This window comes from Lepus europaeus, chromosome 22 (assembly GCF_033115175.1).
Source record: "Lepus europaeus isolate LE1 chromosome 22, mLepTim1.pri, whole genome shotgun sequence".
Classification (NCBI taxonomy): Eukaryota; Metazoa; Chordata; class Mammalia; order Lagomorpha; family Leporidae; genus Lepus; species Lepus europaeus.
Window position 1 is genome coordinate 18126900 of NC_084848.1, and position 72089 is coordinate 18198988.

The following is a 72089-nucleotide window of genomic DNA, read 5'->3' on the forward strand; positions in this document are numbered from 1 at the left end:
TGCATCAAAAATTATTATTTAATGAATAACATTTGATTTTTATTAGATGTCATTTTCTCAAAATTCAGCAATAGTGGTATACACCTGTCACAGATCTAGATGTTAGAGATATAAAAATGATGAGGATGCAGATTTACCACCAAATAAGCTTAGAGTCTAAAAAAGATATGATCAAAAATTCACAAAGAAATTTAAGAGTCTACTGTCAGGAATGGTCGATTAGCTTAGTGATTCAGATGCCTGGTCCTACACTGGCATACCTGAATTCAGTTTCCAGCTCTGGCTCCTGATTCCAGCTTCCCACAAATGCAGACTCTGGAAGACAGAAGTGATGGCTTAAGTAATTGGGGTATGACACTCACTTGAGAAATGTGGGTTGTCTTTCTGGCTCCCGGTTTCAGTCTCAGTCCCACTCTGGCCATTGTGAGCATTTGGGGAGTGAACTCCTAGAAGGATGAGGGTTGGCGCCAGATTGTGGCATAGTGGGTAAAGCCGCCACCTGTAGTGCCAGCATCCCATATGGGCACCGGTTCAAGTCCTGGCTGCTCCACTTCCAATCCAGCTTTCTGCTATGGCCTGGGAAAGCAGTAGAAGATGGCCCACGTCCTTGGGCCCCTGCACCTGCATGAGAGACCTGGAAGAAGCTCCGGGATCTGTGCAGCTCTGGCCATTGTGGCCATTTGGAACGTGAACCAATGGGTAGAAAATCTGTTTCTCTCTCTCTCTCTCTCTGCTTCTGCCTCTGCCTCTCTCTAACTCTGCCTGTCAAATAAATAAATAAATCGTATAAAAATGGGTCTCTCTTTCTCTCTTCTCTTTCTTTCTCTGTGTCTCTGCCTGTCAAATAAACATTTTTCAACAAAGTGTACTTTCATCACCTCACACCTTGGACAGCTATCATGTTATCATATTCAGGATGTGTATTGTGGGAGCATAATTCTTTCCAGATAGAAATTTTTCATAAATTTAAGTGGTAAGCATAATAGTGAACTTCTCTTTATGAAAACACCTCCCTGGTGAGGTAGCCTACAAGTTTATAATGGATTTTTGACAAGTTTTTTTTATATATAAATGTATCTAAATATGTGAAAGATTATGTGATTGTGCAATGACTTCAGGAGAAATACAATAATTTTATATATTTTAATAGTCAGTTTTATTAGAAGCTTAGAAACCATGTTAGATTCAAAATTGAACATTTAGTCTTAATTGATCTCAAGTAGCATCCAAAAAATCCTCACAACTAATTCAATAGTAATTGAATTAGGAACGAGTATTATGTCTATATCTCCAATGTAGCCTTGTTTTCTTTATTGCCAAGCTATATGAAAAATCACAAACTGAATACGAGCATTCTACTCCTTCAATATTCAAATACACTTCTATGAGCTGTAAACCAAATAATAAAGAAACAGAAACAAGCCCCCAAAAAGCAAACACAAAAGAAAAGGCACACCAAAAAAATCCACAAAAAACTACCAAGAGGTTCTGTGATATGCACAAAATCAGGTAATTTCTCTGATGGAGAACTGAATTCTAGAAAATAAGAATAGCTTAGAATAAGGTACTCATTGTAATGGGTCTTAACTATAGGACAGGCCCTACTCAGCTCCCCAAGAGAAGTAGAAGAAGCTCCTAGCAATTGGTTTTGTCCTGGCCCTGCCCAGGTCCTTGCAGACATTTGAGGAGTGAACCAGCAGATGGAAGACTTCGCTCTCTGTCTTTACCTCTCTCGGCTAACTCTGCCTTTCAAATAGATAAAATAAATCTTAAAAAAAAGGGGAAAAGAAAAAGAAAATGAACAGATCTTCAGGGACCAGTGGGATGTCAAAAATTAAAAAAAAAAAAAAAAGTCTTACAAATGCAAGAATAAAGTCCCGGAGAGTTGGTACATAATTCACTAGAAAAAATACTTGAAGAAATAGGGCTCTGGAATTTTGGCAAATTGAGTGAAAAATGTAAATTTACAGATTCAACAGGCTCAGTAAAATTCAAGAAGAAAAATGTGAGGGAGATCATAACTAAGAATTTCATGGTCAATTGCTGAAAGCCAGAGATAAAGAGAAAAGTCTTGAAAGCAGTCAGAGAAAAGCGATGACTAACATGAAGGGAGAAAATGATCTGAATGGCCAGACATCCAATCAGAAATTACAGGACAGAGAGGACAGCAACACACATCACGAAATATTGAAAAGAAAATTCCACATCTGCACAAATATCTTTAAAGAATGATGGTGCGACATTTTCAGATAAAATAAAAACAAATGAATACATCATTTTCAGACCTCTATTATAATACACAAATGTTTTCAGACTTTCTTCAGAGTGAAAGGCTATGACATGATATGGAAATTTGTATCCTCAGGAAGGAATGAAGAGCGTAAGTAATGATAAATATTGGAATAAATATTCCCATGTTTGTATATATGACCATTTAACAAAACGTTATAACAATCACTTCTTATTGTTTATAACACATTTATAAGTTATACACATTTATAAGTTATCATAACATAAAGATCATGGGTCATAAACAGTTTTTGCTTCTTACGTGCACTGACAAAATATGAAGTCAAAGCAAACTAACAGCTTAGAATGTGTTTTTTTTTAAAAGATTTATTTTATTTATTTGAAAGACAGAGTAACAGAGAGAGGTAGAGACAGAGAGAGGTCTTCCATCCGCTGGTTCACTCCCTAGATGGCCTCAATGGCCGGAGCTGCACTGATCCGAAGCCAGGAGCCAGGAGCTTCTTCCCGGTCTCCCAAATGTGTTTTTCTTACAGTAGTTGCCAAAAATGCAAAAATTATCAATTTATTACACAAATTAAAATTAAATACTAGCAATAGCTAAATAATGCATAAGAAGGTAGAAAATGAGAAACAGAAAGAAAAAAAAAATCCAAGTGGCAAAGAGAAAATAAATAATAATATCCTAAATCTAAATCCAATTTTGACAGTTAAATTAAATATTAAAAGACTAAATATTCTAATGAAAACATCAAGAATGTCAGAACTGATTAAAAACTCAATTCTAAAGTATATGCAAGAGATATATTTTATGAGGATGCAGGTTTCAAATAAATGGATAAAACATGCATCATATAAAACTTTGCATCAGAGAGCTGAAGGTGATAGCTGTATTAATATTAGATAGAACAGATGTACCACAAAAAATAAAAATATGAGAAATAAAACATTTAATGCTGATAAAAATTTTAATTAATCAGGAGCACAAAGCAAGAAGAAATCTGTGTGCGACTGATTAGAAAGGGCCAACTCTCTGTTGTGACCTGGGAAAGGAGTAGAAGATGGCCCAAGGTTTAAAGTCACAAAGCTTGGCAAATGCAAAGGAAGAGGATGAGCATTTAAGTTGCCTGCATCTCATAACAAAATGTCTGCATTTGATTTACTAACTCCAGCTTCTGACCCTAGCTTCCTGCTGTTACAAACCCTGGGAGACAGTGGTGATGGCTGAAGTGATGGAGTTCCTGCCATCCATGTGGGCAACTTGATTTGAGTTCCCAGCTCCCGGCTTCAGTTCCAAGCCTGGACCAGGGATGTTGTGGGCACTTGGACATTTGGGGAGTAAGTCAGTGACTAGGAGCTCACCCTCTCTCTCTCTCTGCTCCCCCCACAACTCTATCTCTCTGCATTTCAAATTTAAAAAGTGAAGGAAACAGGATAAAATTACAGAAACACTGTTAAAAGAATTTTGCACATCTTTCTCAACAACTGATAGATATAGACACACACACAGACAAAGTCAGTTGTGATATAGGTGAACTGAACATTGTATCACCACAATGACGTGACTAATATTTATGGAGCAAATGCACAAAAATACTGAACACACATTTCCATAACCACATATTCAACATTCATCAAGATAAACTATATGCTGACTTATAAATGTATTTTCAGAAAGTTTCAAAAGGTAGGATTCAAATATATGATGTTCTCTAATATCAGTAATACTAAATAGAAACAAAAGAAATACAGTCTAGGAAAACATAAATATTTGTAAATGATTCAAAATTGTTAAAATCTATGGATCAAACAAGAATACTCATAGGAATTAGAAACTGCTGTTACCTAAAGGATAAAACATAACATACAATTTTGTAGATGGAAGTTAAAATTGTGGTTAGATGGATTTGTGAAATAAGATTCCAGAGATAGGGCTTATGTATAGTTTAGAAGCCATCAAGTTAAACAGCATACAAGTTTGGGGTTAGGAAAGGCACATAACAAGTTGGGGTTCACACTGAATGCCCTGGAGAGTTTCTGGAGGATTCTGAGCAGGGAAGAAATAAGATCATATTTTTTTTTTTCATTTTAGAATGAGAGCAGAGTGAATTATGGATTCATTTTAGAACTTAGAACAAGGAGACAAGGTGGCAGGAAGTTAATGTAATAATTTAGGGATGGAGGGACCAGATCTCACTCAGATGCTATTGGTGAAAACTGAGAAAATTCACTGAAGAAGGAATTACTAAGGAAGTCATAGCATAGTATTTGGTGATTGATTATACGCTGATGGTGAGTAAAGAAGAGACTATTTTTTGCTTTGGTGAAAAAGGTTATGTGGGAATAGCAATAACATTCAGGAATAGCTAAATCACAGATGAGAGGGGACAAAAGAACAAGAAACATTAATTCTGAGGGACATTTTAAGAACAGTTATAGATACTGTCATTTTTCTCTATTTTATTTTTATTCTGTTGATTTTAATTCTTTATTATTTTCTTCCTCTTTATTTCCATGAGAATTACTTTATTCTTTTTTTTTCAGAACTATTCTGGCTCAACTTAATATACAGAAGCAGAGTGAGCACCCATCTGCTGGTCCATTCCCCAAAAGTCTGCATCAGATTATGCTGGGCGAAGCCAGACTAGAATCTGGGAATCCAGGTTTCTTTCAAGACTCCCAAATGGGTGCAGGGGCCCAAGGACTTGGGCCATCTTCTACTCCTTTCCCAGGTCACAACAGAGAGTTGGATAGGAAGTACAGCAGCTGGGACTAGAACAGGCACCTGTATGGGATGCCAGCACTTCAGGCTAGGGCTTTAACCCACTCGCCACAGCTCTGAGCCCCGATGGACTAACTTTATAGAAGAATATTATTTGTTTTGTGTAGATAATGCAATGCAAGGGAGAATAGATGGATAAGAAATTTGAGGTTAGTTGTAAATTGCAGCATGAGGAACATGTTCACTATTGAGAATATTGAAAATATTTCCCATGTTTTGGCTGAGTAAATGAGATCTCTATACTCAACACAATGGGGCATAGCAAATAAGAAGGATTCAGCATCTTATCGGTAGCTATCAGCTTATGCTGTTTGGAAGATCTTCATATTCACAGCCTTAATCTATTCTCCATTATTTCCAGGCAGAACCTTTCTGTTTCTGGGATAGATTCTACCTGCTTTGTGCATAGCTAATGTTCTTTCATTTGCATGCCTACTATAACTAAATTCCTCTAGCAACTGATTGTTTTCAAATTTCAATGATTAAAATTTTGCTTCTTTATAACATTCTCTTACTCTTACAAAGGAACAAACATAATATATATTCATATGTGTGTATATATACAAATATACCTTGTATTTTCATTAGTTACAAGTCAACTGTTAATTATTTTTAATCAATAACTAGAACATGAAGCAAAATAACAATAGAATATTCATTCTAACTTATCACATCTGATATGAAAAATAATAAAGCATAGAAACTTTTTTGCCAAGAATTAGAAAATGTGTTGTGTAAATGTACCTTGTAGTAGTATATTCCATACTGAAATCTTTCATATATATTCCTAGAAATAGCATGGTTACACATTCTAATAATTTTTCATTCTTTATCATGTTTGTCTATCACTGTATGTGATATTTTTGCTCGAGTCCTCTTTTAGAAACTATACTCAAATGGTTTTTTTTATATCCCTCTCACCTTTCCCTTTCAGTTTCATTGGTATGCACTTTTTTTGTATGTTTGTTTGTTTGAGAGCCAGAGTAGATGGACAGTGAGAGAGAGAGAGACAAAGGGAAAAGTCTTCCTTTTCTGTTGGTTCACTCCCTAATGGCCATTGTGGCCGGTGCACCGCGCTGATCCAAAGCCAGGAACCAGCTGCTTCTCCTGGTCTCCCATGTTTGTGCAGGGCCCAAGGACCTGGGCCATCCTGCACTGCCTTCCCAGGCCACAGCAGAGAGCTGGACTGGAAGAGGAGCAACCAGGACAGAATCTGGCACCCTGACCGGGACTAGAACCCGGGGTGCTGGCGCCGCAGGCTGAGGATTAGCCTATTGAGCCGCGGTGCCGGTCTACTGGTATGCACTTTTGTCTCTCCTCTTTATACTCTAGTTTCACCCAATCACTCCCAAATATATATTTTCTTACAAAGTGACTATTCAATTGTGTGGACATGTCCAGATAGATCTTCCAAGGGCCTCAACTCAACCTGTCACACATTAAGCTTATAAATAACCTTTTTCTTGTCAATCACTTTCATTCATTTGATCAGCTTATGGCACTAAAAACCACACAGTCATCTAAAGCCTGGGTGCCATCTCTAAAGTCAATTAGCAGGTCCCATTAGTTTTACAACTAAAGTATACATAAGATTTGTCCACTTCCCCATTTTCAACATCTAACATTGAAACTACCACAATAGTTGGACTTCTCTGCTTAAAACTTTCCAGCTATTAGAATTAACTATTAAGAATAACAACAACCAACCAACCCCAACACACATAGGAGTGTGTGTGTGTGTGTGCATGCACATATACACAAAATTGATGATTATGTATGTATGTATGTATGAATACAGAAAACTCTTATAGTTTTGTTATTTAGATCTTTCTATGGGCCTCCAATAGCAGAGAATATAGTCCTGTTCATGCAAGTAAGTTAGTCCAAGGAAACATTTTAGTATAGAGATGATTAAGCAAGTAGAATAGAAGAAAAATGAATGCTAACAACAAACACTTCCAAAAATTTTCAACATCTCATCAGATTCATGTACATAAATACAATCATTTCTGCATTATTAAACATTTATTGAGTCCCTGGTATCTGTCAGGTATTTTTCTAGAGGCTGGAAACATACTAATAGGCAAGACAAAGTTTGTGCTATTGCGATTCTATATAAATCAGTGATTAATTAATTTCAAGGCAGTGACAACAACTTCCAAAGATATAAAATAAGTCATTTGGCAACAGAGAATGCGTTATCTTTTAGCTAAAGTAGTTAAAAAAGGATGTCTCCCAGGAAATGACATTAAATCAAATGACATTATATCAAACCAGATGCCTAAATGTTGAAAAGGAATTAGCCTTTTACAACTTTACAATTTTTAAGCACATAGTCAAGCACTGGAAAGAGCTATAACTGAATATGACTCTAGAGGAGTTGAAGTACAGACAAAAGGATGGCATAGCTAGAAAACTGATGAAGTAGGAGTGCCAGGAGATGAGCTTCTTGGAGTAGGTGCTATCCAGACTATGCAGAATCTTGAAGGCCAGGGAGAGTCAGATATAGTAAAAGATTACATTTCCAGCTCCCCAGATCTGGAAGAGTACACATTACTGTGTTTACATTTCCCAGTGAGATGTTCTCATTTGTTTTTACCACTGTAAATCTACTACTTTAAATTATGTAGAAAGAAATGCAAACCCAATAGATTTATAAGCATTTCTGTGTCATTTCCCAAAAGGGACAATTGTGATTCAGGTCACTTTTCTAATCTTCTTTTATATCTTTCATCTTGATCCTTTTATATCTCACTAAAATTATCTATACCTCTGTCACTAATGTCTTCCCAAGGGTTTCCACTATAAACATGCATTTTTATAGAAAGATCTGGAATTCATTTTAACAAAACTATACATAAATGGTTGATAACAGCTTAAAGTGCTTGCAATCTATCTATCTATATTTTAATAAAACTCCAACATATAAAGTAAAGCAAAATTACTCTTATTGGTACAAAATCATACATATGTCCAAGTTATGGTGGCCTGTGGAAATTTTCCTGATTTGGCTTTTGGAACAAAATAGTTTAATACAACCATGGTAAGAGACGTCATGGCTGATATGGGCATGAATTTGATCCATGGTATAACAGGTCATGACAGAGATGAGCAATAAAGCAATCACACATTCCTGGCAATGTTCTTAGATACTATTTTGCATAAGGTTTCATTTGCATTCCAGTTAAAATCATTAAATCTAGAGCTATAAATTTTTTTAAAGATTTATTTATTTATTTGAAAGTCAGAGTTACACAGAGAGAGGAGAGGCAGAGAGAGAGAGAGAGAGAGAGAGAGAGAGAGGTCTTCCATCCGATTGTTCACTCTCCAGTTGGCCTCAACGGCTGGAGCTGTGCCAATCCGAAGCCAGGAGCCAGGAGCTTCTTCTGGGTCTCCCATATTGGTGCAGGGGCCCAAGGACTTGGGCCATCTTCCACTGCTTTCACGGGCCATAGCAGATAGCTGGATTGGAAGTGGAGCAGCCAGGTCTCGAACCGGCACTCATATGGGATGCCGGCACTGCAGGCCAGGGCGTTAACCCACTGCACCACAGCATCAGCCCCGAGCTATAGATTTTTACACTGTTTTTATAAACACATTGTAGAACTGCATTAAACAAGCACTAGATATCTGTCTCAAGGAATTAAGCTTTTAGTTTTTCAGACAACAGTGGAATTGTAGGAGATTTGGTTGAGTACCTAAATTTGCCCATAATCTCTCAATCTTTTTACACAGCAAATTTAGCACTTTGGCCCCTGGAGTATCCTATTTGATACAACCTGGCATCTAACCAAAGTCACCTTCTACTGAAAGTTATTTGAGTAAATTACTGGGAGACCTTGACATTTGTCAGAGATTGTGTGTGTGCCTAATTCAAGCCACAGTCATTAAGATTTTATATCACACAATCCAATGTTATTGAGATGTGTATGCTGCTGAGTCCAGATGTCCTTAGTAATTTGCTGAAATGTCTCTAACTCAGCAGTTTAGAGATTTCTTGCTAAGAATACTGCTTTCCTTCATATAGAAGCCTAGTTTCATTTCTCTCTTTTATTTGAAACCCAAAGTATATATATAGAGAAAGACATTCACACATCTCCATGTAGGATAATTAGGAATTAATTGATTTATATGCCCTTCTTTTGGTATATAGCTTGCAAAAAACATTTGTGACCGCACCCAAAAGGTCTGCCTGGAATGTAATGTAATAAGAAAATCTACTGTGAAATACTCAATATATTGAAAAGGATGGAAAATAAATACTACCTAAAGTAGTTATATTTCTCAAAGACATTCCTATGGAACTCTTTCAAATGTAAAGCAGTTCCATTTTAGACTTGATTACGCCTTCTGGGTTCAAGTAATCATCTGAATAGCAGTTATTGCTTCTTAATAATGACCATTACAGGTCTCTCGTTCAGTTCTTCTATTCTCAAACACAATGTTCCGAATGTCAAGGTTGACTCTTTCATGAATAATTCAAAATGATCAGTTCCTGCATTTACATCCCTGGTGCAGGAGTGGGTTACAATGAAACTAGTTCACTGAGGAACAAATCAGAGTATGTATGAAAAGAAACCAAGGTTCTGGGTTCCTTTCTTTTTTCTAGCAGTGACATTGTAAAAAAGATTCTGAGCTCAGGTAGATTTTCTTACAGAGAAACGTTTTCAACACTAAGGACAAAGCAATGAATGTGGATTTTTATATAAATAATACCTCTACTAGATGCCCATGCTTTCCTCCCCAGAATTCCATCGTAGGCAAGATTCCCGGGCAGTGTCAACTTAGAACCATTTTCTCAACCAAAAGTCTGTAGCTACGATTCCAGGCTCGGCAACTAAAGAAAGCATTTACTGAAAAAGAAACTATTTCCAATAAAAGCAACAGGATTTGAGTGGACTGGGCCAAGCCAATTTCTGTTTTGTATAACTGCTCAAGTTCTAACAGCTATTTTTTATTTTTTTTTTCCCTAATAGATTGAAAGGCTCCCATTTACTGCTGAGCTGTAGCAACGCAATCCAATGAAAATAGCCAAGTGTCTTTCTGTACGAGCTTGTAATTTCCTTTTCTGTTAAGGTTATTTTGGAATTGAAAAAAAAAGTTATAAATCAAAGAAAACGATTAGTTCTTCTTTCTCAGTCCTTCAACCCTAATCAGTTCCATGGTGTTTTAACACAGTCAGTTTGATAAGATTCAACTGAACAAGCTTTTATTAAATATATTATGCTTAGGGCTTTATTAAGCATAAAATAGATTTATTTACACATATTTTAAAAATCATACCATTTCATGCACGAAAATAATTTGATTAGATTAAAATGGGGATTAGGTTAAGGGTGAGAGAGTCTTTATATAATCCGGATACTAATAGGTATCACAGAATCTGTGGTACAATTCAATAGTGAAAGTCCAAGGAGGCCAAGTTTTCACTTCAACTTGAAATAAAAGAGCCCTGAGAAATTTAAATATCACAATTCTCTCCTCCCTATTCTCTGCTGGTTTTCTCTTTTCTCTTTCTGCTGACTTACCTCCTTTGAATGTGCTTTGATATATGCTCAAATTTACGTGACGACATCTGTGCTCTGAGGCTAGGGATAGATTTGGGGAAAGGAACCAGGGGATGAATGTACTCTCTCTCTGCCTTTCAAATACATTAATTAAATAAATACATAAATAAAGCAAAGAGAAGCAAACAACTCATTATTGAAGTCCATAGGAGGAAATTCAAAAGGAAATAGGATCAGCAAATGAGAACATCTTTGAAGAGCTTTCTTCAAAACAATATTAAGTATTTCATTTGGTTCCATGCAAGCAGAATGAGAACTACCACTTTTATATTTGTTTTTCTAGATCTGGCCACATACCACAAGTGTAGCTTACTGCTGGAATAGCATCAAGGCACCTATATTTTCTTTGGTATCACTAATCAAAGGGGCTATCTAACCCTTACCTGAAAGAGGGGATAATTGGCCTAAAAGACGTAATAGAGTTCTTCAAGCACTTGTTGTTTATTTCCTTTCCAAGGTAGAATGAACTTATAAGTTTCATCCTAAAAGTCAGGCATGGAGTACAATTGCTTTTCAGTTTCTATCTATATGTTGCTTACTAACTGTCTGACCTTCAGCATCCCATTGACTTCAAATTCAAAAATATTCTTAGAATTTTCTTTTCTTTTCTCTGTGTGTATGTGAATGTGTATGTGTGTGTGTGTGTGTGAGTCAATGTTCATAAATATATTCAAGGGGCTTAGAACATAATACTCCAAAACAGGACATCTTAGAAATCAAAAAAACAATGGAAGCAGGGGGATATTTTCTGAAGTTTCCTATGACTTTCTGTGTGAGAGATGACCACAAAGGATTTCTCTGACTTATCTCCTTGAAAGCAGGTCAGAAGGCTCTCACATGGTAGGTATCCTGCCTAGAGCCCAAGAAGAACGTAAACACACAGGCTGGCTCGTTCCTATCTCTATTTTTAAAAGATATATTTATTTGAAAGGCAGAGTGACAAACAGACAGAGACAGAAAGAGCTCTTCCATCCACTTGTTAACTCCCCAAATGGCCACAACAATAAAATCCGGGCGAGGCTGAAGGAAAGGGTTAGGAACTCCATCCTGGTCTCCCACATAGATGGCAGGGGTCCAAGTACTTAGGCTATCTTCTGGTGCCTCCCCAGATGTGATAGGAGGAAGTTTTTATATCATATGTATATATACTCAAGAAATATAAAGTTTTAAACCACTTGCTTTAGAGGATAGTTGCACAGAAGAAAGAATTCCACTGACATAGGTGAAGAAATTAGTTAAATGAAGTTAAAGTTGAATGGGCTGTCACTGACTCGATGTCAGTGCAATAAATAGAAGGTGGCACAGGAAGCAACCTATTAAGGCTGGTGTCACAGACGGTGAAATAATTCAACAGAGCGGTCAGAGAGAACAGTTAGACTTATTGACCACACTGCTAGGGAAGCAGTGGGCAGGCAGGATACCTAGAAGCTGACAACTGCTGTCACTTCGAAGGTGCCACAGGCAGGATGGCTAGAGGCTGTTTACTACCACATGGGCTACAATCCAAGAGGCATACTTGTAACTGCAGTATCTTCACATTCAGGGTGAGATGCCCATGAGCCCTCAGGTTTTCTCAGTAGGTGATTTGGTTGTAGCCAGGGAGACTGAACTGTCCTTGGCATTGGGATTTTCCCAGTGGTCTGGGGCAACTTTCCAAAGAAGGAGAAGAGAATATTTAAATTAGGAAATAAATTATGTAAGTGAAGACTTGAGGGCTGAATCAAGCAAGATAAATGTCATTAGTATCATTCAAATTCAAGCAAATAATGATGCTAAAATACTGTTAGAAAACAGCTTGGATTGATTGAATAGGATTAATATTTTAAAAAGGTGTTAAAAAGCATCAGAGGTGTATTCAATCATTTAGGTAAAAGAGAATCAGTGAAGTTGCTTAACAGGATAACTGTTAAATTCGGTCTAAGGGCAGTATTGTGCATCAGTTTGATAGGATAGAATCTGGAGGCAGACTAGGGGAGGGAGATATTCAGGTCTAAAGTATGATGATGATAGTTGTTTTGCCATTCTTTAGCTTCAATAGCTACCTAGTTACCATGATAATAGGAATTTAAATGCAAGGCTAAGGTCATCCCATTTCATGTTCAGTTTTCAAAAAAAGTTCAAGACCCTGGTTTCTCCAGCTCAAGGCAATCTTTATTTTTAGAAAGATTTCTTCCCTAAATCACTGCATCCTTTCTCAAATTCTCTATAGAAATAAGGAAAAATGGCTATCTTTCAATTAAAGTATATGTGAATATTTATTATAATGCTTCCCATTACAATAATGTTTTAAGGCTTCAAAGTATTTTAAAAGTTGTAGTAAAAAAAAAAGTTAACTTTTAAAAAAAATGGCATTTCATTTTTTGATAAAATTTATAGCCATTAGGGGGTGAGAAGATAGTAACAGGTATACTTGTCATTTGTTGGATAAATACAAACTGAAAAGAAATTGTGAACAAATTTACCTTCCAGTTAATTATTCAATGGCTAAGTCTGCTGATATTTTTTTTAAAAAAATAACTTACTTTTTTCTTTTCTTTTTTTAACTTTTATTTAATAAATATAAATTTCCAAAGTACAGTTTGTGGATTACAATGGCTTCCCCCCCCCCCATAACTTCCCTCCCACCCACAACCCTCCTATCTTCCACTCCCTCTCCCATTCCATTCGCATCAAGATTCATTTTCAATTATCTTATACAGGAGATCAATTTAGTATATATTAAGTAAAGATTTCAACAGTTTGCACCCACACTGAAACACAAAGTGTAAAATACTGTTTGAGTACTAGTTATAGCATTAATTCACATTGTGCAACACATTAAGGACAGAGATCCTACATGAGGAGTAAGTGCACAATGACTACTGTTGTTGACTTAACAAATTGACACTCTTGTTTATGGCGTCAGTAATCACCCTAGGCTCTTGTCATGAGTTGCTAGGCTATGGAAGCCTTTTGAGTTCGCCAACTCTGATCTTATTTAGACAAGGTCATAGTCAAAGTGGAAGTTCTCTCCTCCCTTCAGAAAAAGGTGCCTCCTTCTTTGATGGCCTGTCCTCTCCACTGGGATCTCACTCGCAGAGATCTTTCATTTAGTTTTTTTTTTTTTTTTTCTGCCAGAGTGTCTTGGCTTTCCATGCCTAAAATACTGTCTTGGGCTCTTCAGCCAGACCCGAATGCCTTAAGGGCTGATTCTGAGGCCAGAGTGCTGTTTAGGACATCTGCTATTCTATGAGTCTGCTGTGTATCCCACTTCCCATGTTGGATTGTTCTCTCCTTCTTAATTCTATCAGTTAGTATTAGCAGACATTAGTCTTGTTTATGTGATCTCTTTGACTCTTAGACCTATCATTATGATCAATTATGAACTGAAATTGATCACTTTGACTAGTGAGATGGCATTGGTAGATGCCACCTTGATGGGATTGAATTGGAATCCCCTGGCACGTTTCTAACTCTACCATTTGGGGCAGTCAGATTGAACATGTCCCAAATTGTACGTCTCCTCCCTCTTATTCCCACTCTTATATTTCTTAACACTTAAATTTTAGGGTGAATAGATGGCAAAAAAAAAGGACTAAGCACTCAAAATTCATGTCATTGAAACACAAGTTGATGCCTAAGAGTTACTATAGTTTAGTACTCTCATTCACATGTGACAATTCTAAGAGAATTTTTCCTATTTCAACTTGATCTCATGAAAGAAACCTGAAAATACAAATAATATTGGGAAGTTGAATGCAAGAATTTGTGTTTCTTATTTTGGTTATGGTGACATTGTAATATAGACTTAATAAAGAATTCTTATTTGTTGATTTTATACATGTACATGTAAACATATATATACACACAAGTGAGTTATTGTCGATCTATTTGTTTAAATGGTGAATAGCTTGTATTATAATTGCTTAGTCTTAAAGCATATGTTTTCAATAATAAGTATCTAACCTAGTAGTCTTATGATGGTTTCTTATTTAACTGCAGTTGTTAACTAAATAGCAATTATGAGAGCCATATTTAATGAATTAGAATCATGACTTTCCAAAGTCTATATACAATGGAACTTCAAACCTATTGTATCATTTTTTTTCTCTTTGAAAACCGCACTGCAGATTCATACTACCTATGTTCTATTGTCTTTAGCAAAATCTCATTTTAAACAGCTTCTCCCACCATAAATCAAAATTAAATAAATTGCCACATCTGAGAAGATGTCTTCTGTAGACAGACATATCCATTGCCTGAAACTAGACGTTGGCTTTGTTGACAGCAGAGATGTCACTCCTATTTTATGAAATGTCTAATTGTCTATCCACTTCTGGAGTCCAAGGTCTCATAGGATACAGTCTACTCTTTGCATTATCTTTGTGCTTTTCAAAAGGTATATCACAGCAATATAAAGAGAAATCACTTATTCTGTGTGTACTGAAAGGAATGTCTGTCTTTTCCATATCGTACATACTTTGGAGTTTGCTCATTTAGTTGGCTCTTAGCCAAGTGTACAAAATACAGAGAAGAAAAAAGGTCATCACTGACATCAGGTCGTAGGATGAAGTAAAGTAGGGGAGAGGATGGGATGGTTGAGATGCAGCTGATATTGAACATGTATTTAGCCAGGGCTTTTGTTACTTGATTGATAATAGATGATATAGATAGATATAGAATGATATGCAATCATATGCTATCTGTGGGGGGTATGATTGATACAGGATTCCCCCTTCCAACACACACACAGCAAATAACAGTATCCAAAGATGCTCTAATCCCTTATATAAAATGATGTAGGATTTGGATATAGCCTACTACATGCTTCTGTATACATTGAATTATTTCTAGAAAACTTATAATACCAAATATTATGAAAATGTTACATAAATTATTGTTATATTTTATCTTTTAGGGGATAATGATGAGAAAGAAAAGTGTACATGTTTATTACAGATACAATTAAAAAATGTTTTCTGGGCCAATGCTATAGCACAATGGGTTAAGCCACTGACTCTAGTGCTTGTATGCTACATAAGTGCCCATTCAAGTCCTAGCTGTTACACTTACAAGCAAGTTCCCAGCAAATATCCTGGAAAATGTAGCAGAAGGTTGCTCAGGTGTTTTGGCCCCTGCACCTATTTGGGGGACCCAGATGAATCTCTAGGCTTTGAGTCAGCATTGGCCATGGGCCATCTGGGGAGTGAACCAGGAGATGGAAGATCTCTCTCTTTCCATCTCTGTCTGTCTCTCCCTCTGTGTAACTCTGACTATCAAACAAATAAATAAATCTCTAAGTCAGAATTCCATTTGCAGTTTGTTGAATCCAGAGATATGGATATGCAGAGATATGGAGAAACAACTGTATAGAAACAATTATATATATTCATACACATACAAGTATATACATATTACACATCTAAAGTAAGCAATATAAAACCTCACTTGTATCTTAAAATTGCCATATGACACCAAGTTTTACAGATGATCAAACCTAAACACAGAGAAGTCATCATCTAAGACATTATACAAACTTACTTGCAAATCCAAGTTTATCTAATTAGGATTTTAGAGAAGTAAAGAAAAGAAAAAAAGGGATATAGAATTGATAAAATACATTAAAAAACCAGTCCAATAAATTTAACATAGGTAATAGTTTAAAGTTATAATATTGCATCTGCCTAAAGAAAAAGTGTAGGTGAGAGATGAAAGTAGAAGTATAGTAAGCTGAATTATAGGTGGCACCATATCCTTGGCCCATTGGACATTTTTGCAATGATTATGTTGTTACATAGCAAAAAGTAACTTCCACTTGAAATTGAGAGTATTAGTAATGTCTCCTTATCTAGGTGACCTTAATCTTCTTACATTAACTCTTTAAAAACAGAGTTATCCGTGTTTCTCAGAAAAGAGTAAGTCACAGAAAATCAAAGACTGAGTGGGTTTCAAAATGTCTCTGCTAGATGAAAGATGGAGGAGATGATAGATCTTCAGAATCTAAGAGAGGCTTCTTTGGGGACACAATCAGAAAGAAAACACAAGGAACTAAATGCTGTACACAGCTTACTTGAAGTAGGAAATACATTCTTCCCAAAGATGGTGGATTGCCTAACACCCTAGTTTCTGTCTCTTGATACCTTAAACAGAGAAACCAGGGAAGCCTGCCTGTACTTCAGACCTATGGAACTCTGAGATAATAAATAGATGATGTTTTTAAACCACTAAGTTTGTGGTTGTTTGTTATAGGCCCAATAGAAAACAAAACAAGAGAAAAAAACCTGGGGAGACAAATTTATGTCAATTACAATAATTACGGTAAAATATAATGGCAGTTGGAAAAAGAAAAATCACAGTACCATTGACGATGAGGTAGAAATGATGGGAAAAAATTTAGAAATACAAATTAAGAGTCTTTGTTGATGAACTGAATCTGTGGGATGTGTGGAATAGAGTAATCCAGGAAACTCCTGAATTTGGGGCTCACAGAACTAGGTAAATTACAATATATTTTATTAATTTTTAATGTTTAATGTATTTATTTTATTTTATGTGTGTGTGTGTGTGTGTGTGTGTGAGAGAGAGAGAGAGAGAGAGAGAGAGAGAGAGAGAGAGAAAGAGAATATGCTCTCATCCACTGCTTAACTCCCCAAATTCCTATAATGGCTGAATCTAGGCCAAGCCAAAGATAACGACCAAAAACTCACTTGGGTTTTCCACCTGGTTGATGAGGACCTAACTTCTTAAATGCTCACCTGCTATATCCCAAGGTGGGCATTAGCAGGAAGCTAGAATCAGGAGCCAAGCCTGGATTTGACTCCAGGCACTATGATGTAGTATGTGACTATCTTATTGGTAAGGCCAAATATCTACCAGGTATCTTATTTTTCTAGAAAACACTGAGAAATAATAGATTTTGCATTGTTTTAGGGGCATGTGTAATTTAACATTTAATTGTTAAACGTCAGTATCAAGCAATTATGTGGATACTCCAGTCTGGTATTCAAAGATGACATCTGGTATAGAGATGTAAGTTCTTGGTGATCAGTTTATGAAGAGTATTTAAAATTTTACAACTAGCTGTGATCACTTAGAGATATAGGATAAACAGAGTTGTCAAGTTAAAGGCCTGTGGCAATCAATATCTAAAGGTCTGTTGATGAAGCAGGGTTATTAGTATTCATGAAAATAAAAAAGAGGAGATTAGGAAGGTAAGCAATATAACAAGTGGTGTCATGTATGTAATGGGAATATTTTGAAATGTAGCAAGTTGTATATAAGGACAAAGAATGCCATACCCTATTTCAACACAACAAGATATTCAAGAGCAGCTTCATTATTCTGATATGTATTGAACCAATTCAGAGGAGGTAAAAGAGTGAATAATGATAAATCTAGACCACTTGGTAGTGAAATCTCCAAGTAGTAATTCTGAGAACAGTCCACACACAAAGAGTCTTCAAATAATTTTTGGGGAAAATGAAATTAAAAGATCAGTCTATTTTTGCGCAAAAAAAGTTTTAGAAATTCTTGATTTTTTTATAATATGCATTTTCCAGAGAATTTCAAAGACTCCTCATAAAAATAGTAATAAATGAGACTTAATGGGGGACTTTTCTAATGCTACTTTTCTTTATCTATCTGGTAATGTTTTTTGAGCCATTACAAAAATTAAATTTGGCCTGGTGAATCAGTGCTGGAATAAACAGTGTTAAGTCTGGGTTTCTGTTCTACCGTTTACTTCACTGTGGTCTTTACAAGTCACTGGATTTATCTGAGTCTCCTTTTAAACAAGGAATAAGGGTAATGTAATATCTACTTCAAAATGTTGTTGCAGAATTGAGGAAAATGGATACAAAGATAATAACATTAATAGAAAACATAGTGGCCAGCGCCGCGGCTCACTAGACTAATCCTCCGCCTGCAGCGCCAGCACCCCGGGTTCTAGTCCCGGTCGGGGCACTGGATTCTGTCCTGGTTACCCCTCTTCCAGGCCAGCTCTCTGCTGTGGCCAGGGAGGGCAGGGGAGGATGTCCCAAGTGCTTGGGCCCTGCACCTTTATGGGAGACCAGGAGAAGCACCTGGCTCCTGCCTTCGGATCAGCGCAGCGTGCAGCGCGCCGGCCACAGTGCCCAATGGAGGGCAAACCAACGGCAAAGGAAGACCTTTCTCTGTCTCTCTCTCACTGTCCACTCTGCCTGTCAAAAAAAAAAAAAAAAAAAAAGAAAGAAAGAAAACATAGCAAACAGCAAATTTTCAATCGAATGCTGATTCATTTAGGTATATTGCATAGAAAGATTTATCAAGTCACTTGAGCACTTAGCATGACTAAAGACACTTATTGCATTAAAAATCAGAGAAACCAAATCTCATTTTTTTCCCCCAATTATTTCTTTTCTTTTTTTTTTTTTTTTAAATTTTTGACAGGCAAAGTGGACAGTGAGAGAGAGACAGAGAGAAAGGTCTTCCTTTTGCCGTTGGTTCACCCTCCAATGGCCGCTGCGGCCAGCATGCTGCGGCCGGCGCGCCGCGCTGATCCGATGGCAGGAGCCAGGTGCTTATCCTGGTCTCCCATGGGGTACAGGGCCCAAGTACTTGGGCCATCCTCCACTGCACTCCCTGGCCACAGCAGAGAGCTGGCCTGGAAGAGGGGCAACCAGGACAGGATCGGTGCCCCGACCGGGACTAGAACCCAGTGTGCCGGCACTGCAAGGCGGAGGATTAGCCTATTGAGCCACGGCGCCGGCTTCCCCCAATTATTTCTACCACTGGAATAATCAGCTCTCCATACACACACATTCAGGAGACACCTACCGGTAGGTAGTTTTCCTTCTATTCTAAAATTCTAAGAAATCACTTTTAACTCTAAAAATGTTGTAAATGTGATTTAGGAGTGATAATCTGGTACAGATGATCACAAGAAAGTTATCTTTTGTAGTTGAAAAGTTGGTTTAACAACATAGTCTTCCCTAGTTCTAGAGCTATGATAACATTCTCATATGTTCAAATAGTATGTGATATAGTCTTTAAGATCACTAGAAGCTTGCCGAAATAGCTCAATTGGGAGAGCATTAGACTGAAGATTACTAGAAAATAGTTAATCAATTGCAGCAATAAATCTGAGAGTATAGATAAGTAACCATTATTAAAACTCAAAACAGTAGAAAACTTCTAATGTCCTAGAAGTTGTTCCTACAAAATTGTGAGATTAGAAGTTTATAGTATCAAAATTTAAGTTTGTGATCTTAGAATTTTTCAGTATCCCATAAATAAGTTGAGGCCTTGAAAATGACCATTTATTGTGATGTAAGAAAGAAAAAAATTGATGACATTAACTTTATATTACTAGAGGGATACAATAATTTTCTCTTTTTCATAATCACCTTTTTTAAGCTAACAGCAATTTTGAGCTATTTAAATCCATGTAAAATGGTCCTGATTTTAAAATAGTAGGCCAGAGTGTTAAGAGTAATACCACTGTCATGACTGACCAAACAAGAAAGCTTATTCTATATGTGTAAAGTGAGATTTGAAATTAAATACAGTACTTATCTACAAGCAAAGTGAAAACTGAAACACTCCTAAAAATATACTCTTAATATGTTTACTTGTAAACAAATACTACTATTCTTAAGACTAGATATAATAATAATAATAATATTGATTATGTACCAAGCATTTATGCTAAAAACAAACATTTAAAATTTAATTTTTCTAGAGATACCTGGATTCCCTTATCAAGTATCTGGTCTGAAAGTATCTCCCTGGAGACAGTAAATTTGAGTTTTCTATTAAAATGTACCCATCTTCATGTGACATTAACTAACCTAATTCCTAAATTTGAAAAGAGTTGAACGTTTCTGAACTTGACAGTTTAACGTGATACTGCACTTACATAAATAGAACTACCATGGTTTTATTTTCATTTCAGAAGATATTGTCACATTCTCCTTGAATTTCCAAGCTGCTGACCATGGGAATGCTTGAAGTGGTAGGGAGACATTGGTCATCACCTTTGACAGGTCAAAAATCTTCCTGCAGGTAGTATTTTAGAGAATCATTTTAAAAAGTGGAAAGAAAATATACATGTAGGTACCAGTATTTGAAATTTAACTTCCGTAAAATAGGGAAGTTATTCATCATCAAACACTCTAGTTATAAAATAAACCATCTGAGATTCTGAAATTCAACCTAGGTGTATACCTGCATCCTAAATTGCCCATGGGAGTGGCGCTGGCCAAAGCTCTAACAATAGACTCTTAAAATAGTTTGGGTTTACCTTAAAGTGGTGGAGATCTCAGGGTCAACTCAGGTACTATAGTACTTCCATTGCAATAATACAAATGAATTTTTATTTAGTTTTGCCATTAGAGAAAACAATTTGACTGGTGTCTCAATTTAATTTATTATTCTATTAAAATGCTCAGGGATCCAAAGAAAAGCACTAGATCTATTCATTCAAAAAACAGCTAAGGGGAAATGCTTTCAGCTTTTGCTGTTTACCCGACCAAGCATTAATTTCCAGAATATATCAGCAACACAAAAAAATCAACAACAACCAGAAAACACAGCCAATCCTTTTAAGAAATGGGAAAATGACCTGAATAGAGCATTCTCAAAAGAAGACATAAAAATGGCCAATCCATGTTTACAGCAGCTCAATTCACAATAGCTAAAATATGGTATCAACCCTAATTCCATGAACTGCTGACTAGATGTAAAAATTGTGGCATTTTACAAGATGGAATACTACTCAGAGATTAAAAATAAGTGAAATCCTGTTTTCTGCAACAAAATGGATACAACCATAGAAAAAAACGACAATTATGTTTTTTTCTGATATGTGATAACTACTATAAAAAAGTAATATATATGAATGAAATTGACATTCTGAGATTTGATTATTGTTTATAGCCCTTGTCTATACTCCTGAGGAGCAGTAGTTTTTCTACTTAGTACTTGAATTATTTATTTAGTGGAGATTTAAACTTGTGATTATAAAGTAAACTGAAAGTATGTCATTGCTGGCTGGCGCTGTGGCTCACTAGGCTAATCCTCCGCCTGCGGCCCAGGCACCCTGGATTCTAGTCCCAGTTGGGGTGCTGGATTCTGTCCCGGTTGCTCCTCTTCCAGTCCAGCTCTCTGCTGTGGCCTGGGAGTGCAGTGGAGGATGGCCCAAGTGCTTGGGCCCTGCACCCGCATGGGAGACCAGAAGGAAGCACCTGGCTCCTGGCTTCGGATGGGTGCAGTGCGCCAGCAGTATTGGCCATTTGGGGGGTGAACCAACGGAAGGAAGACCTTTCTGTCTCTCTCACTGTCTAACTCTGTCTGTCAAAAAAAAAAAAAGTATGTCATTGCAAAAATAGAAAAATAATAAGAAAAGAAGCAGGAGGGAGGGCAGCAACAAGGGGAGGAGGAAGGATAGGTAGGAAGTAGCATTGTGTTCTTAAAATTGTATATATGAAATACATGAAATTAGTTCCCTTTATACATAAAGCCATCGGCATTGAAAACAAAAATATTACTACTATGACTGATACTTACATTTATTTTTTGTGGGGAAGTAGAGGATGCATAATTACCACAGTGTTCTATAAAACGGGTAGGAAAGAAAATAAAAAAGACTAACAAATATATGAAAAACTGTTCAATGTCATTAGCCATCACAGAAAGGCAAATCAAAACCACAATGAGATATCACCTCACCCCTGTCAGAATGACTATTATCCAAAACAGAGAGCAAAAATTGACAGAGAGGATGAGGAGAAAGGGGTCTCACATACTCATAGAGAATATTAATCACTGTGGAAAGTAGTATGTAAATTTATTAAAAATCTAGAAATAGATCTGCCATATGATTCTGTAATCCCACTTACTGGGTATATACCAAAAGACATGAACTCATTGTATCAAAGAGATACCTGTTCCATCAGCGTTATTCATAATAGACAAAATATGGCTTCAACCAAGGTGAACATCATCAGATGAATGGATATATATTTTATATACGTATATGCACCTATACATATAGTGAATATATATGATAGAATAGTAAAATAGTTATATTTATATATTCATTTATATATTTTATATATTTATATTTGTATATTTTATATATAAAAATGTAAAAAAGATAAAATTATATCATTTGCAGGAAAATGGCTGGAACTGGAGTACCTCATGTAGAGTGAAATAAGCCAGACATGGAAAGGCAAATACCTCACGTTCGCTTTATGTGTGAGAATCACAATAAAAAAAGAGAAATGCTTGTGGGTATTAGCTTCGCTGAAAATTAAGTACTTTGTCAAACTTTGTTTTAAATATTTGTCATCCATTGTTTTAAATATTTGTCAAACAAATTAGAATTATATACAGCTATAGTTTTAATGATTTTGTGACTGTTTTAAAATTTACTTTCTATGAGTAAAGTTGAACATACTTTACTTTGATTATTGTTTATAGCCCTTGTCCATTTCCCTCCTGGATGATGGTCATTTTACTTTATAATTTATTGATCTCTATTTAGTAGAGGCATTAAACTTTTGAGTATATTATAGATTAAAATCTGTTATCTTAAAAATAATAAATAAAATGTTAAATTAAAAAAAAAGCAGGCATCTAATGTATATCATGTTCCAAACATGGTGCTACTTGCTGAAGAAACACAGATGAAGAAAAAATTCCTGTCATCAGAGTGGCCACAGTCATCTCTAAGAACACTGTTTCTAAGAACATCGATTTCAGGGAGTTCTAATCTCTGAACCTGCTAACATTAAGAATGACTATTGAATGACATTTCCTAGCTTAAAGGGCATATTTTGCACTTCTTTCATCAACTCCCCAACCCCCAAATTAAGCAATCTGTATTATATCCTACCTTGCTATTATTGTCCATACTTGCTATTGTTTACCTATTACAGTCTACTATTTTACTATGAGTATTTTTACTGTACAAAGAATCATTTTTTTTCTCCTTAACTTCATTTATTTTTGAGGCAGAAAGAGAGAGCTAGAGCTAGAGAGCTCCCCTCTGCGTCTTCATGCCACAAATGCCTGCCAAGCCTGGGGCTAGCCCAGAACAAAAGATGGATATCTGGAACACAATTTCTTGAGTCTTCCCCACTCTCTCCCAAGGTCTGCTAGGCAAAACGCTGGAGTCAGGAGTGGGAGGCAAGAATCCAACACTGGCATTCTGATGTGGAACATTGGCCATTGGCATCTTAACAATCACCTTGATTGCTAGGCTGAACACACACCCCATGTGGTATCATTTAAAGGGGCAGAAGCCTGCTCTATGTTTTACTGTGTGCAGTTCAGTTCTTTATAGAACTAATGGGTCAATCATTGTCTATTGAACAAATACAAGAGGAACTAGCCACATGTACTCAGGACATTTTCCTCAGTGTGTTAATCTGCAATATTATAATATATGCTAATGAGAAAACATGAAGCAATATATAGAAATTATGTTTACATAAAATATAAGATCATAAAATATTTAGAGACAAAGAGACATTGGTATATGAAAATGTTTACATATACTTGTTTTCTTTTTGTTTACATGTTTAATATTATGTAGAAAAAGCTAGAAACTATCTGGTTTAGTCACATGTAAACTAATGAGACTGTTTTAAGTATAATAATATCAAGCTGGTAGTAATGCTCATGGTATTATTTTTATGGTTCAAGACTAATTGCTTAAACAATTAGTGCTTTTCAAAATATTATTTCTTTCACATTTAGGACAACTGATGTAAGCAATTCACTTATAAATCAGAACTGAAAGGAATTCACTACTATTATTTTTAAATGAATTTTTAAGAAATTGAGACTCAAATCTATTGGCATTAAATATAGTTAGCAATTATATTACTTCTTCTGGAGTATAATGGTCATAAATTTTTGAGTTGAAAAGACTCATAAGAAATTTTTATTTTTGAACAAAATTTTCAGAATTTCAAGGCTAACATTTACTAACTGCTTATTTATTACTTTGTAAACACCTTTTTATACACATGATCAAATTTAAATTTTATTCCAAAAGAAAGTGTTAGAGGGTTGATAGGAAAAATTCTACCAGGTGCTTGGAAAGTTTTCTTTCTTTTTCCATCTATATTTTTTATACTGAGGTATTATTTTAAAGATAATAAGCCCATTTTAAAGCTTGTGGATCATATGGTAGATAGATAAGACATAACAAAATGTATAAATCCTTCTAAACAGTTTTTTTCAAAGTGACGAGGCAATTTTACAACCCTCCCTAAAAGTATGAGAATTAAAGTCACTCTATATTGTCATGACTATTTCACAGTTTCAATATTTTTGCTGTACTCTTTACAGTTAGGACATGGTAGCAACACATTAGCATATTTGTTCTTGGAGACTAGACACATTCTTGACTAGACACATTTTGTCAAGCACGCACTCAGTTTTTGTACTCCATTTTGCTTTTGTTTTATTATTTAATTGTAATAATTTTTATTATATTTTTAATACAAGATGCTTGTCCTATGCACAAAATATGAGTATTATTTCCAGTAATAGTTTATAGACTCCTAAATAAAGTCTTTGGTAAGTTCATCCACTATATAGCCACTAACACTCCAAAATAACTTTTCTACTGTCTGCCATCTGGGGGATGCATTGCTCATAGGCAGCTTGTGTGCTTTCAATCCCTCCAACCAGAAACTGAAGGTTGAGGGGAATGTGTTTGTCACAGTGAATTGAGACGAAACTTGGGGGGCCCATATTCCATGTCAGAATGCGTGCGCTTGAGTTTTTGTTCTGCTGCCAATCCCAGCTTCCTGGTAATGTGTGTTCTGGGAAACAGCAAGTGGTAGCTCAAGTTCTTGGGTCCCTGCCACCCATGTAGGAGATGCAAATTAAATTTCTGGTTCCAAGCTAAGACCTGATCCAGTCTCGGCTAATGCAGACATTTCAGGAAAGGGCCAGCAGATGGGAGATTTCTCTATCTCTCTGCCTTTCTAATAAATAAATACAATTTTAAAAAACTGAGCGATGAGTAAACTCAGTAGATGTCTTGATGTGATTGTGTCATCCTGGTCCACAAATGTGCCATTCTTTAGCATACCATTGTCATTGTGTGAATGTTTGTGCCCATTAAAATTCCTGTGTTGAAATTCTCATCCCCAAGGTAATGGATGCTAATGTGTTCTTGGTATGCAATGATGAGTAGATGACAGCAAATCCTTACAAATGGAATTAATGCCCTTATAAAGGACACCCCAGAGAGTTTCCTTGACCCTTTCACCTTGTGAAGAATTAACAGGAAGGCATCAGTTACGTATCAGAGAGCAGGCCCTCACCAGCAATTAAGTTGTTAGACTCTTGGACTTTGCTGTGACCAAAATTGTGACAAAGTAAATTTCTGTTATTTATAAATCACCAATTTAATATAATTTGTTAGAGTAAAACAAGACATGAATCAATACTAGGTTTTCTATTTCATAAACGGTATTTTCCATTCTATCTAGACTTTTAATGATTTCTTTCTTCAGGGCTTTATGGTATTCCTCATATAGATTGTTGATGTAAGGAAAATAATTGGCTTTTGTTTATAACCCATATTATTAACCATGTACACTGTAGCCTTGTTGGGAATGCATACTTATTGCAAGAATTTTTATTGCAGACATTTTTTAACATAAACTTCAGTCCATAGGACAAACAATCTGTGAATATGAAAGTTTATATTCATTCTTTCCAGTTAGAATATCTTTTGCTTATTTTTCTTGGCCTGTTGCACTAACAAGGACTTCCAATAACAAGTAGTCAGAAAAAAAAACAATAAATCTGTCCTTATTTGTATGTGATATGAACCTGGAGTATTGTGGAGAACTGCAGTAAATAAGGAAGAGCAAACTCATTTACACAGACACATTAATATACAAAATAGGGAAAGGGCGCAGAGCCAAGTGAAATTATTTCCTATGAACAAAACTGGAACCATTTTAAAAAATAAGTAAAAACAGATTATAATCTATATACAAAATTTTTTGAATTTATGCTGATATAAATAAATAAAGGATTGAAGAAATAAATAAATTGAGGAAAGAAACAAATTCGCTATGTGGAATTCTACACGATTTATGGACATGTTCTGTCTTCATAGAGACAGGCCCTAACTCCTCAATTCTTCAGTGTGGGCTACATACAGTAATTTTCTAAAAGTATAGTATGTTTATTGTCAAAAAAATTATAGTATTCAAACATGACAAACACTAGCACAGCTAGGTGATCAAGTTAATATGAACAGTGAAGTTATTTTAAAAGCATGTCCCTAGGTGTGTGTTTGGTATAGGGTTAAACAATAGTTAGGACATCTGCTTCCAATAATACAGTACTTGGGTTCAATTTATAGCTCTGGCTCCTGAAATCAGCTTCCTTATCGTATAGACCCTGGGAGGCAGTAGGTATGGTCCACAGTGGTTGGGTTGCTGCCGTTAATGTGGAAGAGTTAGATTGACAGTTCCTGGATCCCAGCTTCAGCCCCCAACGTGAAATCATTGCAGGCATTTGAGAGTGAACCAGCAGATGGGTGGGATCTCTCGATCTCCCTCTCTGTCTCTTTCTCTCTCTGTGTTTCTCAAATTAATTGATTAATTAATTTTTTAAAATAGCATACATGTTTGACATGATGTGTTGAAAACAGAACTATATTTAAATTGTCCTTATTCTCCAAATCTATAACCTGTCTAATTATGAGCAAACACCAGACAAATTCCAATATATGGAAATGGTATAAAATTCCCTGTGAGTGCATCTCAGACACATTAAGATAATCAAAAATAAAAAGAGCCTGAGGAGTTTTCACAATCAAGGGTTACCTTGGGATACATCACAAATGTCATATGGTATCCTAGATGCTATCTTGGAAAAGTATGTTACATAAAACTGGTAAGTTTAAGTCAAATAGATCATTTTTGACATATCTACCATGGTAATGTAAGATAATTAATAGACAAAACAGGGTATGGAGTATTCAGGAAATCTTTATACTTTTTTCTGAAAATCTAAATTATGCTAAAGTGAATAAAAGTTACTAAAATATTCAGATCATTCTTATATCCATGCATAACTCTAGCAGATTTTTATATCTTGCCAAAATTGCTTTATATTTTAATGACATAGAATATTATAGATGCTGTCTCTTGACTTCTACTCTCTGCTACCTAAGTTTTAATTTATCAAGTTTATACATGTTAATATATTAATGTATCATATATATATGTATATACACTGGAATATATAATGCTATTTGCAATTTTAACACTTTGTATGAATGCTATAACACAAATCCTAATATAGTGTGCCTCTTAGATAAAATATCTTCAATTTGAGATATTTATTTCAAATACAACCTAGTTCATTAATTTAAGTATTTGAAGTGTTCCTTTTTATGGATAGTGTACTGTATATACTCATTCATTATCTAGTTAATAGATATTTTGAGATTTTCCAGGTTTTCTCATTATCACAAAAAGATACAGGAACATTTCTCTACTGTATTCTTATGGGACAACTCTACCAAGAAATCTTATTTTGCTGTGAAGGGCATTTTCACTTTAAAATGAATTGTATTTCCAAATTATGCTACAGATGGTGAAAAGAATAGGAAATTTACCTTTTCTCCAAATTTGAAATAATCTTGGAAGTATGTTGTTTTTGTTACAAAGAAATAAAACAATATTGAATTATGCTTTTAAATTGAAAAATTTTTATTTGTTAAGCATCTATTAAAATATTTTACTTTTTAAAATTTCCTTCTACTGCAATAGTAAATTTACAGAATATTTTTAAGTGTGTTCATCTATTGACTTTTAGATGATAATTATAAAATCTGAATACTAAATATTTATTGGTTAATTGGAGAAAATATATTCACTCACAGATTTACTGTATTTGTAAACAATGATTATACTGTCTATGGATATATAATTGTTTCCATTTTAACCAAATTTGTATATCTTTTTCTTACAGTTTATATTTCTTAGATTTTGCCTGAAGAGTATTTTACCAAGTTCAAAGATATAAAAATATGTTTCTGTTTATTTAAGGTTTTAAATTTCACTTTTCAAACTAATATCTCAGTGTGAAATCTGTAATTAGTTTTGCTTGTGGTATGAAATAGAGATCTAGTTTTTTCATCACGATTAGGCCAGCATTTTTATTTCAACACAGTAATTTTTCTCTCTTAATTGGTAATGTCACCACTGACATACTTAAACATTTTATACACTTCTTAACAGTACTATTGGTTTACTTATCCCTCCCTCTATCAAAACAACTCTTTAGTAAAACCATGGAAGTCATATTGTCTTCAGAATAGCAAAAAAGGAGAAAACCTTCCCTATTTTACCATTTCCTATATTTCCTTCAGTTTTTTTTTATTTGTTGCTCTTATTCTTTAATATGCACATCACTATCAGTATATCAAAATTTAAAGCACTATTTAATTTATTGGTAGATTTATAAATTAATTTAGGGAAAATTAATATCTTTTTTAAATACTTACTTATTATTTGAGCATCAGAGTTATAGTGAGACATACGCACACACACACAGAAAGAGAGAGAGACATCTTCCACTTTCTGGTTCACTCTCTAGATAGCCACAATGGCCAGGGCTAAGCCAGGCTGAAGCCAGGAGCCAGGGGCTTCATCTGGGCCTCCCATGTGGGTGGCAGGGGCCTAAACACTTATGCCATCTTCTTCTGCCTTTTCCATTAGCAGGGAGCTTGATCAGAACTAGAGCAGGGGCTGGCATCGTGGTATAGTGGGTAAAGCCACCACTTGTGAAGCTGGCATCCCATATGGGCACCAGTTAGAGTCCCAGGTGCTCCATTTCCTATCCAGCTCCCTGCCAATCTGCCTGGGAAAGTGGTGGAAGATGGCCCAAGTGCTTAGGCCCCTGCACCCACATGGGAGACCCAGAAGAATCTTTGGTTTGGCCCAGCCTTGGCCTTTGCAACCATTTGGGGAGTGGACAAGTGGTTGGAAGAACTCTCTCTGTCTCTCCCTCTCTTTCTGTAACTTGGCTTTTCTTATATATAAATAATTCTAAAAAAAACAAAGAAAGAAAAAAATGCGGAGCAGCTGGAACACAAGCCAGCACCCTTACGGGATGTTGGTCTCACTGGTGTCAGCTACACCCACTATGATGCAAAGCCAGATATCTTAATGTTAGCTTTTCCCATCCTGTTTCCTATCCTATTTCCCATCACTTTCCCATCCCACAGCTATTTCTTCATGCAAACCTTCAGCTATACATTTCAGGAATTGTTAATAATTTTCTATAGGAAGTTTATCTTATTTTTAAGTGTTATCCCAGGTTACCTTATAGTTATGTTCTTTTCGTAAATATAGTCTATTTCTACTATAATTTCTCTTTGTCACTACTGAAATATAGAAATACTATCTTTTTTGACATTTTTTCCTAGGAAACATGACATTTTTAAAAATAATATCAATAGGTTAATTATTTGATCCTTCTAGATATTTTACTATGATGTTTTTAATCACAAACAGGGATAACTTCTATTTTTTTCATTTCTTTTTCCTTTTAACCTAATACTGCAGTGTCTGGGATATCCCATTCAAAGATGAGTAAAATCTGGTAATCTGACATGTATCATGGAGTATGTTCAGTGGTACAAGTTTTGATAAATGTCTCAATGGTTACAGAACATTTATTCCAGCCAAAAATGATCTACGAGTTTCTACCAATAGTTAAGTATTGAAGTTTTCTAAGTGCTTCATTTGCTTCTTTGAGATGCCAGTATTTTTATCACCTTCAAACTTTTCAGCATAGTATAGCAATCTTTTATCTGAAATTTATATTTCTTCACATTCCTAGGAATAAGTACTAATTTGTTAGAATATAGTTTACATGTGGGCATATGTGAATGCGTGTGTTTGTAATATTTTTAGCAATTTTCAAGTATAAAATATATTGTTATAAGCATGTGTTTGTAATATTTTAGCAATTTTCAAGTATAAAATATATTGTTATTAACTATAGTAACCATGATGCATAATAGATCTCTTGACTTTTCCTGTGTAACTGAAATTTCATATGCTTTGTGTGCGTTCATAATATTAAAATTGATTTGCTAATATTTTATTTGGATTTATGCACTTGAGTTCTTTGGAGAAATTGGTATAAAATTTTCTTTGCTGTTCTTGTCTGGTTTTGTTATTTAGCTTATACTAGCCCTATAAACTGATATAGGTAGCTTTTTCTTTCATAAAATTTATTGTCAGAAATTTTATAAATCAGAAACATCTGTTTGTAAGGTCAGTTGATTTGACTGTGTCTTTAGTAAGTAAAAAGCTTTTGAGTGTTCAATTTCTTTTTGCTTACTTTTTTGGTTCATCCAGATTTTCTGTTGTTTTTGGTTTGTTTTATAATTTCTATATTGTAGAATATTTTATTAGTTAATCAATGCCATTTACATTGTCAAAGCAATTGTCAGAAAATTGTTCATAAAGTATCATGATTTTTATAAACCCTACTATATCTGACTTTGTATCTCATTTTTGTTCCTAATTCATTAGGAACTTTTCTCCAAGTAATATTTTTTTTTCTTTCCTGGTGTTCATCTATTTTATTTCTATGCTTTCCAGATTGCTACTATTAAGGTTAAATTTTCATTTTGTTATTTAGCTTCTCTTTGTTTTGTTCTTACTTTTAAAAATAAAATCTATACTTTTAATCCTCTACATTTTTAACCACTATCTTGGTGACTTTTAAACAAATTTGGGGTATTACTTTTTTTTTTAAAGATGTATTTATTTATTTGAAAGAGTTACAGAGAGAGGCGCAGAGAGAGAGAGAGAGAGGGAGGTCTTCCATCCAATGGTTCACTCCCCCATTGGCCGCAACAGCCAGAGTTGCGCTGATCCGGAGCCAGGAGTTTCTTCCAGGTCTCCCGCGCAGATGCAGGGACCCAAGGACTTGGGCCATCTTCCACTGCTTTCCCAGGCCACAGTAGAGAGCTGGACTGGAAGTGCAGCAGCCAGAACTAGAAACGGCGCCCATATGGGATGCCAGCGCTTCAGGCCAGGGCATTAACCCGCTGTGCCACAGCGCCAGCCCTGGGGTATTACACTTTCAATTTTGTTCTATATGGTATGTTGTTGTACTTGCCATTGTGTTACTATACCATCTATTATATATTTAGTGTGCATATTATATCTTTATTTTATTTTTTTATTTTTTATTTTTATTTTTTGACAGGCAGAGTGGACAGTGAGAGAGAGACAGAGAGAAAGGTCTTCCTTTTGCCGTTGGTTCACCCTCCAATGGCTGCCGCGGCTGGCACGCTGCGGCCGGCGCACCGCGCTGATCCAAAGCCAGGAGCCAGGTGCCTATCCTGGTCTCCCATGGGGTGCAGGGCCCAAGCACTTGGGCCATCCTCCACTGCACTCCCGGGCCACAGCAGAGAGCTGGCCTGGAAGAGGGGCAACCGGGACAGAATCCGGCGCCCCAACCGGGACTAGAACCCGGTGTGCCGGCGCCACAAGGCAGAGGATTAGCCTAGTGATCCACGGCGCCGGCCCATATTATATATTTAAACATATTTTTCTGTTCGTACCCATTTTAAAACACGGTATTTGGAAATAATTAGATAAATTACAAGGATATTTTTAAATGAAAATTAGCTAACACAATTTTCTTTTGTCATTTGGGAGGGACAAATACTAAGCTAACATATTAATTTCAAAGGCAATATAATAGCTGTTAAAATTTTCTGCAAATAGAGCACTACCTTCCCCTGCTGGATTACCGATTCCTGAATATGCACTGACAAACCTCCCCATGATTGGGAATTCCTAATTGCTTTACCAAAGATTTAATTTTAGCTCATGCTTTGTGTATTTGAAGACTGTCATGAGAATTGATCATGTATTCATGATTTTCATATCTCCTTGAGGAACCCTATATTTTTATTATGTACTACCAAATCTCATCCTTAATAAAATTTTCATCAAAAGTATTTTCCATGTGTTATTAATATTATTCTTCCTACTTTCTTCATTTGCCAATGTTTACATAGCATACATGTTTCATACCTGTATTATTATTACCTGGAATATTGTGTTTGTTTTATATGTATCTCAAAAGCAGAATGTCTAAATTCATATTACTGATATTGTTCTTAAACCTACCTGATAATATCCTTTAATATGAAAATTCAAGAGTTTATATTTGTCATGATTATATATAAAAACATCATTTAATTTTGTATAATTCATCAATTTTGTTTTAGATTTTGATTAGATTGACAAAATATATTTTTAGTTTGACAGACATAGACCACATTTCAATAATTTCATTGGTGTGACTTAATATTTCCATATATATAATGAGTTAAAATTATATTTTCACAGCTAAAATAATTTTAAGAACTTTTGTTGAATATTGATGACCTACTGAGTCTTCTTCCTCACAAATTTTGTTATAGTTTTAGTTTTATATACTTTAAAGCACAAAATAATTATTTCATTCAATTTCATGAAATTAACCATTATATATTTTCTGTTCTCAATATTTCTGGTATAATTTTCTCTCCTTGTTTTCACTCTTCTTACTAATGTACATAATTATATATTTATATAATTATTTTAATTTAGATCAAACAATGTTAGATGCTCTTTTCTGTGTAACTCACTATTCATCCCTTAGTCTTAGTATAAAGATGTCTTTCCATTTGAAAGGCAAAGGAACAGATGCAGAGAGTTTTTTTTTTTTTTTTTTCGACAGGCAGAGTGGACAGTAGAGGGAGACAGTACAGGGAGTCTTCCTTTGCTGTTGGTTCACCCTCCAGTGGCCGGCGCGGCTGGCGCGCTGCGGCCCGCGCACCGTGCTGATCGATGGCAGGAGCCAGGTGCTTCTCCTGGTCTCCCATGGGGTGCAGGGCCCAAGAACTTGGGCCATCCTCCACCGCACTCCCTGGCCACAGCAGAGAGCTGGCCTGGAAGAGGGGCAACCGGGACAGGATCGGTGCCCCGACCGGGACTAGAACCCCGTGTGCTGGCGCTGCAAGGCGGAGGATTAGCCTAATGAGCCGCGGCGCCGGCCAAGAGATCTTGTATCCACTGCTTTACTCACTCATATGCCTACAATAGGAAGGGCTGAGCCAGGCTTAAGCCAGGAGCCCAGAACTAAATCTGGGTCTCTCGCATTCCATGCACTTGGATAATGATCTACCCTCTCCAAGGGTGCACATTAGTAGGAACTGCATCAAAAGCAGAGTAGATGGGACTCGAACCAAGAGCTTAATACAGCATACAGATGTTCCGAGCAGAAACAAAACGACTGCACCACAGGCAGACTCCATGCCCTTAGTTTTGAGTGGAAGTTTTGATTGTATATAATTCTGGAATTATGTTCTCTTCATTTTATCAGAATATTTTTTCTTTATTCCTGTCATTATGGGAAGTCAGTAGTCAGCTTTCTTTAATTCTTTTGCACAAATTCTCATGTTTATTATCGATAGTTTTTAATAATGTGTATCAGAGACAAAAATCCAATGATGTTAAAGAATGTCTGGGATTGGTAATTCAATCCAGGTCTTGCGTGTGGGTGGCAGAAACTTAATTACTTGAGCTATCATTTGCTGCCTCCCAGGGCTCACATTAACAGGAAGGTAGAATTGGAAGTAGAGCTGAGATTTGAACCCAGACACTCAAATATGGGATGTGGACATCCCAAGCTGTGTCTGTTTTTTTTTTTTTTTTAAGATGTATTTATTTATTTAAAACTCAGAGTTACACAGAGAGAGAGAAGGGAAGAGAGAGAGAGAGAGAGAGAGTCTTCCAGACGCTGCTTCACTCCCCAATTGGCTGCAATGACTGGAGCTATGCCGATCCGAAGCCAGGAGCCAGGAGCTTCTTCCGGGTCTCCCACACGGGTGCAGGGCCCCAAGGACTTGGGGCATCTTCTACTGCTTTCCCAGGCCATACCAGAGAGCTGGATTGGAAGTAGAGCAACTGGGACTCAAACTGGTGCCCATATAGGACGCTGTCACTGCAGGCGGCAGCTTTACCCGCTATGCCACAGCACTGACCCTGCCAGCTCTGTCTTAATAACAACTATGCCTAATATCCATCTCTACACAGTTAGCTTTAAGCTTTGGGTCTTCTGTTGATTCAGTATCTCACAGCGGAAGGATTTCTTTTCTAGCCTCCCATTCTCTTTATTCCACAAAGCTTAGCACCCAGCCACCGCCTCCAGAGTTCAGCAGACCCTCAGATTTATTCCTAAAGCCTCATTTGAATTTTTGAGACAAAGAGCTGTGATTTGAATTTCTAAGGTTTTTCTCTTTTGTTTTGCGTCATTTTTCCATGTTGGGAGCTGAGTTACTGTGCTGAAGTATAAGTTAACTACCCAGAACTGCCCAGTACAATGTCTTTCAAAGCTTTTTATTATTATTTGGCTTTTCTATTACCTTTTTTTAATCCTCTAATCACTTTGTTTTTCTTATCCTACCTGTGAACTGGAAGACCACGCCTTTGCCACGCCCCTGTGTGACCTCATACCCCTACCTGATGCCTTTGCCACGCCCCTGTGTGACCTCATACCCCTACCTGATGCCTTTGCCATGCCCCTGTGTGGCCTCATTCCCCTACCTGGCCACACCTGGGTGCCCACCAGCCAATGAGGTTAATTAAACACCCCCCTTTGGAAGTGGGTTAAAAGCTGGGATACAGTGTGGCCCGGCCTCCTCTTTTTCCCTGGCCTCTTGCTAGGAAGGGGCTTGCAGCAGCCCCGCGCCTCCAGGGCTCATGGCCTTTGGGCCATGTGCTCTAGGCTTCCAGGCCCAGATACAGGCCTAGATGCTCTTCCACGTGGCTGGTTCCTGGTGCTTGGTATGAACCCCTATTCATCTCTCTCTCAAATAATGCTCTCACTCTCCTATGCATCTTTCTCACTAAATAAAAGCTTAAAACGTACCATACTGCCTTGTTTATCTGTGCCGGTATTTAGAATTCTTCTCTAAGTATTAGGCAAAAACCCTCTTGGGCTAATTAATATTGGGGATTTAGTAATAAGCCCGTGGTGAAATCGTAAGGCACCCCAAATTCCGGTAGCACATGTGGCACCCTGTATAGCATTTCTAGGGAACTTTAAAGGGCCACATTTCAGTGTAAATTTTAGGGGGTCTTGACCGTTTCATCTGTACTCCAGAACATCCTTCCCCTGACTCTAGATACTATGTAAAATATCCCCTGTGCAGTTCTTACTTTGCCTGTAATTTTACTTTCCTTCTTTTCCAGCTCTTGGCTTTATGATTGAATGTTTAATTTAGTCAAAGTGCAATGTATTTATATGCTTTTATAATTTACATTATATAATATACATTATTATCGAAGGCCTTATATAATTTAACTCTGTAAAATGTTTTTGGAATGCAGTTTACATGAAATATGTCACACACAAAGAAGTTATCTTGTTTTGTACACAGGCAGGATGTTTTTTCCTTGACTAATGATTCTCACTATGGGCTTTAACTCATCTGGGCTCATAAATACTTATACTCATAAAAATTGTTTCTCTATACTCACCAAAATTAATTTGAATTTGTCTATAAAAGTTTTAGCCCAATAAGAATTATGTCTCTCAATACATTTGTTTTTACTGATATTGATTTCAGAGGATACTTTTATTTTTTAAGAAGTTTCTTTTAACACTTTTCATTAGAAAGTAGAGCTTTAGGAAGTATACTAACATCAATAAGGAACTCTGGGTAGGGTTTGAAACACCCGTTGACATGTAAAAATGGTGAACCACTTAATTTTAGGTTTAGAATTTTGTCTTCCAAATGTTTTATAAATGTCACCTCCCACTGATATCATTTCTCATTATTTATTTATTAACAATCTTTAAAAAACAGGTGTATATGCGACTTATTAGCAAAGGTACTGACAATCTAAATAAACAAATGTAGCATATTCTTTGGAGGATTAGAATTCTTAAAATACATTAAAATTCTTAAAATTATGAAAATATTTTTGATTTTGAGTAATATGCATATATGCTAATATGCTGTTTCCATCTGGTATAATTTTGTGTTTCCTACAGTTCATTCATAGTTTCCATTTAATTTTAAATTTAAAAACTAAAAGCAACTTCATTTAGATTATCCTATGCTCATCTATATTTTTAAAATAACCACTTAAAAATAATCAGAATGCCCAATGTATGATTTTTGGTAAGACCTGTATTTAACTTAGGAAAGCTAATTTTAGCACTCTTATACTTTGCTTGTCACACAAAACAGTCAATATTTTGAAGATAGAGGTGATTCTAAAGATCATATTGTGGGCCCAGCATTGTGCCATAGTGGGTAATGTTGCCACCTGTGACACCAGCATCCCATGTGGGCACTGGTTTGAGACAGGGCTGTTCCACTTCTGATCCAGCTCCCTGCTAATGTTCCCAGGAAAGCCTGGGAAAGGTGGCCCAAGTGCTTGGGTCCTTGTACCCTTGTGGGAGACCTAGATGAAGTTCCAGGCTCCTGGCACAGCCCTGGCCATTATGGCTATTTGGGGAATGAACCCACAGATGGAAAATGTGTTTCTCCCCTCTCTCTCTACTGCCTTTCAAATAAATAAAAAAAAAAATTTAAAAATACCATATTGTTCATATTGTTTCCAATATAATAGTTTAAAATTAATCTTGATTTTATAAAATGAAATGAAGCTTATTTTGAGCTGGTCTTCAAAAAACCCTCCTCAAAATTTATCCCTCCCTGCTCAAATCCTTCAAAAAATCCTTCCCCCCCCAAAAAAAAAAATTGATGATAATAACATACAAGCACTGTGCCAGGATCATCATCTGCTGAACTTCTGCCCTCATGTTTTCTACTCTCTAACTCTCCCTGAGGTCCCAGGTCATATTGTCTAATCTACAGCAAAGAGACGCCCTCCAACATAGGAAAGCCGCTCTCACTACCAGAAAGCTAGCCTCACAGTTTCCACATGTCTTATCTCCTCAAGCAGGTGATAATGTCATCCTTGCCTTATTAGAGTTTGTCCCTGTGACCATTCTATCAAGAGTTCCTTTCTTTTGTCATCGGCACTCTCCACCTCACTATTACGTGATATTTATTATTATGACAAATGCTAGTCTGTATTCTATTTTTTTAAAAAAGTATTTATTTGAAATGCAGAGTTATGGAAAGAGAATGGTAGGGAGAGAGGGGAAGAGGAGATGGGAAGGAGGGAGGGAGAGAGAGGGAGGAAGAAAAATAGAGAGAGGGAAGAGAGAGGGAGAGAGAATGAATCTTTCATCCACTGGTTTACTCCCAAATGGCCACAATGGCTAGGGCTGGGCCAGGCTGAAGCCAGGAGCTTGGAATTCCATCCAGATCTCTCATGTAGGTGGCAGGGGCCCACACCCTTGGACCATCCTTTCCCAGGCACATCAATAGGTAGCTGGATTGTAGGTGGAGCATCCGCTTGGACTGGAACTGGATGCTGGTGTCATAGGCAATGGGTTAACTCACTGCATGACAACACCAGCTTCATGAGTTCTATTCTTAATGTCTTTAGTGTACATCTTCCCCCATAAAATATAAAGCTCCCATAGGACAGGCGCCACTCATTGCTGCAATCCTCAAAGAATGTTTGGTCCATAGTGACACTCAGTTAATACTTGCAAGGAATAATGGCTATTTCCAAGGAAATTAAGATTTTCTACTGATAAGACTTCTTGCTAACCCTGTGACTTTGCTTAAGTCACACAAACTCTCCATTACCAAAATTATTCTTCTGAAAAAGGAGGGAAGATAAAGAAATAATGTATATACTACTTATTTCCTAGTTATTTGGGGATATAATGAAATAGTTTTAGAAATGTGCTTTGAAAATTTTGAAAGTATTACAGACATAAAATTCCATTGTTGTCCAGATTTGCCATCAACTTCCTACATGTTCAGCAGTCATTCCCCAGATCCATATTTACACATTTTTGAGAATGTGACTATCATTGAGATCCCTGGTTCTTGAAGGGCTATAAATCTAACTATGATTATTAAATCTTACTTTCCTGTATCTGGAAAAGTTTTATATAAAAAGTTAATGTGCAAACAATTAGACTTAGCAATGGCAGGAAAAATATGGGTAATCTGGGGGCTATGGAGAAGCAGCTGTGAATTTTTACATTTGATCAGTGGAACATTTATTCAGCACAGAGGTATTGGTAATACATCTAGCATACAAGTTTATAAAACCAAGTGAATGATGTATTTAACAAGCACTCTTCCCTAGGAGGTAAAAAGTAAAATATATATAGCCATTTTGATGTAATGCATCCACACAATATTAATAGAGGAAAGCAACAACAAAAAGAGTGTACAAACATGCTAAGCCTCATTAAGCAATTATATTCTAGAATTTACAATGAAAACTCTCATTTAATTGAGTAGGACTTGCTCAATTATATGCTACACAACTCTAACAACTCAGCCTTTTGTAAAATATACATGGTATTATTTGGTAAACTGGCAAATATCACTAAAATAAATCTTGTTCACAATGGCATTGCATATACCTGATGCATTGTTTATTATTTCACCATGAATGACAGACTGATTAGACCGATTCAATTTGAAAGGGATTCAAGGCACAATATTTTCCTAGTGGATAATAGCTTCAAAGATAAATTAATCAAGTGAGGGTAAGCTGGTTGTTCCTTCTTCCAGGCAAGCATCAATTCTTCTTACTTTCACCATCTTTTTCTTAATATACGTCTTCATATATCATTTTAATTAATTTGTTTTTACATCACATAGTGTAAAGAATTCAACCCTGTGCCCTTATTTAATAATAAAAAAAAAAGACTCATAGGAAATAACCACCAGCAACTGAAAAAGTGATTACAGGTATTTGTTCATACTTAGTTTTAACAAGGTAGAGCCCTATTTTGTGGAAACAAGAAATAAAGTCACATGGCATTGCTTCCTATTGATTTGTCTCCATTGTACCAACCTGATCATATATTTAGAAATTATCTTTCTGATTATTTTTTGTTTTCTAAGATTATCTCTGGTACTTAAAATCTCGGTATTATTACTATTATTATTATTATTATTATTTTGTATTCCACAACTATCACACTTTCCTGTGTTAGAAGCCATCACTATCATGTGTAAAGTTCTTCTTTGTAATATTGAATACCTTTTTCAATTTTTGATCTATAAAAGGGATTGTGAAACAAACTTCAAAATTTCCTACTTTTGTGACCCTCATCTTTTAAAATCCTCATCTAACTCTATTTGCTTTACATATGGAAGATGTTAATACTCTTCTCTTTCCCAAATTAAATTTTCTTTATAAATTTGTAAATTTTCTTTGTAAGCTTCAACTACAAGTTCAACTTTCATATGCAATTTTTTTTATCTGAAGCATCTGCAGATAAGATGTTTATCATCTGGTATGGGCATTGTAGGTACAGAGGGTTAAGCCACAGTTTCAGATGCCCATATCCCATATCAGAGTGCTAGTTCAAGTTCTGGATGCTCTTTTTCCAATCCAGTTTCCTGCTAATGCATCCTGGGAGGCAACAAATGATGGTCCATTAATTGGGTTACTGATACCCGTGTGGAAGACAAAGATTGAGTTACAAACTCCTGGTTTTGGCCTGGCTTAACTCCAAGTGTTGTGGGCATCTGGGGAGTGAATCAGCAGATAGATGTTGAGAGATGTATCTCAGCCTTTTTGTCTTTCTTGCTCTACCTTTTCTTAAAGTACATGAAAATAAACAAACCTCTTTTTAAAAGAGATGTTCACCATGAACATGAAGGGATTAATTCTTAGTAAACACTTTCTTTTCATAGAAGTAAAGGTCTCTAGAGAATCGAGGACAAAGCTTTATAAATAATTCAATTAAAACTTCTAAGGCCAACTTGCTTTATAATAGTGACCAAGATCAAGACAGACCAAGGAAAGCTTTGATCAGGGTGATCATATATATTTATATTCATATTTATATTTACATTTGGGGGTTTTAATCAGGCCATAAGGACAGGTATGCAAGAGATAAAGCAATCACATAACCTGATCATTTTTATGTATTTTAAACATCTTTAATCTTGCCAATTTCCCAAGTTAGCTCCTACATTAATGTGCAAGTTGCCTACAAAGTTCTAGCTAAATTCAGTAAAATTGGAGACAAAGTAGAGAATACGAAAAGCAAGAGTGACCTCTACAAGGACCAAAAATGTTGAAGGCTTTCCATTTCATTGTAGAGGGGGGGATATTTAGGAAACAAAGATAAAGGAAAGTTGAAATACAGCTAGGAGAAATTCAACAAAGTTGAATCATGCATTATGTCTGCCTCCAGCATTGTGTTCATGAAAGTGATATTTCTGGAATATATCTTTTCATAATAACTGTTGTGTACTATGATTACATTTTTGCTAACTTTTTTATATTTTACTTTCTGAAACATTAAGTGTAAAATTAAATTCTAAGAAGAAAGGAATATGAAAATATTGGCTTTTTTCCAAATTTAAAAATACCCATTTCCCAAATTTCAATGAATAATTGCATTATTTTAACATTTTGTCATCTTAAGCCTACTTTAAAGAGTAATTGATTCATTATCTTTCTTCCCTATACTTGACAAACACAAAGTTACACACAAAATATATAAGGAATAAAAAAGCATTCCAATGTTGACAATCATTGCACGTATTGTTTTGAACTCACAAGCTTTGAACGGACAACCCTTTAGAAGAATAAGACATTTCAAATCAATAAGAGGAAAGTGATCACACCATGTTAATAACAGACTTGCAAGTATAACTTGTTTTTCCTAACAGTAATGCATTTTTAATCTATTTTTCCCATGTCTTCTGGCCTCCATCGTTTTTGTTGAGAGATTAGGTATAAATTTTATTCCTCTTTTAAAAGTAAAATGACTTTTACTATGTTTGCTTTTAAATTTTAATTTTCTTTTTGGTTTGTCAGTATATTGACTATATTGTTCCTAGGTGTGGTTTGTATTTCTTAAGGTTTATAGAGTTTATTGAATCTAAAAGAGCTGAAATATTTCAATAGTTTTGAAAATAAGAGGATATTATCATTTCAAATATTTTGAATATTTGAATTTTCAAATATTTAATTTTCCCTCTCTAGTCCTTTTGGAACTCTTATATATATGCAGTTCACATATATTCACTATGTGTCAGGCCGGCACTGCGGCTCACTAGGCTAATCCTCCGCCTGTGGCCCAGGCACCCCAGGTTCTAGTCTCGGCTGGGGCACTGTTTTCTGTCCCGGTTGCCTCTCTTCCATTCCAGCTCTCTACTGTGGCCCAGGAAGGCAGTGGAGGATGGCCCCAGTGCTTGGGCCCTACACCTGCATGGGAGACCAGGAGGAAGCACCTGGCTCCTGGCTTCGGATCGGCCTGTTGTACCAGCTGCAGCACACCGGCCTTAGCAGCCACTTGGGGGGTGAACCAATGGAAGGAAGACCTTTCTCTCTGTCTCTGTCTCTGTCTCTCTCTCTCTCTCTCTCTCTCTCTGTCACTGTCTAACTCTGCCTGTCAAAAAAAAAAAAAATATTCACTATGTGTCTATATGTCTCTTCTCATTCTATTTGTGTGCATTTTTTTTACAAATTTTAAAATTTATTTTGAATTTAATTAGAATATCTAATCTTCTACATTTTTAAAAAGATTTATTTATTTATTAAAAGTTGGAACTATATAGAGAGAAGGAAATTCAAAGAGAGAGTTCTCCCATCCCTGGTTTACTCCTCAGATGGATGCATTGGGCAAGGCTGAGTCAGGCCAAAACCAGGAGCCAGGAGCTTCAGTAAAGTATCCCAGTAGGTGCACAAGACCAAACACTTGGTTATCTTCCATTGGTTTTCCCAGGCTATAACCAGGGAGTTGGAGAGGAAGTGGAGCAGCCAGGTCATGAACCTAAATGGGATGTCAGCATCATAGGCAATGTATTAACCCACTATGCCACATTACAGGCCCCTATTCTTCTACATGTTAATGTACTGCTTCACTTTTCTGCTGTGATCACACACCTATTTAATGGATGCTTTAAAATGTACACATTCTTAATTTCACTTGTTGCATTTTACAGGTCTCAAATTTTTATTTGCTGGTTTTCTTATAGTATAGCTTCTACATATTTGAAACGCATGTGTTACAAATATTTCAGCATGATACAGTTAAATTTAGGAATTAATATTAATGAGATTACATGAAAGTCTATTTGAACTTATTTCTTCACCTTGCAGTTTATATTTTTACTGCATAAAACACATTATTTTTTAAAAAAATCTGTTTTATAACAGTGACTATGTATAATATATGGGTTGTATTTTATCTAGTTTTCTAATCTTGGCCATATATGCACACACACAAACATATACATATATATTGTCCATCTATCTATATTTGTCTATCTACTGTTTCATCAACTGATAAATAGATTTACATGTCTCATTGTTCATGATTAAATGTCAGACATTGAGTACAAAAAAGTGTAACTCTTAAAAATGCTAATGTTAACTTCCTTTGAAACATTATTACATCAGGGGCTGGTGCCGTGGCACAGTAGGATCAACGCAGCTCTGGCCATTGCGGCCATCTGGGGAGTGAACCAGCAGAAGGAAGACCTCTCTCTCTGTCTCTCCCTCTCCCTGCCTGTAACCCTACCTCTCAAAAAAATAAATAAAATCATTAAAAAAAAAAAGAAAAAAAAAAAGAAAGGTCCAAAACAGAGAGAGGGAAAATTATCTTAATTCAAAAAGTGCTGAATTTACTTTGGACAGTGTATGTTCTCTAATTTTTTTTCAAAAGAAAGATTTTATTTATTGAGTACAAATTTCATAAGTATAACTTTAGGAATGTAGTGATTCTTCCCCCACACCCGCCCTCTCACTCCCACTCCCATTTCTACCTCCTCCTCCTTCCTCTCCCATTCACAGTCCCATTCTCCATTAAAATTCATTTTTAATTAACTTTATAGACAGAACACCAACTCTATACTAGGTAAAGATTTCAACAATTTGCACCCACACAACACACACAGAATATAAAAAACTGTTTGAGAACAACTTTCACAGTTATTTCTCACAGTACAACTCATTAAGCACAGAGATTCTTGCATCGGGAATAAGTGCACAGTAACTCTTGATGTTAATTTAACAGTTAACACTCCTATGTATGATTCCAATGATCATTCAAGGCTCTTGACATGAGCTTCCAAGGATATGGAAGCCTTTTGAGTCTGCAATATATATCAGTATTTAGACAAGGCTATAAGTAAAGTGGAAGTTCTTGCTTTCCTTCAGAAAAAAACTACATCCTTCTTTGATGGTCTCTTTCTTTCCCCTGAGGTCTCACTCACAGAGATCCTTCATGTAAGACATTTTTTTTTTTTGCCACAGTGTCTTGGCTTTCCATGCCTGAAATGCTCTCATGGGCTTTTCAGCCAGATCAGAATGACTTAAGGGCAGATTCTGAGGTCAGAGTGCTGTTTAGAGCATTTGCCATTCTATGAGTCTGCTGTGTAGGCTGGTTTACATGTTGGAACACTCACATATTTTAATTCTATCTATTGTTATTACCAGGCACTTGATCTTATTTATATGATCCCTTAAGATTGCTTTAGCTATTCGAAGTCTCCTGTATTCCCATATGAATTTCAGAATCATTTGTTCTATATCTGAGAATGTCTTTGGTATTTTAATTGGTATATCATTGAATCTGTAAATTGCTTCCTAAAGAATGGGCATTTTGATGATACTGATTCTTTCAATCCAGGAACATGGAAGATTTTTCCATTTTTTGTGTCCTCTTCAATTTTTTTCTTTTATGTTTTATAATTTTCATCATAGAGATCTCTGACATCCTTGGTTAAATTTATCACAAGGTATTTGATTTTTTTGTGGGTATTCTGAATGGGATTGATCTTAGAAGTTCTTTCTCAGCCATGGCATTGTCTATGTATTCAAAGGCTATTGATTTTTTTGTGTTGATTTCATATCTTGCTATTTTATCATATCTTTTTAATCATGTCTTTCATATCTTGCTATTTTATCAAACTCTTGTATGAGTTCCCAGAATGTCTTGGTGGAGTCTTTTGGATCCCCTAAATGCAGAATCATGTCATCTGCAAATAGGGATATTTTGACTTCTTCTTTTCTGATTGGAATTCCTTTGATTTATTTTCTTGCCTAATGGCTCTGACTAAAATTTCTGGCACTGTATTGAATAGCAATGATGAGAGTTGGTTTCCTTGTCTGGTTCCAGATCTCAGTTGGAATGCTTCCAACTTTTCCCCATTCAATAGGATGCTGGCCATGCATTTGTCCTAAATTGCCTAGTAGAGGAAGGCTCCTTCTAAACCCAATTTGCTTAGCATTTCATCATGAAAGGATGTTGTATTTTGTGAAATGCTTTCCCTCCATCACTACATTCCTAAAGTTGTACTTATGAAATTTGTACTCAATAAATAAAATCTTTCTTTTGAAAAAAAATTAGAAAACATACACTGTCCAAAGTAAATTCAGCACTTTTTGAATTAAGATAATTTTCCCTCTCTCTGTTTTGGACCTTTCTTTTTTTTTAAAAGATTTTATTTATTGTTTTGAGAAGCAGGGTTATAGACAGTGTGAGGGAGAGAGAAAGGTCTTTCTTCCTTGAGATAATCATATGGTTTGTGTACTTCAGTTTGTTAATGTGATGTATCACATTGATTGATTCATGAATGTTGAACCATCCCTGCATACCAGGGATAAATCCCACTTGGTCTGGGTGAATGATCTTTCTGATGTGTTGTTGGATTTGATCAGCCAGAATTTTGTTGAGGATTTTTGCATTTATGTTCATCAGGGAAATTGGTTTGTAGTTCTCTTTCTCTATTGTGTCTTTTCTAGGTTTAAGAATTAAGGTGATACTGGCTTCATAGAAAGAATTAGGTAGGATTTCCTCACTTTCAATTGTTTTCAATAGCTTAAGAGAAATTGGAGTTATTTTTTCTTTAAATGTCTGATAGAAATCAGCAGTGAAGCCATCCAGCCCTGGCCTTTCCTTTGTTGGGAGAGTCTTTATTACTGATTCAATTTCCATGTTGGTTATGGGTCTGTTTAGGATTTCTATGTTTTCATGGTTCAATTTAGGTAGGCTGTATGTGCATAGGAATCTACCCATTTATTCTTGTTTTCCCAATTTGTTGACATACGGTCTTTGTAGTAATTTCTGATGATTCTTTTTATTTCTGTGGAGTCTGTTGCTATATTTCCCTTTTCATCTCTAATTTTATTGGTGAGAAAAAATATGTATTCTGTGGAAATTGGCTAGAAGGCTCTGTAGATATCTGTTAGTTGTATTTGGTCTATGGTGTCAATAAACTCTGTTGTTTTCTTGTTGATTTTATGTCTGGTTTATCTGGTTGAAAGTAGGGTATTGAAATCCCCCATTACTATTTGAGTCTATGTCTCCCTTTTAATCCATTAACATTTCTTTTGAATAGCCATGTGCCTTGTAATTAGGTGCATATGCATTTATAAAAGTCACATTTTTCTGTTGAATTGATCCTTTAATCATTATATAGTGTCCTTCCTTGTCTCTTTTAATAGTTTTTGTATGAAAATCTGTTTTGTCTGATATTAGAATGGCCATACCAGCTCTTTTTTATTTCTGTTAGCATGGATTATCTTTTTCCATCATTTTACTTTAAGCCTACATGCATCTTTATTGCTAAGATGTGTTTCTTGTAGGGAGCAAACTCATGGGTTTTCTTTTTTAATCCACTCAGCCAGTCTTTGTCTTTTTACTGGGGACTTGAGACCATTTATGTTCAAGGTGACTATTGTTAAGTACTGACTTTCCCTTACATATTTCTGTAAATAGTCCTGTTTTTGTATTTTGTATTTCCTTTGTACTTCTGCTGGGTCATTTTCTACAGTCATCTCCTTTTATAGTATGTTCCTGTTTCTGTGTGTAGCACATCTCTGAACATTTTTTGTAGGGCTGGAAGAGTAATTACAGATTCTTTCAATTTCTGTTTGTTGTGGAAGATTCTTATTTCTCCTTCATTTATAAATGAGAGCTTTGCAGGGTATAGTATTCTGAGTTGACAGTTTTTTATTTTTTTTCCACCTAGGACTTGGAATGTATCTCATCATCCTCTTCTTGCCTGTAGAGTTTTTCTGATGAGAAGCCTGCAGTGAGTCTAATTGAATTTCCCCTGAATGTGATTTGGCTTTTTTCTCATGCACAGTTCAACATCTTTTCTTTATTTTTTACTGTGGAGAGTTTTACTACAATGTGTCATGGTGAAGATCTTTTCTGTTCACATCTATTGGGAGTTCTGTGTAATTCTTGTACTTGGATGTCTCTTTCTTTCTCCAGATTGGGGAAGTTTTCTGTTATTATTTCATTAAGAAGCCCTTCTAATCCTGTCTCTCTTTCCATGCCTTCTGGAAATCCTAAGATCTATATGTTGTATATGTTGGGTCGTTTGATAGAATCCTGTAGATTTCCAACCATGTTTTTTATTTTTCTAATTTCTTCTTTTATTTGGTTTGAGTGTAATATTTCCAGAAATTTGTCTTCTAGTTCTGATATTCTTTCTTCTGTCTCACCCATTCTGTTGTTAAGGCTTTCCATTACATTTTTTATTTGATTTATTGAATTATTAATTTCTAGTATTTCATTCTGACTTTTCTTTAATATCTCAATTTCTTGGGAGTGCTTTTCATTTAGATCGTGAATTTGCTTCTGATTGTTTCTAAGTCTTCTGATGATTAATTTTCTGAATTCCATTTCTGGCATGTCCTCAATCTCTTCATCTTCATCTCCTATTATTGAAGACTTGTAATGTTCCCTTGAGGGCATTCATAGTGTCTTCTTTATTCTTATTTAGGGTTTTTTCCTTTGTTGTTCAGCATTTGTGTTTTTTTGTTTGTTTGTTTGTTGTTTTTTTTTTTTTTTGGTCTGTTGCTTTTCTCTTCAATTTGTGTCTTTGTGCTTGTGGTGAGTTTTCCCTCTGATAAGAGCTGCTATTGTCTGTGAGTTGCAAGTGGAAGCATGCAGCCCCACCTTCTGGAGCTCAGCTCACTTTGTGGTGGGGGCAGGTACAAGCTCTGGGAACTAAGCCCTGCCTACTGGGGCCTGGGTAGCTTCTCACTGGTGCATGGAATGAGCTTGAGTTTTTGATATTCAGGACTTCTCCTTGTTGTACAGCTTTCATGGTGGAGAAGAAATTACTCTGAAATGTTATGGTCTTTATTCCTGGGTGGAGGGTATGGTGAAGTGGCCCCTACAATTGATGGGTATGTGCATGTGAGGCAAAAGTGGTAGTCCCTTGCTTACTGCTGGTCCATTTGGGGGGACAGGTAAGACGTAGATGGGCATAGGGGTTCCCGATCTCTCTCTTTGTTCCTCTATACCTTCTCTTTTCTCCCACGAGGATCTTCAAATGCAGTTCACAATATATTAATGCCAATCCTATATGGAATATTCAGGTTCATACCTTTACTTCAGACTTAAAATAAAAGCAATAAAAGGGCAGTTTTATAATTCATTCACTATAAATCCTGGATTATGCTTAAAAATTCCATTAAACTTTACCAAAATGACTGATTTAAAAATTAAAATAATCCTAGTTTCTTGGATTTCTGAAAACTTATACTACATATGTCTCAACATTCAAATTATGAGTGATATAGGGTTATCTCATAATTTGAATCATACTGCAAGGAAATGATTTAATCAACAGTATAAGTCACGTTATGCAAGCCATATGACATTGCTTTTTTATACTGAATTGTTAAATAGTCACACATTCTGTTTGATAAATTTCCCTTTCATTTTATTAAGGAACAGCTTATTAAGAATAGTAATTTTGACAAATAAATAGCGCTTTAATCGATTTAAAATAGTTTTCAGGCCTGTAGTTGCTTCACAAATTGTCTTTCCAGTGTATATTACAAAATTTTTCTTTCATTTAAACTGAAATGTAAATTCGTTACATTAGTTGAAATAGTTGGTATCTTTTTTTTATAGGTTGGAATAGCCTCTGTGTTTATTGTCTTTCTTCATTTCATTGGATGAATGCCGCATACCCAAATCATGGAATCTCCCACGTTACATGGATCAGTAATGGCAATGGCAGAATTATGCTGCTTGGGGAAAAAAAAAGAACAACAGAAAATCTCTCTAGAATTCCTTCCTAAAAGGCTGCATTTAAAAATGATTCTGAGTTTTCACCAACATGTACTTAAATAGTCTGCTAGTTCTTTACATTATCAATCTTCCTAACCACTACATGTAAATGTAGAAGAAATATTCAGAAAGTTATTAAATATGAGATTGACTTGCTTGTCATTTTCACTATTATCCAACTTCACCAATTACAACCTTTTGAAGAAATAGGAAGGCTGGGCTGCTGCCTTGGAATTCTTCATTTCCATTACTTTATTACATACACTCATCTCTCTGAATTTGAATTATTGGTGACTTAAATACATAGTGGTTGGGAAAAGAAATGACATTTATCACTCCCTAAAATGAAAAACTAAGAATCATTTACTTATTACCTTCACAGTGCAAAATTTCACAAATTAAATAAATAAAAAATCTATGACACTATGCATTCCAATAGGGTACGCACAGATTAGTTGTAGAACAAGACATAAAATTATACAGTGTGATAAATGCTGTAATAGTTATGTGCAAAGTGCTATGGGAACATTGATGAGAGAGGGATTACTTGCCTAGGAAATTTAGGAAAAATTGTAAAACAGACATAATATTTGAACTAGTTTCAGAATAGGCATAGGGGCTTCAACAAAGTAAATAAAAAGACAGAGGAAGTGGTTAAGTATGAGTTTCAGGAGATAGATTGATAATTCATCTCATGTGCAGGAAATCATCAGAAACCACTATTCTTATACAGTTTCCATCAGTAGCTCAGGGAACTTAGAAAGACAACAGAAATGAGGACAAGATCCTGGTTATGTGGGACTTGCCTTTTAATATTAGGTCATTGCAAACACAAAATCCATCAAAAAGATTTCCTTGAGCTTTCTCATATTTCAAAGCATAGAGAATTAAGACCACATTTAAAGAATGGACCAGAAGAATCAAGAAAATAAATAGTCTTCCATGGATAATAAAATATCCTGGCCATTATGTCTCATTTTCACCTGGTATTTGTCATCTTAGTGAAGGTACAGAAAGTGACATGTTAGTCATAGCTTGCAACATTTTGGCCACAAATCTCACCAAGGATGATCTGTTCATTGTCTCTTTGAGATGTTTCTCAATACAGGGTGGGGAATTTTCTCAATCTACTATTATAAAGCTCCTAGTTTGCAACCGATTTATTGGCACATCCTATATGCAAACAGGAAGTTGTGCAATGTAGGTTAGTGAGCAAATATGCAATTACCTTGCTCCTCCATGACAAGTGTTATAAATGCTTAGCCATGTCTTGAACACATCAACTTCAGGTCATTTTTAGAAAGCAAGGCAATAAGTTGAACCATTTCCAAATAAGAAAACGTGTGTATTTTATAGCAGGTTAGCAGATTTCACAGCATGCTAGGTGATTAACAGCATGTGACATAATGATGTAAGTGTCATGAATGTGTTTACCTTCTGTAATGTCAATATTCTACATCACTGCTGCCTGGACAAAGAAATCAAGATTACAGAGGACGTGTGGACTCTGTCCATTTAGTTTTCAATTAAAATTGTACTTATTTTAAAATGAAATTCAATCATACAGTTCAATTTTACACACACACACACACACACAGTCATGTATGTGTCTGTGTGTGAATAAAATGTATCTGTTGAGATAGACATTTGCTAGGAAATAATTATGGAAAACAATGAGGCCCCTACATTCAATACTTTCAATTTAGAGAACTCAATATAACTGCAACTATTATCTTCATATTCCCCTTTTTTCATTATCATATCTTCTATTAAAACTGAGAAATTTCAAATACTACTGACCTACTTGATCTTTTTCTTCTTCACATTTCCTTTTTTTTTTTTTTGACTCTGCAATTAAGCCATTTAAATCTTCATCATTAGATGATCAGTGGTGAGTGTTCAGAGAGCAGGGGTTTGGTGGGTGTGGGGAGTTGTGGAGAGGAAATGTCTACTAAATTTATTTCATTTTTCATAACTCTACATGTGGACTAACTTTAGCGCAACTGCTTTCTTTCTCTTGTATCCTCTCATGAAGGGACTGATCAGAGCAGCTTTACTGCTTTTAGCAGTATGTCAATAGAGATGACAGTGCATTTATATTTACCTCTAATGTTCCATTTCTCCAAATCTTTTGGGAAGGAATAAGTCTAGTGTGGCAAGTGAATTTTCCAAGTTATTATCGCCATTCATTATAATTATTTTTTTTCATGTTGGAACTAGAGAGCCTTTTTGTGCTTGGACAATCTTTGGATTCTAGAATGAGGCATCCTCCAGAGATCGACAGAAGCAGCTGAGGAATCGTGTTGCTGGTCACAAGTGAACCTAGAATGTGACCTGATTTTGTCCTTTTTGATCTAGAAAGGATTCAAACTAGTAGCACAAATATGAGAACTTCATTTTTTTCTTAACCCTCTGAACAGCTTAGTTTCTGTGGAAAAGATCAGGCTGATGCCTGTAATCCAACTCGAAGGCATGTCTCGTATGGTTTAGGGAGGGAAAGTCTGGCATACTTAGAAACCTGGAAAATAGAAAGTAATTGAATTCAGCAAGTACTATCAATTGGGCAGCAAAATTTGTTTGCCAGCAGTATTTTAGAATTATTTTAGGATGGAGTGTGTAAGGAACTATAAAATGTGAACTTTCAGAGCACCTAACTCCTTCAGATATCGTTTAAAAAGCTGTGAAATATGTCATTCGCAGTAAAATGAAGCAAAGATGTTATATATATATATATATATATATATGCACACATTTATCAGTAACTATAAATGTATATTTCCTGAGTTTGCAATTACTTGTGAAATTGTCCATTCATTGAGTATTACTGTGTACTTCTCCATGATGGAAACAACTCACTTCCCACCTATAATAAATGGAGCTCATTGGTTTTAAGAAGTGAGTTATAACCTCTTGGAGAAAACTTGACTTTAAAATACTGTTAAAAGAACAGATATTGAACATTCATATGAATCTTTCTCCCATGAAAATTCATACTTGAGGATGAAAGAATTACTGAGAAATTTTCTTTTATATAAATTTTCTCTTCTCTAAAACTGATTTTGTTTTTATTTTTATGCCTTAAATATTTGCTATAATGCATTACATAGTTCACAGATTTCACATAAGCTCTGCCAAGGGATAATTCGCCCACATTTGTATCATTAACTGCTATGGAAAGTCTAGCTCTTTGGCTGCCTTTAGAAGAGTTTATGAGTGTTTTATGATGTTTCCTGGTTATACTGTATTTTTACAACTGTTGCAAATAGACACAAATGTCATAAATTACTGAAAAAAAGTTATCCTCGATCCCTCTGAGTTTAATGAGGAACAGTTACAGAAAAGGGAAGTTTGTAAGTGCCACTAAAGTCAGCTTGATGGATTCCACATGTAGAATACATTCAGATCTCTGAGTCAGATTTGTTAAACTTCTAATGCACTCTTTATTTTTTCCTCCTCTCTGACAGTATTTTAAATGTACCCTAAATTCTAGATATACTGACTATTGGCTAATGAAATCAGCTATTTGTTTTCACTAAATGGCTCAAAGTGCTGCTGTTTCCAGCTACAACAAACAGATATGTCCTCCTCTGAATTGAATAATTTACATAATATGCGTCTAGAAATTTCTTATAACTAAACTCTTTAAAATGTACTAGCATTTTTGAGTGCTGTGCTTGAGGCACTGTGTAAACTTAATACTTTGCCTGAAAATTCAGTTATTATCCTATATATTATCATAATCATATATCTATTATAAACACCAAACACTTATTTAGTGCAAACAATATGCCTAGAAGAGTGCTAAGCACTATGGATTTAAAGAGGTCAAAGGTGGAAATTGCAATACAGATGAGGACATATTGCATTTATAATTAGCAGTGAAAGATAATGCTAAGTATTTGATTTGTGCTACTGGTAATAAAGATAAAAATGATATGGAGAGAAGCACCATAGCATGGAGATATTTTTTAAGAAAAAAGGAACTGAACTATAAATTTTAGCAGAATTGAATTTAAATAATTAGGAATGGGCTAAAGAACTATATGCAGGAAGAATATCTTGAGGTGTCTCCAAGTTTAGCAAATGAGACTGCATGGAGTATTGACAAGCAGTCCATTGATTTACACTTTATACCAGGTTGTGCAAAGCATAAAGAGAAATAAATGGACAACAAAACTGCCATACTTCATAGTATTCAGAGGTCTAACATATTGAGTCCGTATTAGTTAACTTCTTATTAACCCTGGTACTAAGTAGAGAAACAAAATGTTTTACATTAAATTTTCTTTCAAAAATCTTTTGAATTAAAAAAAAAACAGTTGAAAAACAAAGGCTGGATTAGAGTGCAGTAGAGTCTAGGTAACACAAAATACATAATTGCTCTTTAGCAATTGAAAATTACCACTTTACCATGAAAGCAAATACTGAGTGGAATGCCTAAAACTGTCACTCAACATCTAATATAAATCAGTAATACAAATAATATTATTATCCAATATCTTAAAATTATAAAATTTGGCCTCAGTATGATTGTACATTGGCCAGAGGTCTAAGAGTTATCGATATGGTAGAGAATAACCCTGAATTAAGGAAGTCTGGCTCCAGGATCCATGATTCTCACAAATACTCTGTGAAGGGAAATACTCCTAAATATAGGGCAGATCTGAATTGGGGTTTATCACTTTCAGTCTTTCTATATACCCACACTTCCTAAACATATGCATATTTAAGTATTTGCATTTTAGATGTTCTTATTGATTACTACAGCTGCTTGTAAAGGTACCTAAACATGTGTTATTTGTGATCTTAGTTCTTTCAAAGTACAACTTAAATTTTGGATAGTGGTTCTCATAAAGAAAAATGATATCCAAGAAAATCACATAGAATAATATTTTGGTCGAGATTATATTCTTCTTCCAGTTTTTGCTTCTAATATTTGGAAAAATTATATTAACTGAACTTTTAGATTAAATTCAGATTTGTGAATCATAGAGAAAGCCTGAAGATTTATACATGGTCAATTTAGAGCAATAAATGTTGAACACAGATTTGAAGTTCTTGGGATGAAGACTAACTCATTCTAATATTAACTAATATATAAGGCTTTAATTTAAAAATATTTAGATAGTTTTTCTGTAGGTTAAAAATAATTTATTCTCCTAAACCACCTTTTTTTTCATTTATTGGGCATTTATTTTGAATATACTTTTATCATCTCCCATTAAAAAATTGATAGTTATAACTAATACACCAATATTTCTCTTCCATGTTTTGTTCTGTAAATGAGGTCTAGAAGCTCGAACTTTGAAAGAATGCAAATGAGAGAAACATACATCACAGAAATTAGTCCGTGTTTTAAAATTAAACAAAATTAAAATTAAATTCCCTTTAATTCAAGGGAAACAAAAAGATGCCTTAAGGTAAATGCAGTTTATGTCTTCTTTGCTCCTGTCATAATTGTGTTGCTGTCCTACTGCTGCATATATCACCATTATCAAACTCCTGTATGTGATGTTTGCCTATGGCAATGCAGTGGCCCCAACTAATAGAGGATGGAGCAGCATGAGGACTGCATTAGGAAAGGAATGTTTTATTTAAGGACTCGGCTGGTAACGCACTACCATATTTCCCTTTACAATTTGCTCACTCTAATTGTTAAAACATTTCCTGCTATTTCAGAAAAGCAGAGACCACAAAAGCCTACAGATGAAACACCACTGGGTTTATGCTGAAGGGACAAATTTGTTTTGCAACTTACACTTAAGAGCGTTTTAAACATGTCTTATGTAACTCCTTTCTCTTCTGTCTCCATTAGTTACTTAGAATTGATCAGCAGAACTTTTATAAGCTCTGAAATGAGTAATTAATGAGGGATTAATGTTTGGAAAAAATTTTAATGAAAATCAGGCCGGCGCCGTGGCTCAACAGGCTAATCCTCCGCCTAGTGGCGCCGGCACACCGGGTTCTAGTCCCGGTTGGGGCACCGGATTCTGTCCTGGTTGCCACTCTTCCAGGTCAGCTCTTTGCTGTGGCCAGGGAGTGCAGTGGAGGATGGCCCAAGTGGTTGGGTCCTGCACCCATGGGAGACCAGGATAAGCAACTGGCTCCTGCCTTCGGAACAGCGCGGTGCGCCGGCCGCAGCGCGCCAGCCGCAGCGGCCATTGGAGGGTGAACCAATGGCAAAAGGAAGACCTTTCTCTCTGCCTCTCTCTCTCACTAGCCACTCTGCCTGTCAAAAAGTAAAAAAAAAAAAAATTAATGGAAATCAATGAGAAATAACACATATAAATGGACCTAGGGCAACATCCACAAAAAATGTAGTCTGAAACCTTCTGTCCCAAATATAAATTTGCAATTTTTGAAATATTTTCTCCTGTTTATCTATATAGACATATATATATATACATGCATATATATATATATATATGTATATCACTATAGCATCACTTCACATTAGACAACACATTAAGGACAGATCCCACATGAGATGTAAGTACACAGTGACTCCTGTTGTTGACTTAACAATTTGACACTCTTGTTTATGGCGTCAGTAATCTCCCTAGGCTCTAGTCATGAATTGCCAAAGCTATGGAAGCCTTTAGGGTTCGCCAACTTTGATCTTATTTTGATAGGGTCATAGTCAAAGTGGAAGTTCTCTCCTCCCTTCAGAGAAAGGTACATCCTTCTTTGATGGCCTCGTTCTTTCCACTGGGATCTCACTCGCAGAGATCTTTCATTTAGGTCCTCTTTTTTTTTTTTTTTCCAGGGTGTCTTGGCTTTCCATGCCTACAGTACTGTCATGGGATCTTCAGCCATATCCAAATGCCTTAAGGGCTGATTCTGAGGCCAGAGTGCTATTTAGGACATCTGCCATTCTATGAGTCTGCTGTGTATCCCGCTTCCCAGGTTGGATCGTTCTCTCCCTTTTTTATTCTATCAGTTAGTATTAGCAGACACTTGTCTTGTTTGTGTGATCTCTTTGACTCTTAGACCTATCAGAGTCATCAATTGTGAACTGATATTGATCACTTGGACTAGTGAGATGGCATTGGTACATGCCACCTTGATTGTATTCTGTGTGGGTGCAAACTGATGAAATCTTTACTTAGTATATACTGAATTGATCTTCTGTATATGAAGATAATTGAAAATGAAAAAAAAAACCTGGTGTTAAATTGGAAATGGCATAGAAAATTAATTAATTTTTAAAAAAATATTATCTAGGATCTCTGTTGTTAATGTGCTGTACACTCTTATTTAATGCTATAGCTAGTACTCCAACAGTATTTTTTCACTTTGTGTTTCTATGTGGGTGCAAACTGTTAAAATCTTTACTTAATATATACTAAACTGATCTTCTGTATATAAAGAGAATTGAAAATGAATCATGATGTGAATGGAAGGGGAGAGGGAGCAGGAAAGGGGAGGGTTGGGAGTGGGAGGGAAGTTATGGGGGGGGGGGAAGCCATTGTAACCCATAAGCTGTACTTTGGAAATTCATATTCATTAAATAAAAGTTAAAAAAATATCACTATATAGTGCTAAATCATTTTAAATGTGGAATATCTGCGGGATATAGCACAGACTAAAAAATGGGAATAATCTTTTAAAATATTAGGCTCCTTGAAAAGGGATGTAAGACTAAAATGTGCTGATTAGAAAAATAGAAAGTAATACCTTTCCATTATATTATGAAACATTTCAATTGACTTAAATCAACTTTCTAAAATTAACATTATTGTAGCAAATATTTTGAGATGTATTATTATTCATTGTTTATAAAATTATTGCCAAATATCATGATGAGATATAATTGAATATTCTAACTATTCTACAACTTCACTTCATTCAAGATATTTTCTGCTTCCAGAACTCCCACCATGACAGTTGATGAATATAAATAAGTCAATACACAGATTACACAGAAGAATCAAATACATTTTAACCAAAAAACCAAAAGTCAATTCCTAAATGCCCAGTAATTATTTTCCATACATTCAGTATCAGCAACACATCAGATACTATTAAAGTTTACAGTTTCAATTGGGGGTATACTCACAAAATAAAGATAAATCAGTGTCTTTAAACCCCAAAATCATTTGGATGCCTGTGAGAAAGATGCCTCGTTCCCATTTTTAGTAAGTCATGATTATAGGGAGTAGAACCAAGAACCATCATAATCAGTGATTCTTTTATTTTATTTTTCTTTGTTTCTGTGATACCAAGTTATGGACTTGATCATGGTGACTTTCAAATCCAATCATGAATTAAAATAACCTGGAGACCTAGGTGATTTTATTTATTTACTTACTTACTTATTTACCTACTTAGTCATTTACTTATTATACATAGAAAATTTCTTTCACACTAGAATGTTCCTTTATACCCTTTTTTGAATCAACCATTCTAGAGGCTTCCATTATTAGTTTTACTTAACTTCATAAACATGGAATTCCATTCCTACATTGGTTTCGGATATACATGGGGAAAATGGATCTTTAGCTTCTCCCTAGATACTGTAGTGTTTTCAACATCAAATAGTCATCATGGACCTTTTAAAACAGAAGTTGCCTAACCTCTAATCTCGATTAATTGACATCATTTTTTCAGTGTATTCAAGGGTTAAATTTAATATCTCTTTCGAGAAACTGATTATAAATCTGAGTTTCACAGGAAAAATAATCCTATGTGGAAAATCCTAGCCAGTTCAAAGGCTCTATAAAAATTCATAGCATTATTAGAAATGATCTTCTACCCAATATACAAATTTCCATGTCCTAAAGAAAGAATTATCCTCTCATTGTCTACTTGGATTAAAATTATTCAAACTTCAACTACGTTATAATCCTTAGGACATGATAAATTCAATGAACCCTTTATTTTATGCACCCTTTATATTAAAAGTCCCACTAATGAGAAAGAGAAGAATATCTGGCCCCTGCCTTCCAGTCCAGTTTCACCTCTTGTGTAATTTTATTCAATTACTTGATTCAATAGTAGGTAGCCTTTCCTGCACTAAGGGCCTTAACACACACCTATTTCCCTGAGAGTTTCTTCTCTATTTTTTTTTTAAACAGCATTTCATCTCATGCATGCATTTCACATCTTCAGAGAGACCTCTCTTGAGTGTTTCCAATTCTATTTTTATTCCCTCAGAACACCCTCTGGTTTAAGCCTTTAAGCCCATCTCAATGTTTGTTCTCCACTATCCTTCTCTGGATTGTAAAGTCTATGGGGCTAATGACACCAGGCATCCAGCTCTCTTTCATGTGTCCAGAGCCTACCATTTTGATGGAAATATGAAAATTCCTCAAAGAAATGAAGACTTCAGCATTCTAAGTAAGAAAACAAGAACTCCTATTCATTAATTAGAACTTGACTGGCCCAGAGTGAGACTTGGCATCTTCTCTCCTGGGTCCTTTGCTCTAGGTCCATAATCTTTCAGTCTCAGTGAGGGAGGAAATTGCTTCTTGAAGCCTTCTATAGATATCAAACATCATGATAAAATGAACTGGGGCCGACTCTGAGGCATAGTGGGTAAAGCCACCACCTGCAGTGTCAGCATCCTATATGGGCACTGGTTCAAGTCCTGGCTGCTCCAGTTCTGATTTGGCTCTCTGCTGTGGCCTGAGAAAGCAATAGAAGATGGCCCAAGTCCTTGGGCCTATGCACCCACGTGGGTAACCCGGAGAAAGCTCCTGGCTCCTGGTTTCGGATCAGCGCAGCTCTGGCTGTTGCAGCCAGCTGGGGAGTGAACCACTGGATGGAAGACATCTCTCTCTCTTTCTCTGCCTTTCTCTCTCTGTGAAATTCTGACTTTGAAATAAATCAATAAAGCTTTAAAAAATGAACTCCAGAGTAGTACTTATGCTTGAGATGCTTTAATGGAGCCGAGAAAATACTTCTTAATTTCTCCCTTTAAATAAGAGAAATTTTTCCTTCAGCAAAATGAACTTTCCCAAGCATTCAGGAAACCCTTTCTATATGATTTTTCCCATACATTTTCAGCCATTTCTCCATATTCATCAAGTGCCTTAGCTCAATCAAGTAAAATGATATGAAGAATTGAAACAAAGGGATTCAAGTTATTTTAATAAAACCTATATAGAAAACTACACAGTGCTAAATACTGCCTTTAGTCAATTTCATAATATGTCACTCACCTCCATTGTGTTGAAACAGAAACTGCACATCTTAGAAATCTTTTGACTTTGATTTCCCTATGTGTTATACCTCTGATGCCAGCAGAGCTGGCAGTACCAGGGACCAACAAAAGGAGGATATTCCTTGTAAATACTGCTTATTTCTATTTCCCATTATGACAGGAGACCATCAAGCACCATAATGCACAAAATTGGAAACAGAAATAAAGCAAATGTCTATGGCTTTGTATAATTCCTCATAAATTGGACAAGAAACATGTTTGAACCTTTTAATCAATGAGAAGACTGTTCTTTCAATGACTATGTTGTGGTTCTTAGCCCAGGAGTATTATAGCCAAAGGTGGAGTAACTATTGCTATTTTAGTTATAAAATACCTATGAGAACTCCAGATGTTGCCTAAGAGGCCATTTGTTAATGGGGCAAGAGAGGATTCATTCCATGCCCATTTTCTACTTTGGTGCTGAAATGTGAGCTAGTCCGTGGTCTAGATCCCACCCACATGCCAACATGCACCTGCAAAAGTCTTCAATTTGGGAGCTTTTAAATCACAAACAGACACCCTGTTTGAAGCTTACATATTAAAAATTCCATAGCAAGGAAAAAATACTACAAAAACCCAGAGCTCTAATTCCTTAATGAATTATGTACGTGGTGAGGGATATACAGACAGACATGACTTGATTTCCTGTTCTGAATACTGGAGAGCATATTGGAACGTGGATCACGTCTACTTCAGGGCCAGTGTTTCAATTGCACTAGTGAGTAAAGCAAAATGTTATCGAGATTTGTTTTAATTGTGGAAATGGGGAATTCTAAACTAATAATAAAATATCATTGACAACATGTAAGCTCAAGATGAAAATGTGGTGTGCTTTCTACAGGTTAACTCTATGGTCTTTGGAGACAGTGTATATCAATAGACAGCCGCAGACTAAAGACCATTTTGAACATACTCTGCAAGGTCTTTCTTCTCATTTATAGAGGCATGCCCCTTGCAATTGCCAAGTTTCATTTTAGACTCCCAGTGAACCAGAAACCCAAAGTTAAAGTCATCCATAGTCACCAGCTTTCTTATGCTTTTCACCTGGAGTCATAAATCTTTTCTTTATATCCTTTGGGAGGGAGAGAGTTCCCCCTGAAACTTGGGCCAAGTTCACCTGACACTTCTCTTGAGCCCCATTTAGGGTTTACATAAAAAAAAAATAAGTCAAACCAAAATAATTTTTAGCAGTTTTAGATTTCATTTAAAAAACACACAGACACATGTGCAATGTCCCAAGTCACTTATTTTAATAGTAATCTGGAAGAGAGAAATGGCATCAGTTTAGACTGACAGGTCTAAGCTGACAAGCATACATGCAATTCAAATCTATTTCCTTAGGCCTACGTTACCTCTGAGAGTGAAGCCAAAGGAAATTTTATGATGGAACTTAAAAGTACATGTGAGTGTTTAGTAACCAAATATGCTGTTATTGTTCACATCCATGTAAAAACTCTTAAAACTGTTCATGTGAGTACAAAAATAGTGGATAGTTGTGCCTACTGGCTGGTATTACTAAAGGCTGGTTACAGGGTACCAGGATCAATGGAAGCGCATCATCATAAGAACTGGAGCTTGGTCACAAACCTTCCAGTAGATGGCCCCAAAGGCAAGCATTGTCTAAGAAATGCACATTTCAATCTACTTCCTAGTGAGGTTATCATCATGGTTCTTTTTAAGCCTCAGACACCCTCCTACCTCTGCTGTGGACACAAAGCATTAGTAGATAAAACAAGAATGAGAGAATTTAGAAGTCGTAGCCCTCTTTATCAAAAAAACTGAAGGAAGTCAATCTCTTTGGAGAGCATGATGTGGTTGCAAACCAGATAAAAAGGAGTGTCCAGAATGGGGTACTGTTGTATTTCTTGATCTGGCCAGTATTGTGGGGATGTCTTCCCTTTGAGATGGCTTATCAAGTTTATCATATATGTCATCAAACATCTGTCATCCTTTAAAAATGTTAATTTAAACAAGATATTGCTATACTGTGTTCCAGGACAGGTCTAACTCGAAAAACAACACAAAAACAGTGGACAGGATTGGGTCTACAAGCCTGCTGGAATCAAGGTATGGGAGCCTATAGCATATTATATAAGTGAGACTTTAATAGCATACAAAATGAAAAATATTCTGTCAAAACAAGGACTCTTAACTAGAACCATGCTCATTTCATAAAACTTGGGACATAGAAGGGTTAAAATATGTTACTTCTCTCTGAATCCATCCTCTGCTTAAACATCTACTTTTAGAAGGCAAGAGAAGAAATATAAGAGTGATAGCCAAGGCCTCTACTAATGTATTCTAAATAACCATAATGTAAGGAGTTTCAACTAAGCAGAGCACAGTCTACATGTGGGCTTAAAACTCCAAGTGTCAACAATTGAAAATTTTAAAAAATATTTTGATAATAGGTTGAAGAAAAAAGTTGACTATGAATAATCAAACAACAGCAACTTCCTCAAAGCATATCTGGATTAAAAGCCAACAATTAAATCTATACCAATTTCTCTTAATGAACATCTGACAGAGGACAAAGATTACCTACTAGTGAGCAATAATTAAAAAGTCATCTCCTCACAAAAAATAATATATGACAGAAAACAAAAAAGGATAGTTTCAAAGATTTAGGGAAAATTACTTCCACTAGAGTTTGGTTTAGCAATGAAGATGCCAGTTGAGATATATGCATTCCATATCAGAGTGTCTATGTTCAATTACCATATGTTCTCCCTGATCTGTGGTAACTAATAGAACACCTGAAAGGAATCTACAGAAGTGAAATTGACACCTTGAGATGCAATGACTTTCTTTTTTTGGAAGACTTATTTTTATTTTTTTGAAGGACAGAGTTACAGAGAGAGTTAGAGACAGAGAGAGAGGTCTTCCATCCGCTGGTTCACTCCCCAGATGGCCACAACAGCCAGAACTGTGACAATCAGAAGCCAGTAGCCATGAGCCAGGAACCAGGAGACTCCTCCAGGTCTCCCATGTGGGTGCAGGGGCCCAAGAACTTGAGCCATCTTCTACTGTTTTCCCAGGCCATAGCAGAGAGCTGGATTGGAAGATAAGCAGCCGGGACTAGAACTGGTGTCCATATGGGATGTTGGCACTTCAGGCCAGGGCTTTAACCTGCTGTGCCACAGTGCCAAGCCTGAGATGCAATGACTTTGAACAAGGGCTTTTGAGGAACAGATTTTTCTCCATACTATTTGTTGAACTCTTTACTTACCATAGAGTTAATATTATGTGTATAAACTTAATTGAAAATAGATCTTAGTAATAAATAAGAATGGGAACAGGAGAGGGAGGAGGAAGAAGGGTGGGAGAGAGGGTGGAAGGACATGTAGGGTGGGGAGAATCACTATATTTCTAAAGTTGTATTTATGAAATGCAGGAAGTTTGTATAGCTTAAATAAAAGGTTTCTGGGGGAAAAAATTCCAGTTCTACTCTCAGTTCCAGATTTCTGCGGATGCAGACTCTGTGAGGCAGAAGCTGATGGTTCAAGTGTTTGGGTTTCTGCCACCCACATGGGAAGCCTGGACTGAGTTTCAGGCTTCTGACTTGCTTCTGGGCTAACGAGAGCTTTTAGAGAGTGAACCTGTAGATGGGGGTCCTGTGCACTTTTCTGTTTCCCTCTGTCTTCCTCGCTAAGATTTTTTTTAAAATAAAATACAAGAGGTCGGCGCTGCTGCTCAATAGGCTAATCCTCTGCCTGCGGCGCCAGCACCCTGGGTTCTAGTCCTGGTTGGGGCGCCGGATTCTGTCCCGGTCGCTCTTCTTCCAGTCCAGCTCTCTGCTGTGGCCCGGGAAGGCAGTGCAGGATGGCCCAAGTACTTGGGCCCTGCACCTGCATGGGAGACCAGGAGAAGCACCTGGCTCCTGGCTTCAGATTAGCACAGTAGTGTGATGCGCCGGCCGCAGTGGCCATTGTGGGGTGAACCAGCAGAAAAGGAAGACCTTTCTCTCTGTCTCTTTCTCTCACTGTCCACTCTGCCTGTCAAAAAAATAAATAAAATACAAGAGTAGTTAAAAAGTATATATGTGTGTGTATATATATGTGATTATTTTTGTCTTAAACTGGTAAAATATTCAGTACCTCTAAAAGTTCATGGATAAATGGATTTTAAAAGTTTATTTGGGTACAAAAATTTTGAAATCATGTGCATAAGGAATTCAAATCCAATAAAAAAGGACATTACGGAGAACCCTCCAAGATGGCGGAATAGGAAGGGAGCACATTGATATTCTTCGGCAAGACACAGGTTAATAGAAGTGGAGATACTGCAGGGTCAAGGAAGAGTAGGGGAAGAAACAGCAGAGGAAACTCTTCCGGAACTAGTGATTCACAGTGGACCTGCGGGGAGAGCGTGGGAGCCCAAGTTCGGGACACCAGCAGCAGACTCAACGCACCAGCGCTGGAACGCGAGGTGAGCCGAACCTCCATAGCCCGAGACAAGCGGAAAGAGGAGGCTAGAGGGAACGAGGCTTGAAACTCCGTGGGGAAAAGTTCACCAGGCTAACTAGAAGAGAGAGAGGGAAAAAAAAAAGTGACCGAAACGGACACGAGTTTCTCTCTCTCCGCTCACCCCTCAAGGGCGAGCAAGACAAAGAGCAGGCGCCATTTTGGACATACGTCATAAGCAGGGCGACCTCAGGTCTGCACCGGCCCTGAGCCTAGCAGAAAAACCTGACTCTGGGGGGAGGGGTGAAATAACTGGAGATTAGCATCTAACTTGGCAACCCAGTGGGAGACTGCAGGAGAATTGGAGCCCACACCGAGGGCAGCAGAGATTCCCTGTGTGGTCCTTGGGAAAGAGCTTCCGATCTCTGGCTCCTGTGGGTATATCATTTGCCTGCTAACTACCTCCAATTACATTCAGCTGTGCGGAATTACTTCCCTTTTGAATCAACAAAAGAAAGAGAGATTTACCACACCTAACCTGGGAGTGTCATCTTGACACACCCTCAACCCTGAGGAACCAAACACAGCTCTCAGTCCACACTCATCTCAAGCCTCTAAGGCTCCACTGAAAGCAGACAGTCCACTTAATATAGAGCCATAGTGTAACAAGAAAAAACACCACAGTGAAGAAACCAAATATCTCCAACATGCCAAACAACAAACGCAAAAACCAAGCTAACAAGAACAAGGAAGAAACTATGACGCACCCAAATGAAAAAGATACCCCAATTCAAGATTATGAAGATGATGAGATCGAAGAAATGCAAGAAGCGGATCTCAAAAAAATTGATAAGAACATTAAGAAGTTCTCAAAAACAAATTCTTGAACTACAGAAATCCTTCATGGACAAGATAGAAAATCTCTCTCGTGAAAGTGAAATATTAAGGAGGAATCAAAATGAAATGAAACAACTAGTGGAACAAGAAACTCTGATAGTGACTAGAAATCATAATGAAATGAAGAGTTCAATAGATCAAATGACAAACACATTAGAGAGCCTTAAAAACAGAATGGGCAAAGCAGAAGAGAGAATATCAGACTTAGAAGACAGAGAACAGGAAAGGAAACAGGCAAACCAAAGAAAAGAAGAAGAAATTAGAAATCTAAAAAATATTGTCGGGAATCTACAGGATACTATTAAAAAATCTAACATTCGGGTTCTAGGAGTTCCTGAAGGCATGGAGAGGGAGAAAGGATTAGAAGGCATTTTCAGTGAGATACTAGCAGAAAATTTTCCAGGTTTGGAGAAGGACAGAGGCATCTTAGTACAGGAAGCTTATAGAACCCCTAATAAACATGACCAAAAGAGATCCTCACCACGACACGTCATAATCAAACTCACCACAGTGAAACATAAAGAAAAGATTCTAAAAGGTGCAAGAGAGAATCGTCAGATTACTCTCAGAGGATCTCCAATTAGACTCACAGCAGACTTCTCAGCAGAAACCCTACAAGCTAGAAGGGAATGGCGAGACATAGCCCAGGTACTAAGAGAGAAAAACTGCCAGCCCAGAATATTATATCCTGCAAAGCTCTCATTTGTGAATGAAGGTGAAATTAAGACTTTTCATAGCAGACAGAAACTGAAAGAATTTGTTGCCACTCATCCTGCCCTGCAAAAGATGCTTAAAGATGTGTTACACACAGAAACACAGAAACATGGTCACCAATATGAAAGAAGGTAAAGGAAGGAAACCTCACAGCAAAAGATCACAGGAAGCTCAATTTCTCTTTGACATAGAATTAAACTCTGATGCACTGTTAGAGCAATGTGTTAAAGTAATCTATTATGTTCTCTTGATGTCTGTTAAATTCTAATTTTTCAAAAACAGCTGAATTTTTATTAAGAGCTATGGGTTATTTAACTATGTGCTTATTTTCAAAGACTTGAATAATCACCTTGTAACAATGATCAAATTTGGTCTATGTTATGTCATGATTTTAAGGAATCTTAGTTCAACCAGATATTTTGGATTTTGATATTGGTCTATTATGCTATGTTATATGTGCGTACATATTGTATGTCCACATGGGGAAATTTTATTAAGAGTTTTATTTTAAATGGCTTTTAGATAAGATTGTCCATAAATTTAAGCTGCTAAAATCAATCAAAGATACATTTTAATTTGTGGGACCTGAATCTGTATCATATGTTTTAAACTTGTTGGTAGAAAGAAACTAAAAACATTTTATATGGTTGTGCTTAAGTTTACTGGGTAAACAAACTACACCATGTTAGATATTTAAGAGGTGTTTTCAAATACATGATTCTTAAAATTTATAGAAGGCATTGGACCTTCTGGTAAATGTTTTATTAAGTTCTTATCTAAGGGTTGAAACGGTTTGCTAAGTATTCATGTAATATTGCTATTGTCAGCAAGTGATCTAGGACTTGCTCCCTCATTTCTCTATTCTAAGCCCAACTTGTTCTTTCATTTCTCTATTCTCTTCAAGGTAGGGAACTAATTCTATTATGAAGGAATCTGTAGGATGCACAATTTAATCTTTAGACCTTATAAAAGAGATGGCTAACATTTTTCTGTAATAGCATAGCCAAAATAAGAACTTAAATAATAATCTCATAGCTAGATTCACATCGCCATCAGCGAAGTATACAGTAAGTAGAAAAAAAAAAAAAACCTCCCTTTCAGACCAAAGGGAAAGAAAGTTTTAAAGTGAGAATATAATTTTCCTCATGGGCATTGTCTACCTTAGAAAAACTACTACAGAACATGCCTGTGACTATAGACTTGTAGTTCAGGCCACCGATGATTAGAGATGGGACATGGGCACTCCCTTGACTTGCATCCTCTGGTCTGCTTTAACACAAACCAGGAGGAAAAGAAAGCTAGGCATCAGAAGCAATGGGTGGCAGGCCTATTAATGGCTGATCTGTACGGTGATCTGCCCTCAAGGAGACCCAACAGGCCAGTCCACTGCAGTGGCTTTCAATGTGGTAAGTCTGGGCTTCAGCAGAAGTCAGCTTGTGAAGAGCCCTGGCAGCTCTGCCAAGAGTTGGGTCACTGGAAATGGACCTGCCCTGGAGTTGAAGGATGCCCAGGTCAGAGCCACAGATCTTATTGGCTCCAAGCTGAAAAGCCCTTCACTCAGCCCAACTTCCAAAGTGACCACTGCAGCTGAGGGTATGGTCAAGTAGGGTCAGCAACATTGCAGGCAGAACTGTAAATTTCTTGTTAGAGATGCCACCTGCCTTTACCTGGCCAGCTCTCCTCCCAGGCCAGCCAAGTAATGAAAGTCAACAGAGTGCCTTCCCCTAGGAGGTTCACACCTCCCTTAGGATATACCCCATGTGAAGAGATAGATAGGTCTGGGCCTCTTAACTTACAAGGCCTAAAGCCCACCAGATTATTATCAAGCCCCTTCTATCAGGTTCTATTTGCCTCTCAATCAGAAAACTTAATTGTAGCTTAGACAGCACCTTTCTTAGCTCCTCTAATAATGACTCTGTCCTTTGTTCTAGACCCTGTCTAGTGCACTTGGGCCTCATTCCTTTGTAATCATAACCTCTACTCTACCACCAATGGCTCTACTCCCAACCTGTGTGTACTGATGGTCCTCTTCCCCACTTAATGCTGTATAATTGTTCAGACCTGGTAAACACCACTCTTAGGATCATTGGTTACTATCCTCACCCTGTGTTTTATGACCTTGTCTAAATATGATCAGAGTCGGGGAACTTGGAAGGCTTCCATAGCCTTGGCAACTCATGACGACAGCCTAGGGTGGTTACTGGTGCCATAAACTAGAGTGTCAATTTGTTGGGTCAACAACAGGAGCCACTGTGCGCTTGCTCCTGATGTGGGATCTCTGTCCTTAATGTACTGTACATTTTGATTTAATGCTATAACTAGTACTCAAACAGTATGTTTCACTTTGTGTTTCTATGTGGGTGCAAACTGTTGAAATCTTTACTTAATGTATACTAAATTGATCTTCTGTATATAAAGAGAATTGCAAATGAATCTTAATGTGAATGGAAGGGGAGAGGGAGCGGGAGAGGGGAGGGTTGCGGGTGGGAGGGAAATTATGGGAAGGGGAAGCCATTGTAATCCATAAGCTGTATACTGGAAATTTATATTCATTAAATAAAAGTTAAAAAAAAATTAAAAAAAAAAAGAAAAATAAAAAAAAAGGACATTACGAAAAAATGCACATGGATTTCAAAATATTTGAACTAAAATTTCTGTTTTAATTTCATATTCCATAAACTTTTTAAAAGTCCCCTTGTACATTAGCTCTTTCAACAAGCTGTTGATGTAACTTAGATTAATCACTAATTTTTACTTAGTAAAATGATTGAAATCAAATTCCCAGAAGTCATTAACAAGAAAAGTGGCACATATAATTTTTCTAAATGGTTAAATTACATAAGAATCATATTTGGGGCCAGGGTTTGGCCTTAGTGGTTAAGACACCAGTTGAGATATCAGTGTCCTATATTAGAATGCTTGGGATAAATACTTGTCTTCAATTCCTGAGTTCAATTTCCTGTTAATACATGGAGATAGCCATGATGGCTCAAGTAATTGGATTCCTGCCATTCATGTGTAAGACTTGAATTAAGTTCCTAGTTCCTGGCTCTGACCCTTTGGGGGCTATTGTAGCCATTTGAGGATTGATCCAGCAGATAGGAGCTGGTTCTTTTTGTCTGTCTCCCTCCCACTCTCAAATTAAAATAAAATAAAACTTATTTTATTAGATACAAAATTGTGGAACAAATATTCACCAAGTACTATGGTTCTAAAAGCTGGTAATCTGCTTGGATTTGAGATAAAACAGACCAACGTGAGTGAAGCAGAGTGGATGACAGATTGGTGAGTGAGGTGAAGATGGTTCAGGCATGCCACAGGGAACCAGATCTTAGATGGTATGTAGAAGAGCAGACTTTTAGGGAGTTGTAAGGAGCAATCTGAATCCATTTGTCATTTTGTGGAGAACTGTTAAGCCCCATTCCTACTTTTTTCCTTTCTGACCCACATCTGGAAAATCTGATAAGAAAACCCCAGTTCTTCCTCCTTTGGTGCAAATGTTTCAAATTTAATAAAACCTCTACCTGAAAGCAGAAATCCAAACCCCAGCACTACTGTCTAATCACAATGAAACCTCAAGCCAATCTCTGCCTGCTTTCTGAGGCCATTTTCAGATTCACTAGGAAGTGGTATTAGTTTTCCAAGAAAATATTTTAGGTGAGTAATACACCTTTTCATGCGCTCTTGTGGGCTGTGTGTGTTGTGTGTGTGTGTTTGCAACCATCAGTGTTGACATCAGAATCAAATTTTGATTGACTACAATTAAGTGTAAATTTTTGAAGTGTTTGTGTAGGTATAAACATCATATGACTTTAAATAAAATCACTTATTTTCTCTGGTTAAAATACACTGAAGGAAGCCAAGGATGGAATGGAAATTCTTGCAGTTTACTGCAATGGCTTATACCAGTCATCCCTGATCTTATCCACTCAGGGAAGCTCATATAGAAATTACAAACTTCTGTGTTGTACACTGAGAAAGCAAAGACAGTTCAAGCTCAGAAATTATTCCCTATTTTCTAATTCCTTCAGTTCTCACTGAACAAGAGAGGAGTCAGTGTCATGATACACTTGAGACATACTAAGGAACACATTTGAGAAAGTTGGTGAGAGGTAACTAGAGCTCGAAAGTAATTGGTGGCAGGAGAAATAGAATATTGTTTTTTTTTTAAACTTTTATTTAATGAATATAAGTTTCCAAAGTATAGCTTATGGGTTACAATGGCTTCCCCCCTCCCATAACTTCCCTCCCGCCCGCAACCCTCCCCCCTCCCGCTCCCTTTCCCCTTCCATTCGTGTAAAGATTCATTTTCAATTCTCTTTGTATACAGAAGATCAGTTTAGTATATATTAGGTAAAGATTTCAACATTTTGCCCATATAGCAACATCAAGTGAAAAAACTACCATTGGATTACTAATTATAGCATTAAATAGCAATGTACAGCACATTAAAGACAGAGATCCTACATAATTTTTTTTTCAAAATAATTAATTTTCTATGCCATTTCCATTTTAACACCAGGTTGTTTTTTTTTTCATTTCCAATTCTCTTTATATACAGAAGATCACTTCAGTATATAATTAGCAAAGACCTCATCAGTCTGCGCCCACACAGAAATGCAAAGTATAAAAATACTGTTTCAGTACCAGTCATAAAGTTAGAAATATTGAAATTGGGTTTATGCTGAAAGTGACAGAAAGAGAAAAGCAGAGATGAGGTCACATTTTTAGCTTGAGTAAGTGGAAGGCTAAAACTGCCATTTACTGACATGGGAATAATATAGAAAGAGCTGATTTAATAAACTGGAAATGGAGTGTTGTATCTTAAAGATTTTAAGTATGTTTACCAATCATGTATTAAAAACCACTAAAACAGCAGTAATTCTTGACCATTGACTTCATTTTGTCAGGACTGTCCCTTAAAGTTCTAGAATCAAATGTTAAAATGTATTGTAAATTTATTTATTTATTTATAGATGGATAATAGCCTTAACACATCTATTAAGCTATCTACTATTTTTCAGTTATATAATTTTTGTTTGGCTCTTTTGTAACTTCAACAAAATCAAATCATTTCCTTTATGTGAAATGCAGAGAGAGAGAGAGAAATAAAGAGTGAGCGAGAGACAGAAATAGATAAGAGAGAAATCTATTTGCTGGTCGACTCCCCAAATGCCAATGAAAACCAGGGCTGGAGCAGGCCAAAGAGGGAGATTAGAACTCTGTCTAGATCTCCCATGGGGGTGGCAGCAACCCAAATACTAGAGCTACTGTCTCCTTCCTCTCCTTATGTGCATTAGGAGAAACCTAGAATTAGAAACAGAGTAGCCAGGACTGACAACTTTTTTTTTTTTTTTTGACAGATAGAGTTAGACACTGAGAGAGACAGAGAGAAAGGTCTTCCTTCCTTTGGTTCACTCCCCAAATGGGTGCTACAGCCGGAGCTACACCATTCCAAAGCCAGGAGCCAGGTGCTTCCTCCTGGTCTCCCATGCAGGCGCGGGGCCCAAGTACTCGGGCCATTCTCCACTGCCTTCCCGGGTCACAGCAGAGAGCTGGACTGGAAGAGGAGCAACCGGGACTAGAACCCGGCACCCATATGGGATGCTGGCGCTGCAGGCGGAGGATTAACCAAGTGAGCCGTGGCGCTGGCCCTGAAATTTATATTCTGATATGTGATGTGTGCATACCAAGCAGCGACTTAACAACTGAGCCAAATGTTCGCCCACTTTTTGTAACTTTTACATCTTTGCTGGTATTTTTCTACTTGTTTCAAGAGACCTCCTAATTACTTGTTGAGGAATCTTATGGTGGCTGTTTTAAAATACTTCTTAGGTGATTCCTACCTTGGGTTCACTTTACTGTTGGCTTCTAAGGATATCTTTCTCATGCCTGGTGTGATTTTCCTGATTCTAGTATGACAAATTCTTTCTCCGCTATCTTCTTGACATTTTGGATGTCAAGGCTCTGGCTCACATTCCATCTTTTTTGTTTTTGAAGCAGATGTTCCTTGAGGAGTAGTGAAAAGGCCAGGTGGGTACATATATTTAGTGTCCCACTGTGTCCTTACATATATCCAACAAAAGTAGAGTACTGACTCACACCGCCTCACTGCAGAGAGGTGTGGTGACAGCTTACCCCCTTCCAATCTGCTGACACTGTCTCAGGGGCAGTGGGTACTCATTTGCACCTCCCCATTGCCTAGAGAGTGGAGACTAATGTAAGCTTCATGCTGGTCCTTGGTCACCAGGGAGATGGTAAGTACAAGGCCAATTCTCGTTGCTTTGTTGCTGTTGGATGTAGATGGAAGCTCGACACTTCACTGGGTCTCATTGACACCAGGGTTAGAGTGCGGAAGCGTGGATGGAGGGAAAATGTGGAGTGCCAACCATCCTCACCTTGATTCCCCTCATTCCACCTTATTGATACTGGCTTAGGGTGGAAGCTCAGCTCTCCACTGAGCCACGCTAATATTAGGGAAAGGAAATGTAGAGGGTATTATGGCCCACTTCATACCATTTAATTCTTCCTTATTAATGTCAGCTGTCTTATGGAGGCCCTGTTCCTTGCTGGGTCCATAGATTTAATTTTGTCCTGATTTTACAAACAATAATATTATTTAACCATGAAAGCACATGAAATTTAAAAACTTGTATTTTAATTGTATTGTAATAATGTATTTTATGTTTATTCCAGTTCTTTACTATACATATTCACATTCTAAATAAATCTTTTTTGTTTTTTTAATTTATTTGACAGAGTTAGACAGTGAGAGAGAGAGACAGAGAGAAAGGTCTTCCTTCCTTTGGTTCACTCCCCAAATGGGTGCCACGGCTGGAGCTACACCAATCCAAAGCCAGGAGCCAGGTGCTTCCTCCTGGTCTCCCATGTGCAGGGCCCAAGCACTTGGGCCATCCTCCACTGCACTCCCGGGCCACAGCAGAGAGCTGGACTGAAAGAGGAGAAACCGGGACTAGAACCTGGTGCCCATAGGGGATGCCGGCACCACAGACAGAGGATTAACCAAGTGAGCCATGGCGCTGGTCCCCACATTCACAATCTATACATTTGCA